The 60948-nt window shown below is 62.7% G+C and overlaps 1 protein-coding gene across 1 annotated transcript; it reads right to left on the bottom strand.

The window, feature by feature from the left end:
• Positions 1-6078: 6078 nt before the first annotated feature.
• On the bottom strand, positions 6079-47560 carry LPCAT1 (lysophosphatidylcholine acyltransferase 1; the record flags this gene model as incomplete). Its single annotated transcript, XM_080804423.1, has 14 exons — positions 6079-6803; positions 8357-8495; positions 10023-10121; positions 11157-11310; positions 11876-12001; positions 15047-15129; positions 17283-17337; positions 18771-18805; positions 20795-20853; positions 21104-21164; positions 22205-22317; positions 26970-27184; positions 32824-32966; positions 47426-47560. The coding sequence occupies 14 exons, from the start codon at positions 47558-47560 to the stop codon at positions 6619-6621; spliced, it is 1602 nt and encodes a 533-aa protein (XP_080660549.1). The 3' UTR covers positions 6079-6618.
• Between the last annotated feature and the right edge of the window lie 13388 nt (positions 47561-60948).

The raw sequence follows: 60948 nt of genomic DNA, 5'->3' as shown, positions 1-60948 counted from the left end.
TTTAAAAGACATTTTCCACTTTTCTACTGAACGCCTTGCACACTGGCCCCGCTGGCAGGTGATAGAGTTGAGTTGTAGACTACACTGTCCGCGCCCGGCCTGCGGATGGCCTCACCCCGGTCCCGGGGGCGCTGGCTCAGCCGAGTAGACAGCTTTCTGCTTTCTTGCATCCGGTGATTTCTGATTGGATGCCAGGCATTGTTCATTTTGCCCTGTGGGGTGCTGGGTAATGGGACATTCCTGAGACTATTCTGGAACTTTGTCTGGGGCTACAGGTAAGTAACTTGTAAACCATCTGGTCATTCTTCCAGGTCTTGCTTTTAAGCTTTGTTTGGTTGGACGGGAGCAGGGTTTCGGCCAGGGTGAGGATTCCTCGTTGCTGAGGCAAATCCCGTCGGTGTTTTCCACCTAATGGCCTGTTCCGGGAAGGAGGGTCAACCCAGGCTCGGTTTCTCCCGCCTGACTAGAAGCAAAATTGTGGACTCATTAACTTCCATTAAGTTTGAAAGAATTAATCAGAACCTAACCAGCTCTCGCTGTGAGGGAGGAGCTCCCGCTCCGCTCCTGGGTGGACACCTGATCCCTGGTGCGGTCTGGTGGGCCGCATCGCTCAGCCCTGCTCCTGCAACGCGGGCAGAATTCACTTTGTGCAGCTTCATTTTGGTGAGGACACACACTTCACATGATTTCAATATTTTGAAGTTTACAGAGATGTACTCTCTAGCCGAGGGTGCAGGCTGTTTTGTCAACTGCTTTGTGTGCCCTTGAAAGAGCAATTAAGTCAATTTGGTAAATGGGGTTGTTCAAATTTTCTACATAATTATGTTTCTCCCCCTGCTGCTTCTATCGATTACCGAGAGAGCTGTGTTAGGATCCCCAGCTGTATTTGCCAATTTGTTTATCTCTCCTTTTAATTCTGTCCGCGCTGGCTAAATATATTTGAGCAGTGTCATTAGGTACATGTACATGTACCTTTGGGACTGTGGTGTCTTCTGGCTGAACGCAGCCCTGGGTGGTCGTGCAGAGGAATCCCCTCGTCTCCATGTTCACTCGGTGGCTGGTGGACATCCGTCTCAGCCCGCTGACCTTACGGTCCTGTTGGCCTGGTCTGGATTGCTCCCATTTAAAACACTTTCCGTGGGGCCCCTGGGTGGCTCCGTGGGTTAAAGCCTCTGCCTTCGGCTCAGGTCATGATCCCAGGGCCTGGGATCGAGCCCCGCGTCGGGCTCTCTGCTCAGCGGGGAGCCTGCTTCCCTTCCTCTCTCTCTACTTGCCTCTCTGCCTACTTGTGATTTCTGTCTGTCAAATAAATAAATAAAATCCTTAAAAAAAAAAAAAAACTTTCCGTGTGCCTTTAAATCACGTGGAGTTAGTTGTCTAAAGAGAATTGGGCTGCCAGCTGATTGAGGGGCTTTTAGGCTCCATCTGATGTAATTACTAGTGTGGTTGGACTGAAATTTACCACGTGCTGTTTGTTTTCTGTGCTGTCCGTCCTTTGTTCCTTTTTCTCAGTTTCCTGCCTAGTTTGGATAAATTATTATTTAAAAAATATCCTGTTTCCTTTCTCCCACTGGCTTCTTAGCTGTATGCCTTTCTTTTCTTTGGGGGACTTACAATATCCCTGTACCACGGTCTGTCTTCACACCCTCATGACCCTCACGTGCAGCCCATTTCCACGTCTCGTCTTTGCTCCGGGATAATCTTTCCTTTTCCCCTGGCTGCTTGTAAGGCGGCTCTTTATAAGCGGCTCTCAGAGTTTGTGTTTTTAAAATCACGCGTCTTGGTGTATTTTTCTTACTGTTATCTTGCTTGTGGCTTACTGAGTTTCTTGGACGTCTGAGTATAGATTTAGAAACATTCTGGCCATTATTTTGTCAAGTCACTTTTTTTTGCCCTGACTTGGGTTTTCTGGGACTCAGTCCCGTGTGGGAGAACACTGAGGGTCTCTCTTGGTCGGCTCTCCTGCTGCTTCACGGGAACGCACACACCGTGGGGCACTGTCCCCGAGTGTCTGGTCTCTGGAACCTGGTCCGGGGCGTGACAAAGGGCCGGAGGGCAGCCGCCCGTTCTCCCAGCCAGCGCAGCGTGGCCTTAAAGACAGTGCCCAGAGCGGGGCTGGCAGGGGCCTGGGCTGTAGCACGGGTCAACGACCCAGGAACTCGGCAGCCTGAGGTAGTGGCACCGGCTTCCCCCTTGACAGAGGCAGGTCCGGGATGTAGCCCCCCACGCGGTGCTGTCCCTGGGCCTGGGGACGCTGCTGCTGGAGCCTCCCTCACTGAAGGGGGATGCGCCCTCGTTTTAATTTGCTTATTCCGGAGACAGATCTGCCTTCTCTGCCCGCAGCAGCTCTGCCAGCACCATCTGCGGACTTAATGAGGGCCTTTCTTCCCCGCCGCCCGTGGGGCGTGACACCGCCAAGGGCTGCGCTTCTCTGGAGGACACCGGCACGTGAACCCGCCGCTCTGGCCAAGCTCCCCGCCCACCCCAAGCAGCTGGCCGCGCCGCCGGAGGGAGGACCCAGGAGGCTGCCGCCCGGACGGCACCGGGACCGTGGGGCGTGTCCTAAGCGGTGGTGCCCACGACAGGCAGGCTGTGCTCTGGGCTGTGGACCGACCCAGGGGCTGTCCACGGCGCAGCACACGCCTGTGACACGGGCAGGGACGGCCCGTCTGTCGGCCGGTAGTTACGGGGGGGGGCGGGGGCTGCTTTGTCCTGAGGACGTTCCTCAGCTTCCGCGGGACTGAGCTCCGGCTGCCGCGTGGGTCTGGCCAGCGAGCCCGCAGCAGGGCCGAGGGGCTTCATTTCCGGGGAGATGCAGCCCCGCACACTGGGGTCCCTGCCCCCTCCCTGTGCTGCCCACCTGGCGGAGTCGCCAGGGGAGGCCCTGCTCTCAGGCCGGCGAGCGGCCCGCCCTCCGAGAGGCAGAGGCGAGCGGCGCGTCTCCCTGCTGTCCCTGCGCCCGGCAGCTCGCCGTCCTCACCAGGCGCCCTCTTGGCAACTTGGGGCTGTTTCGCTTTAAGATCATGGTTCCCAGGGACGGACCCCTGGGCTCTACCCCCTGCTCTGAAGCTCAGCTGGTCACAGCTGTTTGGGGCCGCCCCTGCTGCGGACCCTCCGGGACGTGGGGAGTCGACAGGTGCAGGACATGGTGCTCTTCTCTCTCCGGAGCCCCGAGGGTCCTCGGGGCACTTTCATCGCTAAGACCGTGGCTAATAAAGTCTCCGCATTCTCCGGGGGGAAAACCCTCCACCAGGTGGAGAAGCTTCTCTTTCCGAGGAACCGGCTGCAGCCACGGACACGTGCCGTGGGGCGGGGGAAGGAGGTTGTTAAGTCGCGGTCCCAACCCTATAAGCAGGTACAAGGCCAGGCTGGTGCCAACCACGGGGACGACTTCCCGGCCTGCTGTGTGCGTGTGCGTGTGCATGCGTGCGCACACATGAGAGAGCGCACACTGGTGGCTGACCGCTCACCCACCTTCCCCTGCCTTGGCTTCCCCCGTATTTTGTGCAGGAATATTAGTAGTGTTGACTGGTAAACCCTGTGACACTCTCCACACCGGGAAGCATCGGCGAGCTGCCGCCCAAAGATGGCCGTGAGGACTGTGAGATGGTACATTTTGGGGGAGAAGGTAAAAGCACCCACTTGTGCAGGAAGCGTTCCGCCGCGTTAGGAGAAGCACCCCCGGACGTCAGTCACACGCCGTCAGAGGGCGGGAACCCAGGGAGAGGATGGGCAGTGCCAGCCCTGCGTTCAAAGCCCTGCTCCGCGAGCCAAGGCCTGGGGTCAGACGCGCTCCCACCGGCGGCCCCCAGGGCCCAGGCTGGACCGGCGTGGTCAAGCGGGCCCCCCAGCTGCGGCCTGGCGGTGGGAGGCAGTGGTGCCTCTTCTGCTTCTGGTCTCTGAAGGAATCCCCGGAGCTCCCGCCTCCCGCACGCACACATCCCACTCAAGCCTGTTCCCACGGGGGGCGCGGCACGCCGAGCTGCGCAGAAGTCGCTGGGGGCGCGCACAGGCCACGCCACCCGCCGTGCGCTGTGCCTGGAGCCCGCGGCGGCTGCTCCCGTCCCCGCTGGGGAGCGGGTCCAGCCCAGAACGTCCCTGCCACCGTGGGGGCGATGCCCTTTATATTAAACAGGGCAAATACGAGCACAGAGAAGTACAAGCCGCTGAGTCCCAGCGGAACGCGTGCCTGGGCGCCCTCCTCGGACCGCCCGGGGCAGGACGGCACGGCCCCTGGTGCACGTGCTGCTGAGCGGGACGGGCACGTGTAGTGGAGCCCTGGAGCCGGCGGCTCCCTAACCCCCCCTTCCCCCCCCCCCCGCCCCGTTTCCTTTACTTTCGGAGGCCGTAATGCTTCAGCCCTGTTTCCTCTAATTCTAAGCCCTTCACTGCCTGGAGCAGAGAAACGAATGCGAGATCCCGTCTTGTTCTGGCTTCACGAAGCGCGTTTACGGCTTTCGCTAGAGGGATTCTGGCGATCAACCCAGCATTGCGGCAAACGGCCACGCGCGTCGGTGCCTTCCAGTGCCGGCCACCGACCCGATGAGGCTGCACCGCTCCGGGCCTGCTCTGGGACCAAGGAAGGCTTTCCTACAGAATTTCAATTCTTGTGTTTTCCAAACACGCTGGGTGAGTTGCCGAGAAGCCCCACCTTGACTGGTTTTCTGCCACGGCCCAAGACACGTCTGCTGTTGTCTGTCTTTCCGTTTTGATTTTCCAAGTGGGCTCCGCACTCCGCAAGGAGCCCGGCGTGGGGTTGAGCTTGTGACCCTGTGATCACTGGGGCTGAGGTCGAGTCATGGCGCGTCCCGGACTGAGCCGCCCAGGCGCCCCTGCTGTCGTCTCTCGAATAAAAATCCACGCGCTTAACAACATGCGTCGTCAGGTGGGCGAGACTACGTTTTATTCATTCCACGGAAAATCCGAAGGACCCCAGTCCTCCCGGGGCCTCTTCCGTCCGCACCTCCCACCAAAGGGACGGACTCCCAAGCTACATACACCCGCGGTTCGGGGCGCTGCGGACGCCGAGCGGCGGTGGGGAAGGGGATCGGGAGGAACAAACGTCCGTCCCGGGTCTGCTCTCAGAGACTCTTTCCTGAACGCCGGCGGCGCCTCATTCAAAAAGCCCTTCATGCGCAGACCCGGGGTGCGGGGGCCGCGTGGGGTCCCCCCCGCAGAGCATCCTCGTTTGTCTCCTTCATGGGTCCCTCCTCCTCTAAGCACGAGTTTCTGGGCTTCCTGCGGCTACAAGCTGGCGACCGCGCGCCGGGGAGGCCGCGTGTGTGGGGTGGGAGCGCGCGCCCGGGGAAGCCCGCGAACGTTTTTCCTGGTGGCCCTGGCGGTCACGTTCTACGGAGACACCCAAATACAAAATCCAATTCGTTTAGAAATTCAAAAGGACTTTTTGCCCCCAGCAGACCCGGAGGCTTTGCTTCAGACCCAGCTAGAGGCTGTGGTCCCGTGTGCTTGATGAGTGGGCGTCTGTGGCTGGAGCCGTGAGGCCGGGCTGGGCCGGGGTGGGGGAGGGCCCCATCCCCGCGTGCGGGGACCCTGCGCCTCACCCTGACTCAGGCGCAGGCCCCGGCGCCTTCCCGGACGCCGGGGGGGGGGGGCGCGGGGCGGGACGCGCGGTTGGGACGCAGGAGGGGCGCGGGCGGGCAGCCGGGCAGGTGTCGGCACGGAGTCCCCTGCCAGGACCCGCCTCCCACCAGGACCCGACGGTCGCCCCAGCTGGGCCGGGGGCCGCGACCTGCGACGCCTCCACCTCACCGACCCTCCGTGCTTTGGCCAGAGCCGGGCCGCAGGGAAGTGGACGACCTGATGTTAAACAAACACCGAGCTGGTGACGTCTATAAAAAAGAGGGGATTTGAGAGGGATTAAAGAAGCAGAAAAGGCGTCCGGGCCGGGGGCGTGCGGCAGAGCCAGACGCTGGAATGTACCTGGTCGAGAGAGGCCACAGAGAGATTTAAGTCAAAGCCCCAGACAGCCTCGGGTTCTATCAAAAAAGGGGCCATAAATAAATATCCTCTGGCCCTCAAAGGAAAAATGAAGTAGAAAACAATTTTTTCTTTTTTTTTAAAAAAACGTTGAATGTTTCCTGAAGTATCTAAATGAAGTTTAGAAAATACTCATGAGTTCTCACAAATATAGAAATGTTTAAAAATCAGACAGGGCCCTGCCACGCGGTGACCCCCCGAGGCTGGCAGAGGATTTGTGCTGGAATCAAAATGCACGTGACACGTCTTTTTCTCGCGCGTGTCGCGGTGCGTGTGGAGGCCTGTCCACCTGTGCGAGCCGCCAAAAGCAGACTCCAACAGGGATGTCAGGAAAGACCACGGTGGCAAGTGACCCGGGACAGTGCAGGGCACTCGGCCATGGCTGGCGCCACGGGAGGGACAGCGCCCCGGGGCCCACACAGCCCCGTCCCCACGCGGCTCTCTGCGGAGGACCGGGGTCAGAACGACCCCGGGTGTCGCGGAACTCGGGCCGAGGCCGGCACACGCACAGCACACGCGGGAGAGCGCGCCTGGCCGCGTCACGGCGAGCAGGCTCTCGGCTGGGTGGGGGCGGGTGGTGGCAGGACCGCACAGAGCCGCGTCTCTCTGGAACCTTCCATCCTAGTCCAGCTTCTCACGGAAAGGTTTCCTTCCAAAGTCCGAGTTTTCGGGGCTGAAGTCCGCGCAGAAGCCATTGGGGGTTGGAGCGAGCGGCGTCTGGGCGCTGCCGTCTGAATGTGTCTGCTTGGGGTACAGGTACTCCTCTGCGAAGTTGGGGAACATTTCTGCAAAACTGCAGAAATCCGCTGGAAAAAGAGGCACCTGGGTGAGCTGGGGGCAGGCACCTGGACTCGGGGGCCCCCGTCCCTGGGCCTGCAGGTGCCCCCTTCCGTCGGGGCTGGAACCCATGCCCTCAGAGGGGCGGGGGAGGCAGAAGAGAGGAAGGAGGGGAAGAGGGGACAGGGGAGGGGAGGGGGACAGGGAAGGGGAGGGGGACAGGGGAGGGGAGGGGACAGGGGAGGGGAGGGGGACAGGAGAGGGGAGGGGACAGGGGAGGGGAGGGGACAGGGGAGGGGAGGGGGACAGGAGGGTCCTCCCGTTCTCTCGGTTGCTCATCACAGAGTGGCCTGCTCAGGGCTCTCGGCTATGCCCATTCGGGGGAAAATCTACAGAAAGCAGGATTTGGAACCCTGCAGTGTGCCCTGGGTGCTCCGTGTGCAAGGAAGGCACTGCTCGTCAGAGGATCTGGTTTGGGGACAGGACAAAGCGTCCACGTGAGGACCTGATCTTGACACGGCAACAGCTGTCGAGGGACACGGCCTTGCTCCGGAGAGACCAGACGCGCGCCCAGGAGACAGGGCCACTGTCCGAGCCGGTCACTAGGGCTGAGCAGGTCTGAGGCCGTGCCTCTCCCAACAGCCCTGGGACCCAGTCCTGGGGTGGACAGTGCCCTCCAAGAGCATGGGGACACTCACAGGCCTGGCTGCGGGAGACTACGGACCGCAGGGAAAACCACCCGCACTCCTCTGGGGGACACTGAAGGACTTACTGGGAAACGTCTGCAGCTGGTCAGCGCTCACGGTGAGCGACCCCTCCCCAGCCCACCACCGGAGCGCACCGGGACGCACGGTCCACTCCTCATGCAGGTGGACACACACACACACACACACACACACGCTCTAAATCAACACACACACCCGCGTCTGACATTTGGTTGCAATTTTAAAAACACGTCCAAACAAGACATGAACCGTGACCTTTCCTGAGCAAATGTCTCCTCTTTTTTAGCGAGAATATATTCATTTCTAAATGTGCGCACCAGCGGGCTGCTGAGCGGGGCTGCCTTCCGGGGATCCAACTGCCCCAGACCCCTTTCCCTCAGCCTACAAGTGGGTTTCAGGTCTGAGTCCCCGAGGACCTTAGCTGTCCCAATTTGCGCGGCTAAAAGCGATGAGCCCCCCCGCCCCCCAGCCCACGAGGACACGCCAGCAGCAGGTGGCCCCGAGGGGCAGGCTCTTGCTTCCACGGGGGACCGAGACCGTGGACCCCTGTGGGCTGTCACGGGCTGGCCTCCGCCCACGCCGCCTGCAGCCCCTGGGGATGGCACGGATCTGGGGCTCCCCGCATGGGCTTTGGCTGTGGCTCTATCCATCCCCCGTACAACTCAGACTGCAGACCCCCTAACCTGCCCCTGCCAGGCCTGGGGGAGACTCCTCCTTCTGGGAATTCCATGTTGCACAGGACAGCATGGTCCCGGTGAGCACGCATGGGCGTCGCTCCCACTGTGTCCCCGTGCCCCACCTCCAGGCACACCCCTGCACACTGGGCCCCTCCTCCCCCTGCCCCCGGGGCCACTCACCAAATGTGATCCGCCCCGTCCCCTCCTGGTCAATGGCCTGGAAGAGGTTGGTCACGCTGAGCTCTGCCACCCCTAGGGCAGTCTTGAGGATGCTGGACAGGGCGTCCTCATCGATGTCGCCGTCCTGTGACCCATACATCTGCGGGCAGAGGCTGGCATCACCCCATAACCCCCCAACCATGCAGGCATCTCGCTGCTTCTGCTCAAGGGGTTCCCAGCACTCGTGTAGGCCTGACCCCACCGGCTGGGAAGAGCCAGGACTCCGCCAACACACGGATCCCCACGGGGCACGGAGCTCTGAGCGCACGCCCCACGCTCCCACTAGAGGGCGCCCCAGGCAGCGGCGTGTGTTCCCGGGGTCAGGGACCGAGCCCGCACCCTGGGCTGGCTGGCACATGTGGGTACTCGTGGGCTTTTGCTCAACGACACGAACGAGCCACCACCTTCCTTGGCCTTCAGGACGTGGCTGGCCCACGGACCCAGCGAAGAGTGACCGAGAGCAAGGCCCTGGAGGGTTGGTGTGTGCCGTGAGCCTCAGTCCTGCAGGAAGAGGCTGTCCGCCCCGTCGGGCAGGCCCAGCAACGCAGGCTTGGGGGGGGTCACCTTCTCCCCGTCCACCCCCCCTTCTGCAGCCGGGTGAGCCTGCCCCTCCAGCGGGAGCTTCGGCAGACGCTGCCCGGAAAATGGCCTGCTCCGAGTTGGGAGAGACGAGTGGAGCCTGGCCGCTGTTCCCACACCAGACCCTGCAAGCTGACGGCAGGCTGCCGGGTGACGTCCATCAGAACGGGCTGTGCTGGAGGCAGGAGCCGCAGAGTGGCCATAAGCCAGGCGCAGGCCCAGGGCCCTCAGAGCCAGCCTGCTCGGGCTGGAGGAGGCAGGTCAGGTCTTTCTAGACGGGAGCCACCAAGTATCAGAGTCACCCAGTTAATTCTCACGGTGTGATCCACAGAAGGTGCCGTGCATCAAGGGGGTTTCCCAGCGATGCCCTGGGGAGGGTCTGCTCGGGTCTTGGATTCTCCAAGCAGTGAAAGGTAAGCAGCCGCCTGGCTTATACATCAGGGTCTCGTGAATCTGGCTACTGGGAGTTGCACCTGTAAGAGCTACCCATTCTGAGACCCTGACAGAACTGTTTCTGGGTGAGTAAAGCCAGCCTGGTGCTATCCTAGTTGACGGTGTCCTGGTGAACCAGGAGAATCCGTAGGTGAGCAGGGACCCCAATATGAGTGTCTCTGAGACTCCCACACGCCCTGCAGCAGCGGTGAATGGCTGGGCTCTGGACAGGCAGCTCCTTCGCACCCTAAGTCAGTGGGCTGATGAAGAGGTCGCGCTGGGGGACCTGAGAGGTGGGGGCCCGCCCAGGATGGCTATGTTACGGCGCTGGGCGTGGGGCACCCGCCAGCCCTGTCCAGGCCTGCTGGAACTCACGAAGACCAGACCCCGTGCCCTTCTTAAGAGTGTGGGGTACAGACCGCAGGCAGAAATGTTTTTGCGGAGGTTTGGGGGGCATTTGTACAAACAATGGCAGAGACGAGCTTCCGTGAAAACGGCGGTCAGGCACAGGGGAAGTCCTGTGAGAAGGAAGGTGCTGCGAGAATGTAGCACAGGCCTGATGTGACCCGCGTCTCACTGTCCCTACAAGCTAAACTCCCGTAAACGCCACACTTGCCTTGAATGCCAGCTGGATGGTGTCCAGAGTCCGGGCAGGCCGGCAGACGACAGACAGAGCGACCACGTACTCCCGAGGGTCCATCCTGCCTTCTCCGCTCTGGGGACGAGACATGCCCTCAGGGGAGCGCCGGGCCCCTCCCGCGGGTCGGGGAGCCGGGCTTGAACACTGACACCGGATCTTATCTGCCTCCACCGAACAAGTACTTTTGGAAGAACATTCACAACCCACTGGCTTTCTCGAGGGGGCCCCACCACACACCCTCTTTAGGCCACTGTGATCAAGTTCCAGAGCCTGCGAGTCCGGCACATGGAGCTTAAGAAAGTTCGTGCCACACGATGGCCGCCACTTGCTAAGGTTTTCCTTCGAGGAAAACAGCCGCACACGGCAAGCGGCACACTTGTGCTCCACACTTGTGCTCTGAGGACCTAGTGGCCTGTGGCAGAGCGGCGAGCCTGCAGGACGGCGAGCCCCCAGCCGCGATGCGGGGAACACCTGGCGCCTGGCCCACTGCACACTCACTGAGCGCCACGCGGCAGGTCCTCAGGGACCCTGGGGTCACCATGGGACAGGCTGCTTCCAACGAGCGGGCCGCTGCAGGGAGTGGGACGAGCCGGGGCCGGCACAGAGGTGGAGGGGGGCTCCCGGCGTGCTGTCTCCCACCACCCAGGCCCTGAAAGGCCACCCGTGTCCAGGGCCGTACTGGCAAACACGGACCCCCGGTCCAGACACGACGGGTGACCGGATGGAGTGCTGCACGGGGACAGTCCTCACGCACTGTGGGGAAGGCTGAGGGTGACCCTGCGTGCCGATCGTCAGGAGAGAGGCCCCCCCATCCAGAAATTCTGGATTTCTGGAGGAGGGGACATGGTTTGATATTTTTAGGCTTTTTAGAGATCCCATTTAAAACCCCAAACTACAGGTTTATCAGCAAACGTTAACTTAAATGACAAACTTCTATGTACATTTCAAACCACGGGAGAAAACATCCAAGCGACAGGGTGGGCTGGTCGGGGCAAGGAGGGGCCGTTCCCCCTCTACTTCCAAATCCCCAGGCAACGCTTCTAACTAAAACAGTACATGTTGGGAAGCTGGAGGTTTTGCCATGAGACCCCTCCAGGGCCCCGGCCCCACCTCATCAAACAGGGAGAACATGTCCTCCAGTGCGTCCGAGACCGGGATGCCCAGGTACTCTGCGAACTCGGGGAGGCCCACCCGTCCTCCCCTCTGCATCCTGGCGCTTTCTGAATATCTATCCAGATCTTTCTCAAGCGTTTCTGGCTTTAACCTACACACAAAAAAAGGAAAAGATTTTTTCATTAAAATTACAGAATGCCGAAAAACAGGACGTTTACCGTAACAAGACTCAACAAAACATTAAAATTACTTCTACAACGGGCAGCGGGGTCGTTTTCAACAGAAGGTGTCCTAACAGTTGGAAGGCACAGCACGGATCCCGCCTCAGCGTCTCCGCGAGAGGGACGGGCCCTCTCGGGCAGGTGGGTGGGACCGTCCACGGGGAGCCCCGTGCTGAGCCCTGAGGGTTTCGAGACACCTCGAGGCGGCCTGAAGCCGATACTGGGAAAGCGCCCGCAAACCCTGAGCGCAAGCACTTCCAACTGCCTGAAGGCCCAGCCGACCCTCAGCACCCTCGGCGACCTCCAGCTTGGTCACCAACAACGGCAGGGGAGGGAGGGCCTCCTAGAAGTTTCCGGAAGCCTCCTGTCTCAGAAGAAGCATCTCAGCAGTGCTCCTCAGCACTCTCCCCGTTCCTGAGCGAGCCCCACTAGTGCTGCCCGATAAGCCACCGCGTGCGAGGGAGGGGCTCGAGGAAAAAAAGGCACCGCACTCACCCCAGGCGCCTCACCAGCCTGGCGAATTCGAGAAGGCAAGTGTCCGCGGGAAGCCGGAGCTGTCCCTCCGCCAGGGCCAGCTGGCAGTCCTCAAACGTGTAGTCGGTTACGGAGATGCCCAGGGCCCTGCGAAGAGGGGAGGGCACCACGGTAAAGCAGCCCCAGGGCAGCAGAGCGGGGAGGGCGGCCCAGGGCGACCACAGGACAGCGAGCGCATCGAAGGACCAGGGGCCCCCCTTCCCCGGTCCCACCCCTCGGGGCTCCAGACCAGGTCTGTGCGGCAGTGGCGCCCGCCCCACGTCCCACCGAGACCCCTGCGCCCGAGGCGCACTGTGGCTGGTGCGCAAGGACGTGCAGCTGGGGTCCGCCACCCCTCCCTCGGGGGCCCGCAAGGCTTGTCTGCAAGTCATGCTTTTGCTGAGGTGTCTGTGCACTAATTTGGTGTCTCTGCAAAACTTGTTTTAGTTAAACAAGAAGAACAAATTGCTAGGAACACAGGTGGTGTCCAGGGCGGACGTGCAGACCGTGGGAAGAGCAGGCTTCCCGAGAGCGCGCGACGGCCGCGCGGGGCCGCAGCCGGAGCGCAGCAGCTCTGCTCCGGGAAGCCCCGGTGAGTCTGCGGCGCCCGGGGCACCGAAGGCTCCGGGGAGCGGGCGGAGCCGTCCAGCATCAGAACGACGCCGACATTTGCAACTTTGAAAAACCAGACTAAAGCACTCGAGTGTGAAGATGTCTGCCGAGCCGGTGAGCCGTTCTCGAGCCTGGGCTGGGGGCCTGCCGTGCGGCCGTGGGGAGCACTCTGTCCCTTCGGATCCTGCGGACGCAGCAAGGCCGTCCCCAGCCACTCGGCAGAGCGAGCCCCAGGAGACGGCAGAAGCCCTCGCCACAGCCTGGGTCCCGCGAGCTAAAGCTGGGAAGGCCTTGTGGGAGGGACACCCGGAAAACTTCCCCTGGGTCTGGACGTGTGGAGGAGGACAGACTTCATCTCCCCAAGCTGTCCACAGACAGGAAGAGCCATCTCCCCTGTCCACTCCCACGTGTCCCTCCCCAAGAGGGCAATCTGGGTGGGGCCCGGGCCGGACAGAAGAACCTGGGGCCGGTGGGGGGGGGTGACAGGGGCCCCAGCAGGGGCTCTAGCCCAGGCACTTGCCCCGGAGCCCTGTGGGACCAGAGCTCTCACGCACGCCCACAAAAGCACCCTGCCCTACAGACGCCTGTGACGGGAGCACTGGGCAGTGAGTACTCTGAATGCTGACCTGCCCAGGAAGACAGCGTTTCAAGTTCACATCTGGTACTAAGCATGAGCGCTCACGAGTGGACCCCAAAGTCCACTTATGTAGAGCCTGGGGCGCCCCAAGAGGTCAGCCATCACTGTGGTCTCCACCCTGCTAGGAAGCAAGCGTGCAGCAGGCGCCTTGGAGGGCACCACGCCACCGGCTGTCTCATTCGGAAGCGCAACTCATCTTACAGGTGACGGGGGTCACCGTCATCGGGGCTGGCGGTGTCCCCAAGTCAGAGCTCAGCCCTTCTAAAGAACGGCATCAGATTTCAGGAAAAATGAGCTTCTTCTATTATAGGAAACACAACGGTAGAACACTTGCCAAGTATTTAAAACTAAGCGCCGTCCCCCATAACTGAATGGGCTTTTAATCATCGCCATGCTACAATGACACTGTGCCACTGTGGCTAGGACACGGGCTTTGAAGTCCTTCCACGGCTAGTCCAGTCCCACTCGGCAAACTGAGGTATCATCGTGTGGGGACGGAAGCCAGGATGACCAGGAACGCCTCGGGTCATCCCATGAGGAGGTGGGGGGAGGTGCGTGGGGGGCTGCCGGCGATGCTCAGCGGGTCCCAGGCTGTTCTCGGTGGATCTGAGGACCAGGAAGGCGACAACCCGCTTCCACATTTCTGGGTTCTCCCACGGCTGTGGGGCCCGGGGCTGCCCTACGGCCCATGCGCCCTTTTCCATTCGATGTGGGGTGCTTCCCCTCCACAAGCAGAGCGTCTGTGACATAATCACTGTGAAACGTCATTTGCTAATTTATCTGAACAACTGAACAAGTTTACCCCAACCTGTCAAGCCTTCGACTCTGTGGAGACGATATCCTTGTCGACGGGTCGAACACCCTGGCTTCCCCCGAACTGAGAGTCAAGGGCATCCTGATGGCCAACCGCCCCCCCATCCCAGTGTGGGGTTCTCAGAGCGAGCGGGCGGTGAAGTCGAGCGAGTGGGCACCCAAGGAGGCTGGGAGCGTCCCACAGGCCTGTGTCCCCAGCACCGACCTTCCCGAGGGGCCATGCGGACCGAGGCTGCCCACCCCGCGGAGCTCTCACGCCCGCACGCTGAGCCTGTGACTCGGCCTCGTAAGGCCGCACAGAACACCGGAGCGCGGGGGCTCTAATGCGCACACGGTGGGGGCAGGGGGCTTACCTCCCACCTCGGTCACAACTGCTTGGCCACGGCCCCGGGAAAACCCCTCCAGAGCCACACGAGCCTGCCACGGAGGACGCCCGCGGAGCCGCTGAGACCCCGAGACCCCCTCCCAGCACCGCGGTGGCCCAAAGCAGAGGCGGCCCCTGCTGCCCGGGAGCGGGGGAGAGAGAGGCCGGGACACGGCGGGCGAGGCTGCGCGGGCCGCGGGCGGACGTCCCCTCATCCAAGACAGCTGGGGCGGTGTGGACTCGGGAAGCGAGAGACTTGGCAACGGCTCACCTGTGGAGCGAGCGGCCTCATCCCGGGAGACGCGCCGCGTAGTTGCCGCGCCGCACGCGGGGAGCCGGAGAGAGGCCCCGCCGACCGCGCCCGGGCACGCGAAGCCGGGAAGGAGAGCTCGCGGGCCGCCGCGTGCCGCCTGCCTCCCCAGGGCGCACACACCCGGCCCTGTGGCGGCTGGTTCCGACCCACGCAGGTGAAACTGAGCGAGGTGAGCCCCAAAGACGCAGACCCGGTGCGCGACACAGCAGGGACCGGGGAGCGGGCAGCCGACACAGCCTCGGGCCCACGCGCCGTCGGCACTTACTTCCGCCCAGACCCGCTCTCGGAGGGCTACTGAGCGCGTCTGGGCCAGGCTAAGGGGGAACGGGCCGGTGAACGGCTCCCTAACGCTCCGAGGGCTCCCCGGGGACGCCGCGGACACGGGCTCTGAGCCGCGGGAAGGGGCGCACTCACTCGGCCATGACGCGCCGCACGTTGCTGGCGAACAGCGCGGGGTCCTTCTTCTCCTCCTCCGACGGGCTGTACACAGGCAGGAACTGAGCACAGAGAAGGCTGCGTTACTCCGGAGCACAGCGGCAGCCGCCCCGGCGCACCTACGGGTCGGACGCGAGGACGGCCGGTCGAGGCAGCTTCTGTGAGATCCGCCTTCCCGGCGGTCACGGTGCACGGGCGCCCGCACCCAGACGCGCGCGTCCCCGCCTGCGAACACGACCACGCTGCCGCGGGGCGCCTGCCCCAGGGACAGAAGCTCACGCGTGCGCACTCGGTTCTAACGCCACACGGAAGCCCCCTTCGGACTCAAAAGGACTCCGGGTTCGCTCCCCTCTCCAGAAGGCTCTGCTTGTGCTGGGGGATCGCAACACACTGCGTCCATGTGGAAGACAGACGACGAGATCTGGTGTCCCCTGCCTCTTGAGAGGACCACAAACTGCCCCGCGAACGTGCGTCTTGCTCGAGTGACACTTACTCGGCACCGTCAGTAAGTCCCCCGCCCCGTGCCGACTCTGCTGGGCAGAGAGGAGACATGCCCGAGCGCCTCTTCCTTCCTGCAGACGCTCAGCCCATCCCCCAGCACACGCTCCACAGACATCCAACCCCGCGGGGCGCCCTGCAGCCTCGCCGGCTCTCGCCGCGCTACCAGCCGTCCACCCCGTTCACCCGCTCACAGACCCCTGTGAGCACAGCACGAGGGGAGACACTTAGTGCAAGTTCAAAAATTCAGAGCTGCCTTTAAACTCTGAAAACGGTGGAGACGCCCGGGGGCTCAGTCAAGCGTCTGCCTTCGGCTCAGGTCACGGTCTCAGGGTCCCGGGATGGAGCCCCGCATCGGGCTCCCTGCTCCGCGGACAGCCCGTTTCTCCCTCTGCTGCTCACCCCGCTAGTGCTCTCTCTCTCACAAATAAGTACATAAAATCTTTAGGAAAAATAAAGAGCTCTGAAAACTGGAAAGGAGGCCTGAAATAGAGAAACACACACGGGAGGCCAGGAAGCAGCCACACATGATGTCCTGGCGGACGGCCAGCCCCCCGTGGACTCGGGCCAGGCACCTTTCTGCTCAGCGTGTTGTAATTAAGTAGCTTCTGCTATACTGAAAAACCCTGAAGCTGGCTGAAATCTAGGCTCACTTGTAAATTCAGCGCAACTCTGCAACTTTCATCAGAAGGCAGCAAACTGCCTCATGAAACCCTTTCCATTGCATTTGGACTCCCCTGTCGGGGGCAGGGTAGCCAGTGATTCCCCTTTTAAGAAAAGAAACTCGACTCCTCACCCACTTGGATAAAACGTACAGGCTGCACGAATGCGGCTACTGGACGGAGCTGAGAGAAGGGGTGTCGTGGCCGGGGACCTCCCGGGCAGGCAGGCTGTGGGATCTGCCCACGGATCAAGCCGAGACCGACAGGATGACAGATCTGTATGATCTCTGCGATCCAGCAGTCAGAGTATCGAGTAAAAATGCCACGAACGTAACTCACTGCATGTGTGCCAATGTTAAACACCGCTGGGCTCCGTTAGCCACGATAAAAGAAGAGTCTAACTTCCTTGTCGATGTTTAAGAACCTGATTCTGGCAAAGTCCTGCAGGAGACACGACGTGGCCGGTGAAAAGGCCCAGGGAGGGGTGTCTGAGGAGCAAAGAGAAGCGGGAAGACCTCGGAGCAGGCCGGGGCCGTACAACACCGGACCTGTGCAGACAGCGACGTGACGCTGCCGACTCGTGCCTGGGCAGACACCGACACCCTTATCTCTAGAGACGCCACCGTGACGCTGAACCCGCTGGGGAACCCTCACGTCCGCGCAGGTAACAAAGGTCACGTTGTCTTCGTCCAACGCAACACTGTCTCCGCGGGGACAACGCAAGTCTGTGTCGGAGGGAACGAGGCCGGACCGTCCTCAGGAAGAAGGGCTGAGTAACACTGTATCTGCTCGGACCACAGGCCACGTCCCCTGCAGACCCCAGCTAACCCTGGATCCACCAGAGCCGACGGTGGAACAACGCATCACCGGCTCGGTCTCCCCCGCACTCTGCACAGACCACACCAGAGGCCGCCTCGCGCCGGCTGTGACCTCACACTACGCGACACTCCAGCTACACACACCCCGACGCAACCCCGCAGCGCGCTCATCTGGACTCTGACGCTGGACCTTCGCAAGCCCGCGCGTAAGGCTGTTGAACACGCATCTGTACAAACCTCGATTTCCACACGATTGTGAAACTGACACAGTGTGAGCCACAGGGTCTCCAACCTGAAAAATGAACAAAAAGATTTACAGCTTTGGTTAAAAGATTCAATGTCTTTTAATTAAATGACTTCAATTCTGGGGGTGCCTGGGTGGCTCAGTGGGTTAAGCCTCTGCCTTCAGCTCAGGTCATGATCTCAGGGTCCTGGGATCGAGCCCCGTGTCGGGCTCTCTGCTCAGCGGGGAGACTGCTTCCCCCTCTCTCTCCCTGCCTGCCGCTCTGCCTACTTGTGATCTCTGCCTGTCAAAAAAAAAAAAAAAAAAAAAAACTTAAAAAAAAAAAAAGACTTCAATTCTGGGGTGAACTCTGCCAATGCCCGGCCCCTGCAGGGCAGCTACCTTGTTCGGGGCACGCTGCGCCCCCCTTCAGGCCAAGGCCAAGCCTCACAACACTGTGATGAGGACGGGGCTACCCTTCTCAAACGGGGTTCCTCACTGCCCCCACCAGACGCACCCGCGCCTGTGGCTCTCCTTTGTCCCGCAGGTGCCCATTCCCCACGTGTGTCCTCCGGCTCAGGAAACCTTGTCTACGTGACACTGTCCCGGACCTGGCTGTCCCTAGGCCACGCAGACTCGACAGGTCCTAAGTCGTGCCATCTGCAAGGTCGGCCCCCAAGCTCCGGACCTCAGAACTGGCATCACCACCGTTTTCTCTATAGAAGTTGGAAATGGGGAGCCATCTGGAGCCTCTCGTCCTCGGGCACGGCTCCTCTCCACAGCAGGCAACTGTGCTCCGAACTCCCTCTCTATACACCCGACCTCTGCCCATCACGGTCAGCCCCAAGCCTGGCCACCAGGGCCCGAAGGAGCCCCTTCACACCTTTCTCCCAGACGCCCCCTTGCTTCTCACCATCCACCCTCCACACTCTGGCCTCAGCAATGCTAACGCTATGGGCCGCAAATGCTGCCTCTTGGGGCACCCCCGCCCCCACCCTCAGCACCCGTTCCAGACGCCTCGCCCGGGGCCTTGGGAGGGCTCTGCCCGGCCCCCCCACCCACCCTTCCGCTGTGCCAGGTCACATACTGGTAGCACGGAGGCTGTCCTAGAACCCCGTGCCTCCCTGTGCCCCCGTTCAAGAGAAGGGCCGTCCCTGCAGCTCCCCTTTTGTTTATTCTAGGAGCTGCGGCACGCGGGTGGGATGGTGGCCACTGAGCCAACAGGCACACGTGCGAAGGAAAGAGCACTCCAAGTCGCCTTCCCCTGGAGGGGGAGACCATTAACTTAGGTCCTGGAACCCAGGAGTGTGCGAACAGGCCAGGTCTGCACACTTAGTTTTCGCAGCAGGCGGGATCTAACTGCTACCATCCAGCACCAGCGGGTCCTGTGTTCAGAGCTTCCACATTTGCCAAAGTGACCAGCAAGCAGGGCAGCGACTTGAGTGGCCCCTGTGCTTTCCCGCAGGACAGGACACACGAGACGGCACCAGGGTCTGACTTACGCGCCGGGTCCTTGCCACGTCCACGTGATGGTGTCCTGGGGGCAAGAAAGGAGCAAAACACATCACAGCTGGACATCAGGGACCTGGAGTCCCGACGTGAGCCCTTCCTTCCGTGGTGTGCCCGCCGTCTGTCCTGGCCCTCGACCTGGCCCACCTCTGACCCCAGAGATGCCGGTACCTTTCTTCTTCCCAAGTCCACTATGGAACAGGGGAGCCGGTGGGTGCCCATCGCCTCCTGGCCACCCAGACACACTCCTCTCCTCTCACGGGTCCAAGGTCGGCAGCTCTGACGTCTGCCTGAGCTGCCGCCCCGGTTCCGCTTTCCAGCCTCCCCTGTGTTTAAGGTGCCCCTGCCGGCGTCAGTTCACAGCCCAGGAACCTGCTTTGGGCGAGCAGTCCCAGTGACCACTGCCCGCCATCACCATCACCCGCCACGTGAGGCTCATTCCAACCCACACGCCCGTGGACCCCCAAGGCCCCGGCCTCCACTCGGGGCCAGAGACGCCCAGCAGATGAGCCCAGGCCTGGGGGGGGAGCACTGAGCGTGCCCAAACGGCCCCCACCTCAGTCTCAGCCGCATCGGACACCTAGCTGGGGACATTAGAGGACACACACCCTGTTTCTACCCTGACTCTGGTCCCCCAAGTGACCTTCTTCCTTCTGAAGTCCTGACACCCACCTGCCGGCTTCCCATGGGCTCCTGAAAAGCTGCCCACCGCAGGGGATGCCCCGGCCCCCACCCTGCCCTCGGCCGCTGCTCCTCCGCACGGGTCCGTGCGCCAAGCTGTGAGCGGAGGCCCTTCCTGAAACTGGGCAGCTGAGGTCCACGACAGACCGACGGGCTGAGGGTGCACAGTGGCCATGCTGCTTCTCTGACAACTAAGCTGAACGCTTCTGGAAGAACCCAGTAAAGGCAATTTGCTGAGAATAAGCCCATGAAACAGGCTTAAAAAAAAAAAAATCTAGAATTCCACCCGCCGATGATTCTCTTCTTGCCAGACACTGGCAAACGAGCGCGGCTCTTCTGAGTTTCAGGGACGCTCGGTCAGAAGCCTCTTATCTGTCAGTTCATGTGGGGACGGGTTCTGACCGACACTGACTGACTGACTGCTCTCCCCTTGGAGAACCTCTTTTGTGCCATCGGCACCTGGAGGCATAGGGTCTGGTGTGTAAATCTGGGACCCTCCGGGTCTGGGCCAGAAGCAGGGCCAGAAGCCAGCCCCTCACGCCCACAGGTGTCACACGTAAGCACACTGCCATCTAGACTAGCAACTCCAGGCCCCACGGTGCTGGGGCTGCTGAGTTTCCTTTTTGTCGTCATAGAGACACGCTGTGACGGGGAGAAAGCTCGGTGCACTGAGCAAACCCACCTCGGTGTCCTGTCAACAGCCCAGGGTAGCTGGCACCCAGGCAGGGCCCAGGGACACGAGCCTTGGCCGGGAGAGCCCGATGCCCGTGCGGGTGCAAGACACGTGCCTGGAGGGGCCGCGGCCAAGCGAGATGCACCGGGAGCTGAGGGGCTCGGGGCCCGCGCCGGGAGTGCGGCCGACTGAGCTGGACACGTGTGGCACGGCCACAGGGCCCCCGGGGGCGGGGACAGCTGCGGCTGCATTGATAGATGTGGAAGTGGGTGCCACGGTGAGGCTCTGGCCACAACCCGTGGAGGCTCCATCCGGCCTTCCTGCCTCCCCCGGGCCAGGGCCCTTTCGAGACCACCAGGCACTCTGGGGCCCAGACGCCCCCTCCCGCGCTTTGCTCGGACAGAACGGGTGACGCCCTCCCCACGGACTCAGACGCACCAGCAGAGGCTCACTCGGTACAGTCACTCACTTCCCTCCCCTCCCGCCGCCTCCAGGATTTCAGGGTGTCAGCAGTTTCCCAGGTGGCCGGGAGCAAAGGCTGCTGAGGACGCGGGGGGACGGCTCACGTCAACTCGGCAGGACCCGTCGGCAGGGAGGACGGGCCACCACTTTGTGACCCATGACAACAGGCAACCCACCGTCGTCCCAGGAAAACACACTCACCAGTTCGTTTGGGTACCGCAGAACCACGGGCTGCACGGGGACCCCCGGGATGAAGGCACCTGCAGGGGAAAGGGGCGTCGTCTTACTCCGACCGCCGGGTCCCTCTCCCTGCATGACTCATGCTGGGCCCGGAGAAGACGAGCTCTTCCGCCACCCCTTCTTGGTGGATGGTCACCGGGTGCCCGGAAGGTTTCCTCGACGGGGGTGTGGGCTGAGTCGTGTCAGGGAAAACCACAGGCTCGCAGGGACCCAGGAGTGTCTCCCCGACTCGCTCAAGGAGGAAAAACAGAATTTAAGAAAATTACATACCAGGCTTGAAGGTAATGAGGCAGGTCCTGTTGGTACATGTTCCTTCTGGAAAAATCATTATCTTGGAACGAGAAGAAAAAAGGTCAGCTTTAAAGGAACGTCATCCAGAAATAGTCTACTTTCTGCACTCTGGACACACTGAGATATTTTCGTCATTCTCAGCGCGGTTTAGGCGCACGACGGAAGCACGCCCGGCTGTGCTCCCCGGGCGGGAGTTCTCTACAACACCTGGGGCCCGGCACCCGCCTCCCAAGCGCATGCGCGGGGCTGATCGCAGCTGCCGCGAGGCCCAGCTGCCGCCGCCTGGACACACCACCAGCACGCAGCGGGGTCCCCCCAGGGGCAAAGCGGGACAAAGACACACAGAGGGGGGCTCAGCGGACGGCCCTGCGCTGAAGGCATCGGGACCAGGGCCACAGCCGAGGCACAGCTGGGCCAGCCACCAGAAATGCCGCAGAACCAGGGGTTAAACACGTCCCCGCCGGGACTCCTGAATTCCTCCGGTTCCCGCTGACCTCCAGCCACGCTACAGAAACTCAACTCTCCCCTCACCACGGGGACTACAGCCCACACGGCTGCTTGCGGACGTGGGGCAGCAGCCGAGCACCCTGGATGTCACGACCCCCGGGGGGCTGCCGGCGGGTGAGGGTGCCCGGCAGCCGGGCCTTCCCTTCTCTGAGCAGCCGGGACCCAGACAGCCCCGGGGTGCTCCAGCCTCCGAGGCTCGGCTCGAAGAAATACAGCTGACATCGGCGAGGCTGCAGCCCGGCCGCCCGCAGAAGGGCTTCCTCACGCTCCCTCGGGAGCCGGGCTCCCACGGACAAGCTCGGCCCGGGGTTCTCAGGGCCAAACAGCCACGCCTTGCGGACGGGCGTGCACCAGAGGCCGTGCCTGCTGCGGGCCCAGGGATCGCCAAGCAGTCATTTTAGGAAGGACGCTTTGGGCACATGAGATACACAAGAGACCTGCCTCGTCTGTCCCAATTTTACAATTTCAGGACCAACAGAATCTGACACTCAGCCCGATCTTGAACTCACGCACTCATCAAACACAAATGAAACGAAATGAATCTGGCCCCCAGCTCGAGCTTCACTGCGTTACCTGTGGCCACTTTCCATTGGACTGCGCGCGCCTCCTGATCTCCTCCACGGTCTTCCTTCGGGAGTCCTGGTCGGACCGAGACACGAACACCGGCCGGATGTACTTTATCAGAGCTGCGAGGGGAGGAGAGGCACTGGTGTGGGAACGCAGGCTTCTGCCGCGTTCAGAGGGATACGGGGGGCTGCCCACAGCACGGGGCAGAGGCGAGCCCCCCGGGACACCCCAAGGGCAGCAGTGTCCCTGAGGGTGGGCGGCAGGTCACGGCCCGATCACGGGGGATCAGGGAAATCACTGTGGCTCCCTCACACGATGGCATGACGCCCACAACCTGCAAGGTTGGAAGTAGCACCACCGGTGTCTGCAGCCTGGAAAGCAGGAGAAAGCGAGGGCAGTGAGGCTGATCCCCGCGCTGCGCGGACAGAGGAGGGAGCTGGGGGGAGGTCAACAGCTCCAGAGTCGCAAGGGCCCAAGGCGCATGGCTTAAACCCCACCAGCCCGTCACGGGCAGAGCCGTCTCCCTCGGAGACACGGGCTGATGTGCTGACCCCGGGCACTGAGGACTGTGACTTGCTTTGGAAATCAGGTGCCGGCAGATGGAGTCACGTTAAGGTGACCCGGTGTCAGAGTAGGGTGAGCCCGGACTCATGCCCAGCGTCCTCGCGTGGAGGAGGAGGCACGGATGTGGACGCAGAAGGCCACGGGGCGGCAGAGCCCAAGACCGGAGTGATGTGACTGCAGCCGCGGGACGCCGAGGACGACGGGGCGCCGCCAGCGGTGACGAAGGCCGGACAAGGCCTCCGCCCAGAAGCCGCCCTGCTCACACCCTGACTCGGGACTTCCAGCCCCCAGGACAGAGAGAGAATCAGCACCTGCTGTCTCCGGGCGCCCAGTGTGCAGCCCTCTGTTGGGGGCGCCCCAGGACCCTCACACGGCGGCGGTCCTGACCAACTCGGCACTGCTGGGGTGGTAGGTCACTGCTCCCGTGACCAGACCGGACAGCAGCAGCCGGCCCACGGTTCTCGTGCCCGAGGCACAAGGTGGGGAGACGCTTCTTAGAAGAAAAACCCCAAAACGACACGGCGGCCGTCCTCAGAGAGTGCGTCCTCTCCTGGGAAGGTCCAGTGGACGGCCGTGGTGGCCGGGCACCCCCATGGCGGGGAGACACATCCCTGCGGGGCCCAACATCAGCTGTGGACTTCTGAGCGTTCTAACACCTCGCGAGGAATAGTGTGTTGTGACCCTCTTCCTGGGGGGTCTTCCAAAAGGCAAAGACCTTTTAAAATTCATTAAAAAAAAAAAAAGAAGAAGATTCTAGCTGGTCACGTCCACGAGACTCAAAATCTAGGCTGCACATGGGTCTCAGGGTGTTTTCTTCTGGCGTCTGGAATCTTCTTTCCTGTTCCGTCGTTCTCGCGGATTCTTGTGGACAGTGCTGGAGGCGGCACGCGGGGAAAGGGCCGAGGGGACCCCCACAGGACGGGACATTGGGGACGCCGCCCAGCTTCCTCCTGTCCACACCGGCTCCGCGCTGTCTTCCAGGGAGGGGGAGAAGAGGGGCCGCTGGCCGGTCCCACGGGAGAGGGTCGGGCGTCACGCGTGCCCCTTCCTGGTGACATGAAGAGGTTGTCTCTTCAACGATGCGCGGGCGCGCTGGAAGCTCCAGGCAGAGGTGGGCAGAAGCTCTCTGGGCTCCGAGGATGATGGGGTTTCATCCTCTGACTGGTATCTCAGACTCCCCTTCTTTTTGGGGACCCCCGGGTGAATCCCCACACTGGAGACCTCGTAACGGAACAGCTTGCTTCTGAGGACCGACGGGAAATGTGGCCGCATGTCGGGTGAGCCCCACGCAGTGTTGGCAACAAGGGCCCGGGGCGCTATCCTGCCCGAAGACCGTGAGACGGCGGTCATCTCTGACACCGCCCCGGGTCTGTGAACGCTCAGGGGCCCACAGAAAGGACACCGGAAGTAAACCGACAACGTAAAAATGAGAAAAATCCTTGGGCTGATCACTAACTGGTATTCACAAATCTGAAGGTGACAATATTTTGAATATTTTTAACATTCATCCCTTCACCAAAGTTGCAGGCTGTCAAAGGGTCCAGAAGCATCGAGCTTTAAACAAGGACGAGAAGAACCAGGAGGACGGGCCACTGAGGACGCCCCCGGGCCGCGTGCTGCATGGGGGTGGGAGGCTGGGGGGGTGGGCAGGGGCCTGTTCCGGCCCCCACCGTGGGAGGAGCCTCAGCCGCACTCCTGGGGGCGCCACCCCGGCGTATTTACCTTCAAGACCCGGAAACAGGGAATGCGACTTGGGATGTGCCGTACGCGACTTCTAATCGAAACCTGCAACGGACGGGTCCGGCACCCCTCCCGCACCCTTCTGTCTACGTCATCCCTGATACGACTGGGAACGCACAGTGACGGACCCCACACACGGAGCGCATGCTGGTGGCCCTCCCGAGGTTCGGTCCACGGTGGGGGGCGCGGAGCTCGGCTCTGACCTCGTAGCCCCCGGCGCGCGCAGCCCGCGGAGCCGGCTTTCGAACCCCAACCTTGGGACGTGTTGGAGAAAGCACAGCCATCAGCCTCCGCGACGCTAACTTGGGACTTGAGCCGTCACTGAAGGCAAGGCTTCGAGAAGGGTTTGTGTGATTTGTACGGGAAGGAGGGCGAGGTGACATGCCCCCCAAATCCCAGAACTTCCCCAGAATGCTGACATTCCACAGCCTGAAGCTTAAAACCGAAGAGGGAATCGCAACAAAATGACAGAACTGAAGCGGCTTCCCGCACCCTCGTCGGGGCCCACATGGCGTCATACTCAGGAGCCCGTGACACCCTCTCGGGGCTTCCTAGAAAGAACCTACACCATGTTCTCTCACAACCAGCCCCCGAACACCACCACGAGCAGGGAACTCGAATTCAGAGGCCGCGGTCAGGGTGTGGACCCTCTGCCCCCGGCGCTGCGGCACCAGCAGCACGCGCCTCCCGCCGGGCCAGAATCCTCGGCGGACGCATCCCTGGTCCGAACGGCGAAAGGCAGGCAGAGGAGAGGGACAGCGGTGTGGCCTCCCCTCCCCCAGGAGCAGCCTAGAGGAACCGGAGCTGGGCGGCAAGCCCAGGAGCAGAAACCAGGGGGCACAGGAACCAGGAGCGGGGGAGCCAGCCCCGCGGGGCGCCTGGACAGCTCTGGTGCGTGGGCCTGGCCGGGAGGAGGCAGGTGCTCTCATCTGTCAAGTGATTCCCCGCATTCGCTAGAGTTCCCAGTAATGGTGCAGCGCACCCCAAAACGATGTGTCCACATCCTGAGCCCTAGGACCCGTGCGTGAAACCTTGTTCGGGAAAGCAGTCTGTGCAGATATAGTTATGTATGTACCTGGAGATGAGAGTACCCTAGGTTACCCAAAGACAAGGGTCCTTGTGAGAGACGCACAGGGACATGCGCGGGGGAGGCCTGGGAGGAGGGAGGCGGGGGCAGGGAGGACTCCGCCACAGCCCCGGGGCCACCTGGGGGCCGGGAGCTGAAGAGGCAAGGACCGTCCCTGAAAGCCTCTGGAGGACCGAGGCTTTGGACACTTTGACCTCGACTTCTGGCTCCAGGACTGCGAGCGGAAGTTTCTCCTCTCATGCCAGGAGCGCGGGGATCTCTCACGTGGCCGAGGGACACCTGCACATCTGGGCTTTCGGTCCCTGTAACCAGCGCCCAGGGACAGACGCTTCTAGGGCCATGGGATATAGGTCCTGCGCTTGCCACGGACCGAACCTGAGCAGGCACTTGGACACACGACGTTTGAGAATGTGTGTGTGTGTGTGTGTGTGTGCGCGCGTGAACCCACTGAAACCCACAAACACTAACAGAGAAGCCGCAGCAGAGGGACAAGAAGAGACTCAAGGGCAACTGCCTATTTCATGTGGGTGTGACCTGCACTGACCGGCAGGGTGGGGGCTCGCCCACTCCCGGGGGGTGGGGGGGGGAGGATGGGGGAACACAGCACTCACTCCCAGCAGGATGGGGGGTCTCATTCACTCCCAGCAGGTTGGGGGTCTCATTCACTCCCGGGGGGGGCCCACTCACTCCCGGGGGGGGGTCTTGTTCACTTCCAGCAGGTTGGGGGTCTCATGCACTCCCGGGGGGGGCCCACTCACCCCCGGGGGGGTCTTGTTCACTCCCAGCAGGTTGGGGGTCTCATGCACTCCTGGGGGGGCTCACTCACTCCCGGGGGGGGCTTGTTCACTTCCAGCAGGTTGGGGGTCTCATGCACTCCCGGGGGGGGGCTCACTCACCCCCGGGTGGGTCTCGTTCACTTCCAGCAGGTTGGGGGTCTCATGCACTCCCGGGGGGGCCCACTCACTCCCGGGGGGGTCTCGCTCACTTCCAGCAGGTTGGGGGTCTCATGCACTCCCGGGGGGGCCCACTCACCCCCGGGGGGGTCTCATTCACTTCCAGCAGGTTGGGGGTCTCATGCACTCCCGGGGGGGCCCACTCACTCCCGGGGGGGTCTTGTTCACTTGCAGCAGGTTGGGGGTCTCATGCACTCCCGGGGGGGGGCTCACTCACCCCCGGGGGGTCTCATTCACTTCCAGCAGGTTGGGGGTCTCATGCACTCCCGGGGGGGCTCACTCACTCCTGGGGGGGTCTCACTCACTTCCAGCAGGTTGGGGGTCTCATGCACTCCCGGGGGGGGGCCCACTCACTCCCAGGGGGGGTCTCGCTCACTCCCAGCAGGTTGGGGGTCTCATGCACTCCCGGGGTGGGGGGCTCACTCACTTCCCCATATTGGGATGTCTCTGCTCTCCGCCTTCATCACGATGGACGACATCGTCAGGGTGACGGCAATGGCATCGAAGTAAGAAGAGTGTGGAGCCAGTGTGAGGATGGCGGCCTCCGACGGAGAGGCCTGCTGCCCCTTCAGGACCACCCAGTGGAAGCCTCCGGAAAACCACATGGTGCGCATGATGGCCTTGAGCAGGAAGTCCACAACCCTGCAAGAGACAGTGCTGCGGTCACGCCAGGCCAGAGCTGGGGGTCAAGGGCACCGTGCTCCGCTCGCCAGCGCGAGGCTGACCGTGACGACACGGACGCTGGGAGCCCGGTGCCAACCTCTGGCGGGTCAGCCAGGGCGCCCAGGCCCCTCCAAACCCCCAAGAGTGGTTACTGCGGTGTCCGGAGGAGAGAAGACGGTGCCTTTTTATCAATTTGTCCAAGAAAACGGAAGTGCTGTCTGCGGCAGCACGAGGACGACGCTGAGTCCCGAACTGAGCAGCAGAGCAAGGACACGGCGCGCGGCAGCCACCGGGGCCGCGAGCGCTGGAAGGTGATTCATCACGAAACAAACCCACTAAACGATCTAGAACGCAATTAAAATCGGGAGTGACACTGGGGCTGAGACCGAGCCACTCCTGTCCCTGCCCTGGAGGTCCTGAGGTCTGGGAATCGATGACCCGATGCCCCGTTGCTAAAGCAACCCTCTCCTGGATGAAACTCGGTGGACGATACGTGTGGAAAATTAAATAACCACCAGCCCAGATTAACCAAACAGCTTCCTACTTGTTTTTCACACGTACGAGAGTGCAGACCCGTAAATCCTCCCGCCACCTGCGCTCGCTGCAGAGGGATGGGACCCACATCACCGACAGCGCACAGAGGCATCCTCGAGCGGCCCCGGGCCGGGAGCTCCACAGTCCAGGGAGAAGGGGGGGGCTGCTGTGTCACGCAGACGACTGGACTGCCTGACAGAAACACGAGCCCGAAACCTCACTGGATGGACCCCCAAGGGACTCAAAACCGTCTCAAGAGAATTCCTGAAGAGGAGGCCCAATGGCGCTGAGCGGGGGCCGAGCCCGGAGGAGCCCTGAGCCCCTCGTGGACCCCCGCAGAAGGACCCCGCGTGCATGGCGACCAGTTGCCGTGTGGCGCACGCCGAGATGCTGGGTCGGGCTCCAATGCCGTCTCCGGAACCGGGCGTGACCACAGCTACGCACTTCTTACCTGTCCAACCGCGTGTGCTTAAACACGCTCGTCTGCACACACGCCAACTTGCATAAGAACACGTTCCGATAAAAGCCACGAGACGGCCACCGGGACGCAAGGAGAAACGAGGCCTGGGGGAGGCTGCCGTGGGACTGAGAGCCGCCCGGGGGAGTCAGAGTCAGGGGCACGCGGAAGGAGCCACTCGGAAGTGTGGACCAAATCCTGACGTGCCTGTGAGAGGCAGCCCCGTCAGGTCAAAGGCCAAACCGCGCGAAACAGAAATGGGAGCAGAGGGTGGGCACCGGACACCTAAGGACCCTCTCAGGGTCTCGGAGGAGTCCCAGCCCTGGTGAGGCCGCGCAGCCTGTGGACGTGGACAAGGGCCTCGGAGCCACGACCGTGTGGATTGCAGCCAGCCTGATGCCTCCCACCCGTGGCCAAGGTGGCCAGTGACAAGCCCGAGGGGCTCACGGAGTGATTCCCGGGAGCGGTGACGCGGGAGACAATCCACACGCACCAGGCAGGGACTGCCAGCCCCTGCTGCCTCCCCTGCTCGTCCCCCGGGGGGCACCCTGGAACCTGAGATGCCGGCACGACCAGCCACGCGGCAGAGAAGAGACTCCGGCGTGCGGACACGAGGCGGCACCAGAAGGGAGGCCGGGGGTCCACGCTCTCCTCAGGCTGTTCCGGAAGCCGGGCCCGGGCGCCGTGAAAAGCGACAGAGAACAAGAGCGCACTCTGGGCGACCCAGTACCTCAGAGCCCCCAGGAGCCTGTTCCCTGGGAGGCTGGAAGTCTCCGGAACGTGCCGGAGAAAAAGGGCAGCAGTGCGGACAGGAACAGAAGAGTTTCTTACGGTTGAAGACAGACAGACCTTCAGCACCACGTCAGGGAGCAGAACGAACTCAAGACAAGACGACAGACTCCTACAATTTCCTTGGAAAACTTTTCAACTTCCTGGGGGCAGAGAGAAGAGTCCAAACTCACAGCGAGTAACAAGCAGGCTCCCTGAGCATCACAGCCGAAGCTGCCGGCAGCTCTGTGACTCTGCGGCCGAAAGATCTAGAACTCGTGGTTCTCTGCCCGGGCCAGCTCCCCATCAGCACTGAGGGGAGAACGAGGACACATTCAGAAATGCACCTGAGTTTCTCCTGCTTGTCCTCTCTCTGAGGCAAAACCTACACTCCAGGAAATCTTGGGAGGGAAAAACGAGAAAAAAAGAAAGAAAAACCCCAAACCAGGCCCAAGAGATAGATCATGCCCAAAAGGCGTGCAGGAAAGCACTGCACCTGGCAGAAAAGGGACCCGCGGGGAGCCAGGGGCTCCGGGATGCTCTGGGAGGGCAGCGTGACCCCAGCAAGCTGGCGAGACCACGAGGGGGTCAGAGCTGGGAGGCTAGGCTCAGGGCTCACTGTTCTGTACTAATACAGGCAAAACCAGAGTCTGACTGTACCTGGAAATACGGTTAAATGAGATCACGACGTGAGGGGACTGGTTTCCTGGCAGGAGGGAGACCAGAGCTCTCCTTGGGAGCCAGGGGAGGCCAGTGAGGGGGCACCATCTGCCGGCACGCGGATTCCCGACTGCCAGCCTCTGGAACCTCCTGTCGTTCAGGCCCCCAGCCTGTGGCACGCGGTTCCAGCGGCTGGAGCTACGACACACTCTAAGCACGTGAGCCAGCCAAGAGGCCGCACCCGGAGGACACTGCCGGCTGCTGGTCAGGTTTGCAAGACGCTCTGGTGTTTACACTCCTTTGTTGTTTGAAAGTAACTTCGAGTAAATGTCTTTGTGGAATTCTGTCACTCTTCCTTTCATCGAGAACCCGAGGCTTTTAAGACGTCTGAATGACGCTAACACCTTCAGCACAAATCCTCCCCGACGGGACATCACCGACTCCAGTCCCCCCAGCCCCGCCCAGCATGGAACCCGCGCCTCCCAGCCGACTCCACGAGGGCTCTTCTGTCCCAGCCTGTGGACAACGAAACCTGTTGTTCCGAAGCCCCCTTCCTCCCACCTCGCCGGTCCCCAGATCAGACACATGTCACCCTGCTCTCCTTGAAGGAGCTCTGTGTTGACTGTCCTTTGTTGACCCAGTGCAGGGCAGCACGTGGAGTTCCTGAAAAATACTGGTGCACAGAGACCTCGAGGGTATGTGGCTCGCGCCCCATGAGCAGCATGCGTGTCTGTCTGTGTGCACACACACGTGTCCCTCACGGACACAGATGTGCACAAACATGGTTGCATACAACGCACTTTTGCATGCACGCAACACTCACACATGCGCACGTATGCACACACACACTCGCCCACGCGCACATACACACGTGCTCATGGAAGGCATTGCACACGCGCACATGCTCAACACATGCAGAGACTCGTGTGCACACACGTTCACACACGCACACATGCCCGCACACCCACAAAGGCATGTACACGTGCTTGCACAACATACACACGTGAACACAGCGCTGTGCGGTCCCCTCACACGCAGACACCCAGAACTCTCACGAACCCTCAGACGCATCTACGTCTTGCCGTGAGGGCTGCCGCTCGGGCATGCGCTATAGGCACACACGGCGCCTGGGGAGCCGGGCCGTGGGCGCCAGTTGGCGGCCCCCGTATCATCCACCGAGCCCAGCAGAGCTGCATAGAGCCGACCCGGGGGCAACGGAGTCCAGCCCGGAGTCCGCACTTGGGAAAGAGAATCCGCAGGGGGCGCGTGAACAGGCAGGAGGGAGCCCAGCCCAGGAGGGAGCAGAGGACGGCCGCCCTACTACCAACACCCCAAACTCTTAGTCAGATCCCCTGTCATCGGTCAAAAATTCTCCAGCTACAGATCCTCAACCTAGCAGGACCGAAATTCTGATTCCTGTCTGGTCCAGGTTTATTTTGCTGGATTATCTATTTGATACTAAATTCGTATTTTAGGGTTAAAACATTTAAGAAAATCCTCAAGGTAAAGCACGTCCTTCACAGAGAATTAAGGAAACTGAACAGGCCAGAAGGAGCAACGGAAGCCGTGACGTCCCCAGTGCCCGGGGGGGGGGCCCAGCCGACAGGACCTCCCTCCCCCCGCTCCCCTCCCGCCCTCCCACCCCCCCAGCTCACTCTCTCCTGCCTTGACCCACACTCCCTCCCTCCCTCCCTCTCCCCCATTCACTCCCTCCCCTCCTCCCCCAATACTCACCCCCTCTCCCCCTCACCCCTACACTCACTCCCTCACTCCCTTCCCCCCTCACTCGGGACCCACGTGCACCCCTGGGCCAGGCGGCAACACCGGAGCTGGCGTGGGAACGGATCACGGCCCGCCCTCGGGGCTCGCAGGGAGGACGACCGCGGTTCACTTGACTCTGACGGCGGTCTAAGCACGTGAACACGGTGAGGGGCACACACGAAGACCCCACGTGCGGGCTCCCCGGTCACGGCCACGCACACTCCTCGCGGGCTGCTGCTCACGGGCAAACCCGTGACTCGAAATCCCATCCGTGCTGTGCGTGCGACGGTCACGTGTGCCCACGGCAGGTGCACGTCCGCAGAACCAACCTCAAGGGCAAGTGCCAGGGCCCACCTGCCTCTGCGGGACACCGTGCTCCTGCCGGCCAGAGGCTTCCCAGGGCGAGGAGGACTGAGCCCGTCTGCTAAGCCCATGACGGGCCGGGAGCAAGCGTTCTGGGCTCCGTGGGCCCCACAGCCTCTGCGTCCATGAGGGGCTCAGCGCAAGTGAAACTGTGTGTAAACAGGGCAGCGGCCGGGGGTGGCCTGGGGCGAGGGGACCCCTGCACTAGGCTGCCGTTTCTGCTTCTGCGTCACATGTTCCAGGACCCTGAGGGGTGACGAGAGGTGCGGACAGCGGGCAGCTCTCTGGGTTTTCAACAGGAACAACAGCTTCTGAGACGCCGGAGATACTTATCAGGGTCCTTGCCTCCTGGCACTTTCTTCAGCGACGGTGGACGCTCTGGTTTAAGAGCAGCTTCACGGGGGAGCGAGAGGACACTCTGAGTTAAGCTTCTGAGGTCCGCGCTGCGTCTCCAGCTACAGCGTGTTTGGAACACGGGCGCCCAGTGACCTGGTCAGCTGAGCATCGGACGCAGGGTTCTGGCTCAGGTCATGGTCTCAGGGTCCTGGGACGGAGCCCCGCACCCAGCTCTGCGCTCAGCGGGGAGCCTGCTTGGGGTTCTTCCTCTCCCTCTGCCCCTCCGTGTTGGCGCGCACACGTACGTGCACTCGCTCTCTCTCGAATAAGCCGTAAGAAAAGATGCATTCAGAACACGTCCACCTGCGGACGGCCCTCCTGCTACTGAACGCATAGCCACAAGGGAACTTCTAGGTCTACGAGGGGGACAAGGGGGACACTTGATCCCGCAGAGACCAGACGGGCACACGGTACACATGTTGGCTGACATGCAGCCTTCGGGGGCTGGGGACGTGGGAACACGGTGGGGAGCTTCGGTGCTGAGGGTACGCCGGCAGCGGCCACGTAGCCTGCGGGACCCTGGAGGACCCCTCAGAGCGGGACGGGGGCAGCGGGCGCCAGCGAACGGGACCGGCCACCCGCAGGGAGGACGGAGGTGCGCGGCTGGCAGCGTCCCGGACGGGAGAAGCTGTGGGAGGAGGGAGGGGCACGCCCGAGCGCCTGCACGGCGGTGACTCACTTGCGCCAGGCGGCTGGGGGCTGCTCGGGGTCCCCGTCCGCGGAGCACAGCGACGCGAAGAACGTGACGGGCCACGCGAGCAGCATCGTGGCCACGACGAGCAGCAGCCGGACGGGGAAGAGCGTCAGCGTCATGAGCACGACCTGCAAAGACAGAGGCGAGGTCACTGCAGAGTCTGTCGCCACGGAACGAGTCCTCTGCATTCTGCGTGGGAAGCCAGGCCCAGATCCACATGGAAACCCTGTGCCGGCCCCAGCCCAGGGCGCTGCCCTCGCTCAGCGGTGGGGACGTGGGCAGAGTGTCCCGCCGAGGGTCTCCAACGGTGGTGCCGTGCCCCGTCCCACTTTAGCCTCAAGGCCCTCGGGTGGGAGCGGCAAATGGACAGGAGCGCTCCCCGGATCCCGGCACCCTGCAGTCCCGCCCCCGAGCCCCTCTCTGGCCCAGCCCAGCACACGCGCCCTGCTCTGCTGAGCCTTCCCGAGTCCCTCCCAGCGTGGGGCTGCCACGTGGGGGGCAGCAGGTACGGAGCTGGTCAGACTGTGGGCCCCAAAGACGACCAGGAGCCCCGCGTGACTCTCCGGCCGCAGGACGTCGCGGGCAGAAGCCCGGCAGAGCACAGGACGCAGCCAGCCCGCCTCACACAAGCAGCACTGGGCGGCATCGCACACCCCTCGGTCTGCTTGGGGAGATGCCATGGGTGGGGCTCCGTGGGCCCGGGCAGGCCCTACAGTGAAGGGGACAGCTGCCAACACGGGGTGGGAGCTGGGGTGGACATGGGGGCTCCCCAGAGGGGCCCAGTCAGGGAGGGTCACGGTGGAGGGACACTCCCACGCACAAGGCCACCGTCTGGGTCTCACCCGGGGGCACGTGCTCCGGAACGCTGCGTTCTGGGACGAATGACTCTCAGGCAGGCAGTCAGAAAACAGGGCTGGGGCGGGGATGACAGGACTTGAAACTTGGAAGAGATTTATGATCAACAGACACAATTTACAATTATTTGCAATAATACACACTTCAGATATGCGGGTTTTGGTGCAGGGAGGACAGAAAAGGCCAGAAGGTGCACGGTGACGTCTCCCGGCCGCCTGGCTGACCCAGGCCCAGGAGCCCCACGGGCCGCTCGCCGGCCGGGCTGCTGTCACCTGCACCTGAGTCACCGACTGGCCCCACGGACCCTCCGTGGACTCTGCTGGGTCCTTTGTCGAGACCGGCACACGGTATAAGCAGGTGTGAAATTCAGACGGTCTAGTGCCACGTGTGGAAAGGGGAAGAAATTAATGTAGTGCACCGACATACTGGAAGCACCGTCGTCTCCGCAGACTCAGCACAAGAACTACAAATGAGGTATTTCGCACTTTTTTGTACCATCTTGGAAACCCAGCATTCATCCGACACTCGAGGTCACCTGGGGTCCCGGCCGCCCCGTGTGACACCGCGTGGACCGGCACCTCCCCGTGATCGGCAGGGGACGGCAAGCTGGGTAGCCACCCCCTCCCGTCCTCGTCCAGTCCCGGGCACCACCCGGGGCCACAGCCTCCGGGCCGGGCAGCAGCAGCGACAGCAGACCCGTCCCGTGGGTGACGTTGGGGACGTTTCCTGTCAAGTGAGCGCTTCCTCTGGGCTGTAGCACACGTTCTTGGCGGGCGAGAACACCTTCCCACCCCCGGGCTTCGGGAGTGGCGTTTGCTGTCGCCGTGAGTGTGCTGAGTGTCAGCCGCCGTCCCTCCTGCGCCGAGCGGGGGATGACGCTGCGCTCACTCAGCCCACGCACGCGACACGCCGCACCCACAGGGCTCCTCCGTGAGGCCTCGGTCACGGGCCGGCAGGCCACCCGCTGGGGAGTCTTTTCTCTCCGAGCTGCGGAGCTCACCTACAAGCGTGCGTCTGGAGGCAAGTCAGGGGCGGGCCTGGCCACAGCTTCCCTCTGGGCAGACCTTGCGGGGACGTCCGTGCACCGGGGAGCCAGCTTCTCCGGGCAATTTCTCCCAACATACACGTATCTAAGGGCTGGTTTTTTCTTTTTCTTTTTCTTTCTTTTCTTTTTTTTTTTTTTTTTTTACTGTTTATCCAGATTTTCTACTTCTGCCTGAATTCGTTTCAGGGGTTTTGTCAGAGATAATCCTCCCTAAAAGTCCCCAAATCTTTTTCTGCCCGTTACTTCCCCGCTGTGTGTTTTCAGGGTAACGGAAAGAAGCTGCCGGTTGCCTTCTCCCGGCATCTAGCACAACCCGGCCCCGACGCACCGCGTACTTGCTGGCGTCTGTGTCTCGCCGACTCTCCAGTTTGCTAATCCGTCTACCGAGCCACTGCGGGATGTACCTGTGTCTCTCCTGCGAGACGTCTCTCTGTCCGAGTTGACTCTAACGTCCCGCACACCCCCCCACCCCATGTGGAGGAGACACAGCACACGCCAGGGGAAACGGGTGCATCTCAAAGACAGGGCCTTTAAAAGGGGATTAAGGTAAAACGAGGTCACTAGAGCGGACCCTAATTCCACACGGCAGGTGTCCTTCTGAGAAGACATTAGCTTACAGACACACGCAGACGGCTCCTAGGAAAGACAGCGTCGATACGCCCAGGAGCGAGGCCCCGGGAGGAGGCTGGAGAGGGAGCTTCCAGCCCCTCGGCCCACGGGACAGAAACGCCTGCTGCTGAGGCTGCCGGCCTGCGTGTGCCTCCAGTCTCCCGTGACAAGACACGCGCAAGACAATTCCAGTTCCGATGGAACACATTCACCAAGTGCAGCGAGTTCCCTAATGGGCCGTCTGGAACTCTCTACCGAAGGCCCCCCTGGTCACAGTGCCCAGCTCAGACGCACCTGGTGGTCACGCCCTCCTCTCTGCCAAGGCCACTACCCTCGTCTTTGTGCAAGCTGTCCCAACGTCTTGGGTTTCACAACACGTAGCTGCTGATGCACTGTGTAGGAGACAGAGGACGCTGGAGTGCACACGGGTCCCCAGCGTCTCACCCATGCCATCCCCGTGCTGGGCTGGGTCACTGTGGCAACACGGGTCCTTGCCGGGAGTGGACGGGCCAGCCACGCCCCCAGATTCTGTGCACCCCCGGAGCATACGCGGGCCTGGTGCCATCGAGGGCCCCCCAAGCTGTGCGAGATGCTGACTCAGCACCTGCCGGTAGGAGGTCCTTGCGGGAGTGCGGCTGGGGCGGGTGTCACCGTGACGGCCCTGCCGGGAACGGGGTGAGCAGCGTGAAGACCCAGGGGCCGAGTCAGAGCACACGGCGAGCACTGGGCCATGCGGCGTGGGCTGCCCTCGTGGCACTCGGCACGGCGGTGGGCAGGCCACGGGGAGGGAGTGTTCCGGGGCCGGAGTGCTTTCCCGCGGAAGAGAATAATTACCGCCGTTCCAAAGGCTGTGGAGACGCAGACGAGTGCGCCGCAGAGAAGTGCATTCCCGTGGGGTCGGAGACAACGGGCGCGCCCGCGGGCCGCGGAGGGACGGAGCTGTGCCGTGGGAGCCCAGGCAGCGTCTGAAAACTGTGCTCGCGCGTGGCAGCGCTCCGACCGCCCAGTCACCGCAGACCCCGCCGGGGCGCGGGTGACGGAGAACCCGTGTCCCCTCCACCAGCGACTGCACGGGCACCAGCCCCACGTGTTTCACGGCCAGAGCTCGGCGGCGTCGCCACAAGGAGGCTGATGCCAAGCCCTGGGCCCCCCGGTTCCGGCAGAGGTCAGGGAACAACTGTAGCTCAGGGCCAGGCCTGTCCCACGAAGCCACGTGCCGTGGTGCTGGGCCCTCTGCACTGCAGGGGGCGGCTCGGGAACGGCCCACGGGGGCGCACCCGGCTGGCTGGCAGCCCCAGTCCAGCTCCCCGCGGAGCGGCTTGCGTGGGTGTTGCTGGTAGCAGCAGAGCAGGACGTCACCTGGGACGCCAGCAGGGGACAGTGAGCCAAAGGTCGCCTGTGTGACAGGTGCCAGCCGCACCAGAGGGAAGCGCTTCCAGCTCCTCAGGGTACAAGGGCAGGTCCCCAGGTGACTCAGAGGCAGAAAGACAGAACAGGACTCCTACTTTCCCGTCACCTGGATTACAACATTTGAAAGGCACGAGTTTCCAGGACGGCCACGGGCCATGCACTGAGTGAGTGTGCGGAAGGTGGACAGTCGCTAATGGGTGTGGGGCCCGGGCCAGGAGGTGCATGGGGCCTGATCAGCGGGGGTGCCACACACACAGTGAGCGCGGGGCCCTGCACGGACCAGCATGGAGGGTGCTCAGATCCAAGGTGGACAGGACCCATGAGTATGCCGACCTGCAGGGCCGCCTGCACCCACGAGGATGCGCTCCTGAGGCCGAGGAGGGGAAGAGCCAGCCTTCTGGGCACTCGGTGGTATTCCCAGCCCAGATGCCCGCGGCAGGATGCAGTGGACCCATGGTCCCGCAGCTGGAGGGACGTCCCCGCAGGGCTGTGGCTCTGGGGATGATACGACAGAGAGAATCCACTACCCCCAATCAGTCAGCCTGCCCCGTCCCGTGTGTGCCCCAAGGCAGAGCGAGGTGCAGATGGGTGGCCCGCGGCTCCGCTGGGGTCTGGGTCTGGGGGGCAGGAACAAGCCTGCGCTGGGCCTCAGGGGTGGGAGGGGCACCCTGCTTTCTGGGGCTGGGCCTTGGAATGGCCTCAAACGGCTCCCTGGGAGGCTGGTCCCCCCGGCTCTGCCCACGAGGAGACAGATGAGCCTCACAAGTTCTGCAAAAAGACTCCCGTGTGAGAGAAACAGAGGGACACCGTACCTGTGGAATCCGTCTTTCTCTCTGGCTGTTACGTATTTTAAAAACTTAAAGCAAGTTGTTTTAAAAATCCTGACTTAGAACAGAGAATCTTCTGAAACCGAGAAGCCACGGCCTGACGGCCGTCAGCCCAGCACGGGCGGGGAGCGGCTCTGTAGACGTGGCCCTGGTTCCTGCCTACTGGGGTCCCTCCCTCCTGACACAGCGACAAGACAGACATATCAACATGTCTTCTTTCTCAAGAACGTCGAGACGACAGCAGCTGTCCCGGGAGTGCCACCGGCTGGGACGTCCCAGCACAAACTGCTGTCCCCGGAGTGCCACCGGCTGGGACGTCCCAGCACAAACTCCCGACCTCGCAGCCGGGGGCGTCCAAGAGCATCAGGTCTGGACCCGGCGCTTCGCAGGCGCAAGCCCGGCAAACCAGCCTCAGAGAACCGACCCCACGGCTCCCCTCCAGCAGCAAAACACCTTTTCTGAACATGCTGGGATGCAAACTGCCTCTGAGTTCGAAAGGAAAGACAGAGAGCCACGTTCCCAATGGCGGTGGCGAGTGTCACCCTCTCGTCACACGCGGCCTCTCGCAAGAGCTTGCGAGAAAGGCTCCTTCCTACGGAGAGACGGCACGCAGGGCCAGGGCAAGGCGGAGCTCCGTGGTGCGGGCGGCCGGGGAGGTGGGGACGGCGCCAGGAGCGGCCCGTCTGCGGGGCGGGGCCGTCTTCACGGGGCCTCCTGTGTCTGGAGCAGCCGGCCTTCGGGTGCGATTCGTCACTATTTAATCCTGTTCACGTTGGACTCCCTTGCCTTCTTCTCGCGAACATGTGAATGTTGGTTTTCCTGTCCCTGGTCTTCAGCAGTCCCGCGCCCTGACGTCGTGTGTCCACCTGTGTGGCTGAGGACGGTCTCCTGCCAGGACCACACTCACGGCTCCGTACAAGCTCTCTTCCCAGCTCTCCCACTGAGATCTACAGTCCCCAGAGCGTTGCTAGAACAGCTCTTTTCTCCTCCAACCCATAAGCAGCGCCACCGTCCCCAGCACGCGGGCCTCTCCACGCGGGAGCCTTCGGACCCCGTCGGGGCGCACGCGGCCAGCCCGGAGCCTCGCGCAGAAGGAGAGGGCCTCCTCTCGGGGACTCACGGCGCACGTGTGAACCTGTGGCCGGCCCGCCACGCTCCTGGACAGGCGCGCCTCCTGTCCGTCAGGGCTGACGGCGTGGCCGACGCGAAGCCGCAGGCGCCCCTGCAACTCCGCACGGGAGCGGAACCGCCCTGGTCTCGGGCGACCCTCCACACACACCGTACAGCCAAGGGCGCCGCACCAGGAGCCCTCCCGACACCGCACAGTCCTTCCGCTCCTGCCTCCTCGCCGGCGTCCGAGGGCCCAGCGCGGTGGAGGTCAGAGCCTTCTGTGGTCGCGGGCCCAGGGCCAGCTCCGTCCCCCAGCACCGAGGGTCTCACGGACCCCGGCACAGGAGCAGCGGGACCCACAGCCACAGGGTCACAGCCACGCAGTCAGCGGTCAGCACGGAGGGCAGCTCACGGCCCCCAGGCGAACGCAGCAGAGACCTCCGGGCTCGGGGGCTGAGCAGGCTGCACAGGCCCTGGGTCCATGCATGAGGGCGTCACTGCTGGGCAGACAAGGGAGCGCTGGGGCGGACCGGCTTGGGGGCCGAGGGGAGAACTCCCGGTGCCCGCCGCCCTCCTCACTGTCACCACGGCTACCACCGCAGCTGCCAGGGGCTCCCCTGTAGGAGCTCAGCCCTTGGAGCCCACGGCTGGCGCGGGGGAGGGGTGGGGCACGACGCGCCCTCCGCCGACGACCCTGCTCCCTCAGAGCATGGAGAGCCCTTGTGCTCTGAACACTACACCCCGCCCTCGCCGCAGGGGGCTTTCGGGCTGTCTGCCCTGTGCCGGATGGCGGGTGGTTCGGGGCGCACACACAGGGCTGTCTGTAAGCCGCGGGAGAAAACGCGTAGGAGAGGAAACAAGTTCACTAGGTCAGCGAACACGTGCCAAGTGCCGGTCACCAGCCAGCGCCGCTCCCAGTGACCGGTGGAGGCCCGCAGCCCTGCCTGGCCTGGAGCCCCATGGGCAGGACAGCAGGCCCAGCAGCCAGCTGGCCTGGGGGCAGAGCTGGGGGGGGGGCTCCTTTCCTGCAGGGAATTGAGAAAGATCCCTAACCCTGCAGGGACCGAAGCAGAAGCAGGGGGGCCCCGGAGGACGCGCCCTCCCCCGCCGCCAGGCAGCCTCTGGGCTCCCCTCGCCCCTCCTCCCCACTCGTTTCCTACAGAAATCGCATCTCCTCGGGGTTTTCGGGACCCTTCAGCTGGAGAGCCCGTGGTCTCTGCCACTGCAAGCTGCTGTCCCAGCAGCTTTCCTATGTGAAATCCCACAGGAACCCCAAGCGCAGGCCCGAGGCCGCTCCGTCGCTGTCCGCACCCGAGAGCTCAGCACACAGCGGCCCGCCTCTCTGGGCAGCTGCCGAGGAGAGCGGACGGGAGAGAAGCTGAGACGCTGCCAAGAGCCCAAGTTCGGGGCCAGCTGTTCCACTGCAGAGATGAGGCTCAGGTCCAACCCAGGAGCGGGCTCCAAATCCCCACCCGGAGACCGCAGGGACGTGGTGGCACCTGACGTGTTCCCACAGGCCTCTCACCTGGGGGGCCCGTACACCCGGCATGAACAGCTGCTTGGGGGCTTTCCAGGCGCAGACCTCCCCCCGCAGAGTCCCACAGACGGGCCGAGCAGCCTGGGCTCTGAGCACACTGCATGGTCACTCTGGGGCGGCAGGTGCAAGCTGGTGGAGGGCGGGGGCGGGAGGGCCAGCCTGGGGGCACTGGCTTTTTTCTCGAGAACACCCCTCCCTGAAGGGAACGAGAAACGAGGGAGCGGGAGCCGGGAGGGACAGGCGCACACACCATGCACAGAGAGGGACCTGTCCTGGTCCCCGAGCAGATGACGCCCAGAAGCCACATACAGGGTCAGAACAGGCCGGTGGTACATGGCGCCTGGAGGGACCCCCAAGTTCCCGAGCCCAGGCGAGCTCCAGGGGGCCGTGAGCTCATCTGTTTACTAACAGTCTGTGCGTCTCACCCGCTGCTAGGAGCCCCTGGCTGTGGTCCAGGAGAGAGCAGTCCCTGCCCTGGGCTGTGGGCTCACAGTCCTGAGAAAGTGAGGCACCCCCCGCCCCAGCTCAGGGAGTTCCCCGCCCGGAGCGGGCCGCAGCTCACCTGCGCCGGCCTCGCACGCGGTCCGCGAGGACAGTCGGCAGGGGCAGGGAAGGGGGGTGCCAGGTGGGCTGGGGCCGGGACGGAGGAGATGGAGAACCCTACCAAGGACTCTGTCCCCTCCACCTCCGGGGGCAGACACAGCCAGGCTGTGCGGCCTGAGGAAATCCCTTATCTCCAGCAGGCGGCCTGAAGGAAAGAAGATGGAAATTCCAGGCTGTGGCGTTTCGGGCTGCTTCCCTTCGCTCAGCAGGTCCCAGGAGAGCACCCGCAGGCCCAGGAAACAGCACACCTCGAGGCCCTTGCCGAGGGGGCCCCTCCAGCGCAGTCCCGGGCGGTCCTGACGGGCTGCCGATGTTCCCGGCTGGCACCTCCTGCCCACTCAGCTCTCCAACGAAGCACCCCCAGGACAGCCTGGCTCAGCCTCAGCCCCAACCACAGGCTCTACCCGAATGCTGGCTCTGGGCCCCCATCTGTGGGAAGCTCCTAGGGAACATCCAGGCGCTGCCCCCCAACTGTAGAGCCCCTAGCTCCCGGCTGTAAGGAGACCCAAGGGCACATTCGGTGCTTCCCCAGCGGCAGGGAGCGCCCCAGAGCGTCCTGGCCGTCCCCCCAGAGCATCCTGGCCGTCCCCCCAGCTGCTGGGAGCTCCCCGGAATGTTCTGGCCGTCCCCCCAGCTGCTGGGAGCTCCCCGGAGTGTCCTGGCTGTCTCCCGGGCTTCTGGGAGCTCCCCAGAGCATGCTGGCTTTCTGCCCGCTGCAGGGAACTCTTGGCCCATCAGTAACACTTGTAGGGTGAGAATAAGCTTGACAGCCAGCTTGTGGTAGGAGCCTGGGTAGTCTGCCCCCGGCTAGGGTGCTCCCCCTTCCGAATACCCGGGCGGACGTGGGAGCAGACTGGTCCAGGTGCTTCTCTGCAACAGGAGAGCGCTCGGCGGAATGGGAGGGCGCGGGCGGCGGCTGCCGGCCAGTGCACCCGGTTAGGGGAGAGCGCCCAAATGGCCCTGAGCGCTCAGGGGTAAGTTAGGCTCCGGCTTGGGGCGTGCTGTGCTCCAGCAGCCCGGGGGCCCCCACGAGGATATGGAGCTAATGAGTCCCGCCGGACAGAAGTGACTGATGACTCTTTCCTACCAGTGAAAAAACCTACAGCTACAGGGAGGGGTTTCTGCTCAGCGTTGGGCCTGGTCCAAACCAGCCCCTCGGCCTAGGATTCCTGGCTGTCTGGGGCCTCAGGCTCACCGCTGGGGGTGCCGTGCACGGAGCAGAGGGCCCCACTGGGTGGCCACACCGGTCCCCACCCTCCAGACCTCAGGAGCCCTGTGAGAGCCAGCTCTGCACCCCAGCCTAGGGGTTTGGAATATCAAAATTGTGAAAGATGTTTTTTTTAAAAAAAAAATTTCAGCCAGGAAGTAGCTTTTTAGAGAAAATAAGTCAGTCCTCTGGCTCTCAGACGGACACGTAACTTCTGGGAGTAAAGAGGCCGCAGTCCCTGGGCTCCTGCGGCAGGTCCCGCCCACGGGCTGGGAGGGTGTCGACGGCTCGGGCAGGGCAGTCTGCAGAGCTTCTGGGCCCCAGCCCATGCACGAGAACGGAGCCGGCATCGTGCCCGAGGCGTTGGGAGCCGCGGGCATGTGCGTGGTTAGGGACAGTGTTTAACAAGCTTGGAGACACCTCCCCTCGTGAGGCTGGAACGTGCGCAAAAGCAGGAACGTGCCAATCAGTTATAACACCGCAGAGCGTGGCTCGAAGGGCTGCTTGGCGGCCGGGCTTGAGGTCAGCACCGCGACCCCATCTAGACACATGCTTTCCTCTGGGCGCATTTTCACAATAACTCACAACCTCACTCCGGGTTTACGGAACGCTAGAAACGGGAAAAGCTACAGCTCAGGAAAGGTTGAGGTCACCCGGACGCGTCACAGCAAACGCAGGAGGGCCGGGCGAGGGGCGAGCTCAGCCTTGCGGCTCCGGGGACCGTGGCGTCGTGTCCTGGCTGTGCCGGGTGAAGGCCCCAGGGGCAAAGTGGTCGGCAAGGCACGGTCTCTGGCCGGCGGCACAGGGGGGTAAGGCTTAGCGAAACACGATTCGTGCGAGCCTCGCTCCGCCTCCCAGGAGCAGAGGAGCCCAGAGCCCCTCCTTGGACCTCCTCCAGCATCTGGCGTGCCCTCTGGTGCTCAGATGCCCGTGGGGACAGGAGCAGGGCAAGCGCCCTCCTCCCGCACCAGGATGCCTCCGTGGCCACTTTCAGGGGCAAAATCCTGATTTTCTAAAATGAGAGATGAGACTGACAGTGCTTTACTCAGTACCAATAAATTTTAAAAATGTTAAACACAAGTGTGTGTCTACACTTGCATGCGTGTACACATACACAAGACCCGTCTATAGACACACACATCAAACACCCATATTCCAGGACCAAAGAGCAGGATTATGGAAAGTCAAGTCTCCTCAACCCCCACCCCATCCGCCAACTTAGCCACAGTTAAAGCTTATGTGTTGACCCTTCGAGAACAGCAGACCTGGATGACAGGAGGCTCCTGGTGTGTTAGGAGAAAAAGCCAGTCCCCTAAGGGCTCACCTGCCCTGAACCTGCCTGGGGTTGAGGCCCACAGAGTCCCTGGGTCTAAGTCTCCTTACCTGGGACTCAGGGACGTGACACACGACCCCACACCTGCCTGTCTCCAGGGCTGCACTGAGTGACCAGAGGCAAGGACACAGGAGAAATGCCCCTACATGTCAGTGGGCTACAGACACACAACAGAGGGGTACCGTCAGGTCCCCAGGTTGTCAAAGGTGATGGGGCCTGAGGCCTGGCGCCGGCCCTGCTGCAGCCAGCCCTCTCTGTCTTCCCCGGGACACACGGGCTCCTGGAAGCCCTCCGTCCCCGTGCCCCCCCCCCCCCGGTTTGTAAGGCCACCAGCCCCTTCAGAGTACCAGCTCCGCGTCACGTCACGTCCCCACGCCCCTCGGGAGACCACTGGGGTGGATAAAGAGCCGCCATCACGCACGGACACAAGGGGCAGCAGGAGGGCTGGGGTGGGTGCCCGGGAGCCTGGCAGGTCACGGAAGCAGGCGGAAAGCACCGGGCCTGGGAGTCTGCGGGCACCTGCAGAAGTCCGGGGCACAGGACTCCCCGCCCGGAAGGGCCGCGCCTGACTCAGGCTCTCGGGGGAGGCCAAGGGCATCTGCTGTTGCTTTCTTCCTTTCTACCAAAACTCAAACATCTGGACAGGAACTCAGAAAACGATCATCCGCTTCTGGGTACTTACACGGCACCGGCCACCCCACAGGGCTGCTGGGCTGGAGTCTGTCCCCGCATCCGACCTCACGGTAATCCTCTCTGTGGGCTTAACGTGGAAAGGGGAGCACGCGGCAGGGCCCTCCCACAGACGACTCACTTCTAGTGTGAACAGGAAGCTAGACCGCCTCCCGGGAAGCGAGTCGTCCTCGGCACTCGTCCCTGGGGGTTCAGAGATGGGGAAGCACTGGGGCCGGAGGCGGGAGGCACTCGCGCCCGGGGGTTCCCACAGAGGCCCCCCCAAACCCCGGCAATAAAAACCACTCTGTGACCCCCCACCGTGAATCGCCAGGTGACCCCATATGACACAATTTGGCTTTTCTGTCTTGACAAGTTATTTTCCGTCCGAAGAGGTGGTTAAGCTCCTCGCTAAATCGGCGGTTGAACGACAGGCAGACTGGCCGTGGATCCGCAGACGGCCCGTCCCCAGCAGCAAGCCCGACAGGTGCACGCAGGCGTCCTCCCGGGCTTATCCTGACTCCGAATGCCAGTGGGTTCCTGAGCGCCCTTGGGTGTCTGCCACGGCTGGGCTCGTTTACTGACTGATTTAGGGAGTCCGACTTTCTCTGCTTGGACAGGCCAGGTCCCCTCCACCCCCGTGGAAACCTCGGCCTACTGTCTTAATTAAAGGAGAAAAGCTCGCAGAGCACTGCTTGCAAAAAACAAAACGTCTCTGTAGGACGGAACCTGGAGCTTAGGAGTCACAAACTCTGTGCCCCGGACCACGGGCCGCCGACCCAAGCAGTAACCACAGCTCCGTGACGCACACAGGAAACACACCAGTTACCCTGCAGAGCCTGGACGCCGTCTCTGCAACACCGCAACAAGGTGGGCGCAAAGTATCCTCCCCTGGGGCTAGAGCGTTCCACCCACCCGTTTCTTTTCTGAATATCTTCCAGAAGCTGCCCGCCAACATCTAAAACCACAATCCCCCCTGTCAGGAGCTGCTCCAAACCCCCAGTTTACAGCCCCGTGTCCCCCGCCCTAGGGGTGCCGGGGAGTTCCGGCTCTGCTGGGACGTCCGTCCGTCCTTTCTGTGTGTTTACTCATCGACTAGCGAGCTCTACAGCGCACCCCACTCGGATAAAAAGCACCAGGTCGTGGCAGGACGGACCCGGCCCCTGTCCCTCCACACTACTGAGGGACGGGGCTGCAAGTGTGACAGGGACGCGGAGGCGGCCCTCCAGAGCCCTCCAGGGAGGAGGGGCTCCTCCTGCAGGTGCCGTCACCCACGGCCTGCCCCAGCAGAGAGGCCAGGGGAGAGCAGGCAAAGTCAGGAAGACACAGATGTGGCGGGACCTTGGAAGCCACCTGGAGTCAGGGCTCATTCCCAGGGTCACCTTCCGAGGGTTCAGAGCAGTGGGTGGGAGAAGGCCTGTGGACCACAGGAGTGATGGGGGAGGGTCTGGTGGGGGGGCATCATTCAGGAGCCCCGAGGAAGTGGCTGTGCTCCTAACCCTCTCACCGCTGGGTACAGCAGCTGGCAGGTGATGAGTTCGAGTCTGCAAGCAAAAGAACACAGTGGGCGGGCTGCCGGCAGACCCCAGGGGCGGGCAGATGATGGTGTTTGTCTGCAGACACACACAGACACAGGGCACAAGGCCCAGGAGCTGACTGGTACAACCTTGCTTCTTCACGTCACTAGAAGGGATGCCACCCTCCCCTCTCTCCCCTGTCCTCAGTCTTGTGCCCACCCTGTCCTCTCCCGCGATGATAATCAAGCCCACCTAGAGGAGGCTTCAAGAAAAGCGTGCAACCCAGCACAACAACATCAAACTTCAAGAACTTTCCACTTCAATATTATTTCCAAAGACTAACTTTATGCATTAAAGAATCTCAATGTCACCCCAAAATGTTTGGTCACAGCTGGAAATACACTCTCCACCAACTGCACAACTGTTAAAATCCTACACTTGTGCCTGCTTCCATTAGGGCTTTGGAGTTAAAAGAAATGCCATGTCATGAGCAATCTTACAGAAGTCAAAAGCACAACCAGAGAGCAGGAATGTACACACGGAGGCCCAGCCCTGCGGGGGAACTACCCCACCAGGTCCGGGAATGACCCCACCAGGTCAGGAATGACCCCACCAGGTCTGGGAACTACCCCACCAGGTCCGGGAATGACCCCACCAGGTCCGGAATGACCCCACCAGGTCCGGAATGACCCCACCAGGTCCGGGAATGACCCCACCAGGTCCGGGAATGACCCCACCAGGTCCGGAATGACCCCACCAGGTCCGGGAATGACCCCACCAGGTCCGGGAATGACCCCACCAGGTCAGGAATGACCCCACCAGGTCCGGGAATGACCCCACCAGGTCAGGAATGACCCCACCAGGTCTGGGAACTACCCCACCAGGTCAGGGAATGACCCCACCAGGTCCGGAATGACCCCACCAGGTCCGGAATGACCCCACCAGGTCCGGAATGACCCCAGCAGGTCAGGGAATGACCCCACCAGGTCCGGGAATGACCCCACCAGGTCCGGAATGACCCCACCAGGTCCGGAATGACCCCACCAGGTCCGGGAATGACCCCACCAGGTCAGGAATGACCCCAGCAGGTCAGGGAATGACCCCACCAGGTCCGGGAACTACCCCACCAGGTCCGGGAACTACCCCACCAGGTCAGGGAATTACCCCACCAGGTCAGGAATGACCCCACCAGGTCCGGAATGACCCCACCAGGTCCGGGAATGACCCCACCAGGTCAGGAATGACCCCAGCAGGTCAGGGAATGACGCCACCAGGTCTGGGAATGCTTCCCACCAGGTCCGGGTATGACCCCACCATGTCGCGGAACGGGTCCCCCTAGAAGCCGGCGCGGACAAGGACGCGTGGGGCCCCGCGTTTCCAGCAGGCGTCCGTCCCTCAGCGGGACCAAGGGCTCCGCGCATCGCGCGCGCTGGGAGCGGACCCCGCTGCTCGCTCGCGGGAACCGGGGACGCACAAACCGTCACGGCCGGCCGAGCCCCAGGGCAGCGCCCCCGGCACTCGCCGCACAGCACAACTTGCAGGCGCAGAGGCGGAAATCCTGGCGCTGCCCCCGGCCGGCTCGCACCGCGGGCTCCGGCCCGCACTCAAAGGACCGACGAGGTCCCCACACGAAGCTCGTCAAGGGACCGAGTCGCATCCAGGGCGGCCGCGCGGTTCCCTCCAGGGGCCTGCACGCGGCCGGACCGGACGCGGGGCCCGGGGACGGCGGGGGCGGCGACCCGGGGATCCGGGAAAGGGGTGTGGGGCCGGGCGCCAGGGCGCGGGCCCCGGGATGGGGGTGAGGCCGCCGGCCGCGGGGGGCGGCGGGGGCGGCGGGGGCGGCGGGGCCCGGGGCGCGCACCCACCTGGGCCTTCCGCAGGGCGCTGAGGCGCAGCTCGTGCACGAAGGGGTTCCGCCCCGGGGGCGCCAGCCGCCGCACGTCGCCGGCCCCCACGCTGGAGCCGGGGGCGGCCCGGGGGCCGCGCGCCCGCAGCCTCATGGCCGCCGCCCGCCGCAGGGAGCCGGGCGCGGGGCGCGGGGCCGGTGCGGAGCCGGTGCGGAGCGGGCGCGGGGCGCGGGCCAGGGATGCGCGGCGGCCGGGGCGGGCGCGCAGGCGCAGGCGGGCGGGCGGCGTGACGCGAGGGGCGGGGGGCGCCGGCGGGGCGAGGCCTGGGCGGGCGGGGGCGGTGCGTCCCGAGAGCCCCGCCCCCGGGCCCGCGAGGCCGCCCCGCCCCGCCCGGCGCCAGCAGTCAGCGGCTTAGGGGCGCGCGGGGGAGGCGGGGGTCCCGGGATCCCACGTCCCGAGCGGCGCCGGGGCGCGTGGCGGCGCCTCCCGTAGTGGCCGGACCGCGGGGACCCTCGGTCCGGGCCCGTCCCTGCGCGGAGAGGCCCGGCAAGCCGCTCTCTGCCCCAGCGCGGGACGTCTCCGCGCCCGGCGCCCCCCTGCCCGAACGCCGGGGCCGGGCGAGCCAGGCTGCACCTGCGCGAGGCCAGCGCGCTCTGTCGAGGCTCCGCTAGGGATGGACCCAGACCCGGCTCCGGCTGCCTTTCCTCCTTGCCTGTCCTCGAGGGCCGCCTTAGGGGAAGCGGGTTCTCCCGGTGCGCCCCCCAGGTCCGGTCTGGGCCAGCGCTGGCTGCGGGCTGTCCCTGGAGGCCCTGAGCGCAGGCCTCTTCCCCACGCGGCCACCGCTCGTCTCAGGTCCACCCGGAAGGGGGGCGGTGCACAGACGCAGCTGCTGCCCGGGGCCCGGGGTTTGCAGTGGGTGTGAATCAAATGATTCTTTCTCGTGGCCTCATTACTCTAGTTCTCGGAATCACTCCCTTGCACGAAGGGGAGCGTGTGGGGGTCTCTAATTTGTGGCACAGTGTTACTAACGAGGGCAAAAGTGAAATAGTTCATCAAAATGTATCGATTTCAAACATTTACCGCACACTGCAGTGTAGTGAGAGCAGTTAAATTTCTGTGCCTGCCTCTCCCTGTGCCCCTGACCGGAAGGGGGTGGAGCCCCACACAGGCAGCGGGCTTGGGGGCAAGGGCGAGGCAGGACAACTTGGACCCAACCCAGCAGCTGAAATCAGGAGGAAGTAGTCGGCAGACTTCTTGCGTTGCTCTGGGGCCCCTGCTGCGGGACTGCCTGGTCCTGGGGTCCTAGGGCCTCCGTGCCTTGGGAGGGTCCCCAGCCATGTCCCTGCCTGAGCCTCTGAGAACCTGGCTGGTCCCCTTGCCCACTGATATGGTGAAGTGTCACCTTGCTGAGGGCCCTTCTGCGTTTTGATGGATGGAGAAAAACTGGGGAACCAGAAGAGAGTTCCGCGGGTTAGCAGTGGTCCAGGTCCTCTGAAACACCTTGTCCATACAGACGGGGAAAGAGCAAAGCTACCTCCCAGCGCCCTCTCTAAGCCTCACGCCGGACCGGGGCAGGTGACCTCTCCTCCAAGGCTCAGTTGTCAAATCCGCAAAAGGCAACTAGCACAGTACCTACCTTCTCTGCTGTGTGTGATGACAAGATGGCCCTTGGGGACTCCAGTGGGTCTTACTTGCTGGTGGACTGTGGCGGGGACTGTCTCCATCGCCTGGTGGCCATCAACCACGGCTGATCTCTGAGCATTCAGCTGACAATTGCTCTGATCACAGGCACAAGAACCCAGCTGGGAGCTGCTGGGACAGGATAAAGAGCTATTCAGAGTGAAAGCCAAGAAGGATGGACAGCAAGGAGGGGGTTCTCAAATCCTCAACAAGCAGAGCCCTGGAGAAGCCCGAAAGGTTGACAAAAGCAGAAAGCAGCCAGGAGAGCCGGGGTGAGGAGTGCAGGGCCCTGAAGGGTGAGTCCAGGAAAGTTGGCTGGCTTGCACTTTTTTATACTTTCTTTTCTTCAATTTCAATCCTGTGATGGAATTTTCTAGAAGTCATAGAGTGTTCTGGAAACTTGACTAGGAGAAGTTGGTATTGGGCAAGGGGTTGTGAGAAATTGTCTTTCTTGTTTGGAAGAAACTACCAGCGGGGACCTTGAACATCTAAGGCAAATCCCCGACGGTTCTCTAGGAATCTTCTGGAATACAGACCCTGGCGCACGGAGCAGGTGGCCGGGCTCTGGGAAGCCCTAGCCCTGTCCCTGTGGCTCCTTCTTCTTGCTTTGCCTCTGTCTTAGGAAAATGGAGCATCCTGTTCTCCAGGGGGACTGACAACACAGGAGGGGTGGTGCTTGCTGGCGTGGGGCTGTGTGTTTTGGTCTGTTTGTTGAGTTTTTGAGTTCTGTACAGATTCTCCAAGAAGATGAGTTCTCCATTTTCTTCTGATACTTTTCATTCTGCCTTTCGTGGTGTTTTTAATCCATTGAGGCGTTTTTCTCCTCTGCACTGGGACCCCGTGTTCTCGACGCCACCCAGCAGCCGGCCTCCCCACGGTGGCTCCCTCAGGCACCGAGCACAAGGATTGATGAAGCTTTTCTGGACGCTCCGTTTCCTTCCACTGGTCTGTTGGTCCCCGCGGCCCCACACTGCTCTGACTGCTGCACCTCTGGAACCACGTGCCTTAGTCGCCAGTAGGGCGGATTCCGTGGCTGCCTCTTTTCAAGAATTGTCCTAGCGGGTCATAGAAGTTCATGCGTCCGTCCGTATTATAGGGCGCGTTTGTCCTGTTTCGAGGACTTCCCCGGGAGTCTTGTTCTGGAGCACGCGGAGTGTACACCTGCACGGGAACGTGTCGGAAGGGCACCTGGGATTTGTTTTAGCGCGCTGTGGTGAGACGCACTGATGTGCACAAGGCACGAAGGATGAAATTTTGCTCACAGTTTCCTGGGACCAGGGAGCATGCGTGCCACGGGGGTTGGGAAGTACCGGGTCTGTCAGGAAGTCACAGGAGCGGGTAGAAAATGTGGCAAGACCCTTCACTGTGGTTTCCACGGGGGGGGGGGGGGGAGGAAGCAGGGGAACCAGGCTCAGAGATGGCTAGTGGGAGTACTTTAGTGGCGGATGGGCTGTGGGGCTGTACCCAGTTGTCTGGCACCTGCCCTGGGGTGGCCACGGAGGGGAGGGTGGGAGTGGTCTCTGGCTGGGCTGGTTTGTGCGGGGAAAGGCGAGTCAGCCAGTTCTGGGAACGGCCATGCCTCCAGGGTCAGCAGGTCCCAGGAGTCAAAGCTCAGAATAGAAAGACTTCCTTAGGGCAGACCTGCAGAGCACCGCCACCAGAGCGACCCTCCCACAGGCCAGCAGACTCCCGGCTCGCCGGCAGCACCCTCCCCGTGGGGGAGAAAGCTGGAGGCCTCCGTTCTCACCCCTCTAGCTTGTCCCTTCCCAGGTGGCATCCCAACCCCGTGGGCAGGGGCCTTAGGTCTCTACCACCTGCTGTTCCTTCCGCCTGGACACTTGCATTCCTGCCTCCTCACCATCTTTACGTATGAGCCAAAATTCAGGCTGGTGAGACCCGGGGGTCCTGTTACCCTCTCCCCCGGGGTGTGTATGGCTCTCAGGGCGCCAGTGCGTTCCATGTGCGTTTGACGTGACGTTTAACTTGTTTGGAACAGAACAGTTTCCAAGACACCTTCTGTGAGAGAATTGGGGCCATCTTACAGATTGGGAAATTGAGGCACAAGAAACCAACCGACCCACCCAGATCGCCACCAGGGCCACCGATGGCTTTGGCCTCATGTCCAGGGGTCTTTCCTTCTGCTCGCGGGTCCGGACTTCCGGATGGACGCTGCCCCGTGGTCGTCCACTTCTGCAGGCCGCCCTCCCCGGAGAGGTTGCGTTTGTGCTGCTCCGGGCTCCAGGTAAAACCACTTCCCTCCCACGTGCAGACGCTTGACATCAGATACGGCTCGAAATACTGGGCGGCATTTCATACCTCGTGTGTAGATTTCACTATCGGGGAGTCCGGGCTCGGGGCTGCAGGTGGGAAAGCGCGTCCGCCCAGCGCCCCCGGTCTCAGGCGCCTCCCGTAGCTGTGTTTTCTGCTCTGCTTCCCTTGCCACGGAAGACGCGGTCCTCAGTCTAAACCGTGATCTGGGACGACGACCTGTCCGTGGCCTTCGTCAACATTTCAGCGAGTTTTGCAATTCAGAGGCGTAGGAGCAGTTTTTTGCGCTTGAACACGTCTTTCTTCACACCTTCCGTTTGCAGAACAAATGTTTCCATGTGCTTGTGCTTCCTGAAATGTCAAAAATCCCACAAGTATGAAAACAGTTATTCTCAAAGGAGGGGTCTTTGACGAAGGACAGTTGCTTACAGTGACTCTCTGGCTTTGCGAAGTGCCGTGCCGAGTTATATCCGCCGTGTGCGAAGACAGAGATCTTGGTTAGCGAGGTGGAGGCCAAGTCCCCAAAGGGGAGAGTCACTGTGAGGAGGGCACCCCGGCCGGGCCTGTGAGCCTGCACTGCCACGTCCTTATCGGTGGAGAAGCGCGTGGCCCCGCGCGGTAAAGACAGCTGCAGCCATGGGGCCGCGTCGGACCAGAGAGCTGCAGGGAGAGCCAAGCAGGTCCTGTGGGAGGACTGGGAGGGTCCCGGGGCAGGGGGACTTGAGGTCTGGAAAGAGGCCCGGGAGGAAATTAATTCCCTAGAGGTGAAAACGTCCTCCCTGCAGCGGGGGCGTGTCCCACCGAACCCAGAGCCACAGCCAGTTGGGTTAGCAGGACGTGGTGCCTCGTGTGGAGGTGGGCCCGATGGACGAGGATGCCCGTTGCCGCTTCCCTCTCTCTCCCCTCCCCAGCTCCTCCCTGTCTGGCTGGCTGCAGGCTCCCGGGCAGAGCCTCTCACACGGCCGAGTGGGGTCCCGTGTCTCGTTCGGCCTCCGAGGTGAGTGGCACAGCACGTGTGGATGGCGTGGGCAGACCTGCGCCTGCCCTCGACCTGTCCCCACCATTGCACCAGGACTCGTGGCTACAGGCTCACCTGCGCCTGCCATGCACACCCGCCCCTCTTCCCACCGTGCCCCGAGTGCACTGACGCCCCAGCTGCGGGGGCCGGGACCCGGGGCCGCTCTGCTTTGCACCCGTGGTTCTTGCTTTAGCAAACAGGGAAGCTGTTCTGGGCGAGAGCTCTTGGTCTCTCGTAACAGACGCTGGAGATCACCTGATCTGGCTTCCGCACTTCAGGATATCGGTCATAAGAGGACCCTTGTACATATTTTCGACCTTGAGTTGATGAAGCCAAGAACTCGTACTGCATTAGGGGCCTTTTATAAGCGACTTGACTTTAAAGCCTCCGTGGCGAGGGTGTGTCCCATAGAACAAGGAGTGGGAGCCTGGGATTTGTGTCCGGGAAGGACATACAGGGTGTGCGGTCCTTGACCCTGGGCATGTTTGTGTAGTTAAAACTGAAATGGTGTGTATTTCACTCACTGTGTCTTTTTAGGGTGCTCCCCACTGATCACCCAGAACCAGCCCAGTTCCTTGTGCAGGGGCATTCTTTGAGCCAGAAATCAAGGGTTTGCTGACGTGCTGCTCCGTTGGGCCAGTCCCCTCTGACCTGGCAAGTGTGTCCCACTTCAGCCACTTGTAGCCCGCACCGTCCTTGCGGCTGGGGGCTGGGATGGGCTGGCGCAGGCCACGGTTTCCCCAGCACATAGGTTACATCCCATGACACGAGAAGGCATTGGACCGGAGCCACAGGCATGGGTTCTGCCATGACCCTGGGAGGGGCTCTGCTCCCCTCTGCCTCCCGTTCCCCCCTTGGCTGTTTACAGGGAAACAGCCTGTGGGGGAAAGCTTGACCCTTATGGGAGAGTGAACGCAGGCGGAGTGCCCAGGACGGGTCCGGCACCCGGTGAGGGCTCGCCGAGCGCTAACTGTCTTCGCAAGGGCACGGGGCGCTCAGCTCTGGAAGCTGTAACCTTCCCGCTCTGGTGCAGAGAATGTCTTCACGGCCGGTCTCACGTGCCCAGAGCGAGGCTTCGTCTCGTCAGGAAGCGCGAACTCCTGCATCCCTCGGCCGCGGGAGGCTTCGCCGAGCAGACCTGGACGGCAGCTCACGCCTGAGCTCCAATTCCGTCCCTCCCGCCGGTGTCTGTGGGAGCCGTTCCCTTCTTCGTCTCCTTTCACTGTCATCAGAAGAGCCTCGTGAAGAAAGTGACCGAGTGAGTGGTGCTGGGCTGCATCCCCCGCCTGGGCGGGGGCGTGAGGCTCTGGTGCGGACGGCAGGGGCCCGGGCGACCCTTCGCAGACACGCCTCCAACTTCAAGCACTGCTCAAGAAGGGTCGCGCCCGGCTCCCTGCAGGTGGGACGGTGACAAGGGGTCCAAGGCCCCCCGCATACGCGGCAGCGCACGAGAGAACACCTGGTGGCCCGGGGCTTCTGCAGACACTCTGTGCTTGACTGGCGTGAAGTGTGGAAACGGCTTCCTGGGTGGAAACCCTTGCTGGGAAACCGGGACGAGGACGTGGAGGAAATTCAGATGTCACGGATGGGGGGCAGGTGTGTGCCTGTCGTGGACCCCGTTTTCAGGGACCGGCCTCAGAGGGGCCCGCTGCCTGGGGGCCGGGAGGGCTTCCTCCGGCCGGCCGGGGACCCCGAGGAGCACGGTCTGCCGCACCGACATCATCCGTTTCGTCCACAGTCAAGGGTAGGGATGCAGCCCGACCCGGTACGGGCAGCCTGACCCGAAAGGCGCGTCCAGGAGTCACTCCTCTTAGAATCGTCCTCCACCTAAGATGTGACTCGGTGGGGCCTGCGGACAAACAGGCTGGCCCAGCTCTGTCTGTCGGTCTGTCTGCCTGTTGCGTCTCACAGCTGCCCCTCCTCGCCGGTCCCCCGAGCCGTGTGCTTCCTTATGCTTACGAAACCTGATTCTCCGAACGACTATTTCAACTCGGTAGTGGAGACGGTTTCTGGTAGTCGGAGACGTTATCGTTTGGTCGATGTCACGGGTTCTTACTTGATTGTCCCCCACACAGTTTCTCCCCGCCTGACGGCTGCTCGAGGCGCCCCGGGGCACTGGCCGACCTCCCCCACAGGCTGTGGGGACCTCGCGCTGACGGGTTTTCCACCAAGGCCTGAGGCGGCTTGCTGCTGGGAGAGGGCGTAGTGGGGGTGACGACGATGGCACCTGGGGAAACCTGGGTCAGGACACTCCGGGCGTGGTCGAGGGCCAGCCTGCGAGGAGCACATGGGGGCACGGGGCGGGGGGCGTCCTGTCTTGGCTCAGCCGGGGCTGGACCAGGGCTGGCCCTGCCAGGGGCCTCTTCTCTGGTTCCACGAGTTGGCCTGAGACCTCCCACGGGGGCTGTGCAGTGCGGCCCCCAGCCCTGGCCCGTCCCACCTGTGCCTCGGTGTGCGATCTGAACCGGGCTCTCCCACTGCAAACCGAGGGGGCGCCCGCCTGTACCTGGCCACGCCTGGGCAGAGTCCGCCGGGAAACCTGCCCACTGGGGCCCCAACGGGACCAAGGCCAGGGCCGTCCTCAGAGCCACCGTCCTGCTGCCAGCCCCCATCCACACCTCCAGAAGCATGTCCCTGCTGACCTGTCTCCCTTCCACGTGCACAGAGACCCCCCATCTACAACCCGGGAGTTTGCTTTTGTCACCAGGTGCCTTTCCTTGAGAAAATGGCTTCGAGTCACAGCAGCGTCCACTCCGAATCGGGGCTGACGTGTGGCTGGTGTGGAGACCTCGCGCTGTCACACCACAGGCTGCTGGTGGGCTGTGGCCAGAAGGGACAGCTCTTGGCTCCGGTCTCCAGATACGCTCCCTGCCCGTGTGATGCTGTCCAGCTGCCGGCCTCCTCTGCGGGGTCAGCCCCCCCCCGGGGACAGGGGCTTCATTTATTCCATTTACCTGCACGTTCCTGCGTCTCACAGCAGCATCTCGGAGATGCTCAGTCAGCATTTAGGGAGTAAAAGAATTAAAAAATGAATGAGTCGGTGAGAGGAGAGGAGAGGACTTTGGTGCTGGTCGCACCGTCTTACGAATATTTTACCCCAGAAAGAGAACCCCACGAATGAAGGAGGGGTTAAATGTAGAAAGTGTAGTCTTCAAGCTAAAAAAATAGAGTTTATTGTAATGACTTTGGGATAGAGAAAGATTTCCCACGAAGGCCACAAAAGACAGGTTATACGGAAAAATACTGATGCGTGTCAGCAAGACAACGCTGTAAAAGTCTTACGTAAACCACGGGTGATACAAGCTACAAGTGGGCACAGGATAGTTTCAAAGAACGTCACGACGTGTACGATGTGAAGAGCTTCACCGAGCTTGCGGGAAAGCGAACAACAAAATAATGGGCAGAGGACAGGAGCAGGCTGTGGCCAGAGGACGCACCCCTCATGGCGAACACACGGAGAGAAGATGCTCGTGTGGGCTGGAGCTCGGGAAAGGCAGAGGCGTCCCCCCAGGGGGGTAATTTCATTTTGGAATTGAGAACATCGGAAACTGCCCATCAAGGGGGGAAGGCATAACCTGTTTGCGCGGTCACCTGCGGCCTTCCCCATGTTGTCACACTCATAACCAGGAGCGAAAGGCCCCACTGCCAGGGGCACCAAGACACAGCCCCAGAACCCCGCTGAATGCAGGTTTGCTTTAGAAGCACCGAGATGCTCCCAGCGGGAGGCCCAGGGGCGGCGGAGTGGACCGGCTTTGCCGAGCGGAGACGGTGGCTCAGCGGAAAGTTTCGGCGGGGCTGGTGGACAAGGCCCCGTGGCTGGGCGCGGGCCGAGGGGCCAGGCAGGGTCTGCTTGGGAAAGCGGGCTGGGGGGGCGCGGCTAGGAACAGGTGGTGAGGAGGACGTTCGCGAGGCCTCGCTCATGAACTGAAAGTTTAGGCGTTTAGTTTTATTTTGTTGGATGAGGAAACTGGTTTTTACACGTTTAATTTCAGCTTTCCAGTTTTATTTTACTTTTGCGGTTGGAAGAGTTACTCTAAATGGAAGTTGTTTTACCGCTCACGGGATTGCCACGGATCGGGCCCCAGACGCGGCTCCGTGGGCGAGCCCCCGGGTCCCGGGCAGAGCTGAAGAGAACGGGCCCCGCGCCCGCCCCGCCGGGCTCTGGCAGCGTCGGGGTCTCCGTGGGAGACGCTCTGTCACGGGCTGGCGGTGTCAGCAGAGCGATCGTTCCAGGCCGACACTTGGCACAGACCTCAGCCAAATGCGGTTTTGAAAGGTAGGATTTGATCTGTCATTGCCCTCGGCCTCGCTCCCGGAGGGTAGGAGAGAACAGTGTATCCTCGCTTCTGGTTCTCTGATCATCTCACTTTCGACCCGCACGCTGTGGCCCTGGCAGGTCGCGGGCTTCCGGCACGGCGTTTCGGCGGCTTTGGAAAAAGAAACCCCATTCGCACGAGTCCGAGTTTTATGAACGGCTGCCCCCCCCTCGCCCGCCGTGGCTGTGCTGTGATGTTGACCCAACACGACACACAGATCCCTCTGTCCCCCGCTGGACGGTGGCCCGGCGTCTTCGGTCCGTGGAGCGGGATCACTCAGCGCTGGAGAGCTCAGGGCGACAAGCAGCCTCTGTCCGGCGACGCCGGGCTGGGGTGATGAATCCCAGGCGGGTGCCCGGACAGACAAGGGTCTTTAATAAGGCCATCCCGGCGGGCGGGGCGGAGCCGAGGGCCGATTCTGGTTCAGTGGGTGAACCCGGAGGGAACCCCGTCCCACGACCGCCTCTGGCACTCGGAGCGCAGCTGTCCCTCCCAGCCACCTCTCCCCGGCTTCCGCGACCCCGGCGCCCGGCTTTGGGTTCGGGGCGGTGGGGGCCGGTCGGCGTTCTTCCGCTGCTCTTGGAGGACGCCCCCCTCCCCCACACACTCAGAACGGAGAGCGCGGTTCCAGCAAGGGGACGTCCTCTGATGCCGTCTGTGGCGCTGCTGGGTTTAGTTCTCCGTCCTGGCTTTTCCTGGCTTTGAACCCCAGGCTGCTTGGACGGCTCCCCGGAAGGGCGGGGAGGATCCCTGGTCCAGTACCCCGGGGGGAAAGTGTGTCCTCTGCTTGGCCGGGACCCTGGAGCTGCTCTGATCACCTGCACTTCACCCCCACTGGGGAGGGTGGGGGTCCCCCTAAGTAGTGTGACCTCTGACCCCGGCCCCCAACCCAGGACAGGCGAGATGGGCAGCAGGTACCAAGTCACAGGCACGGCCTGGGGAGGAGGACCCTGCCTGCCTCGCAGGGGTGCACAGGCTGCCCCGGGGCCCACGTGACATGACTGGGGCCGCGGGACAAGGCTTGGTAGTGACAGGGGCGTAGGTCGCCCCTGGCAGACGGGGGGCCAGCTAGGGGGCTAGTTCGAACATTCCAGGTCCCGGGAGCTGTTAGCCTCCACCTCGGGGAGCCAGCCCCGGGCAGCCTTTCCCACCGAGGGCAGGGGACTCTCAGGCAGGCCCCGGGGACTGGCGTTTTGGTGCGCCTTTAGACATTGATTTTGCCGGCCATGATGAGATCTGCTGCAGGTGGCTCGTTGTTCACGTCAACGCACTGAAGTCTCCGTCTCAGAAAATCAGCAGCAGGAGAGAGGGGCCCCCCTCCTCCTTCTCTTCTCAGGCTCGTTCCTCAAAGTGACGCTTGGCCCAGACCCCTGGCGGCAGAAGCAGGGCTGGATTCGCGCTGCTGGTGGTCCCAAGGCTCTCCCCGTCTGGGCCTCCTCTCTCCAGCCGCTCCCCCCGGTGGTCTCCCACCCCAGCCCGCCCTGCCTCCTCCCTCTAGCCAGCGTCTCCGGGCCCGTCTTCAGAGTTCCATGCCGCTGGCCTGGGACTTGCGGGCATCCGGAGGCTCGTGCAGCGAGTCCCCCCTGCCTCCTACGTGCGGGTCCCCACTCCCACATCTGTGTCCTGACGAGCCCCCCCCTCCCCCGCTGTGTAAAACGGGACGCAGTGTGGGCAGGTCTGGGCGGTGGCTGTGGGTCCCCGTCCAGAGGTGGCCGGCCTGGGCTTCCGTGAGGACAGGTGCTCTCCCACGGGCGGAGGGCCACACGGAGCCGAAGCTCGCCAGGGTGGCCCAGCGCTGCGCGGCCCGGTTCTGCCAGGGGCGTCTGTAAGCAGGGCGGTAGCGGGCTGAGCTCCGCAGCACCGGGTAGGGAAGGGACGGGAGAGCTCGGAAGCGGGTGACGAGGCGGGGTCCGGGTGCAGACCCAGCCACAGACGCAGGGCGGGCTGGTGGGGCCCGGGGTCCGGGTCACTTTGTGTCCTTGACGGAGGTGGGGGCCGTGGCTTGTCAGCCTCCCTGTCTGTGGGGTGACGAGTTTGGTTCCGCGGCCCCGACGCGCGTACGGTTTTAACCTGCTTGTTGAAGGCCCAGCCCAGAAGCCAGGGGCCGGTGGTAACGCTTGTCCCCACCTTTCTTTCCCTGTCCTGGAGGCGCTTTGGTCCGTGGCGACTCGGCATACACAGACCCCGACCGTAATGGAGATTGGTGTGAACCGACTCTTCTATTCAAATGAGCGTTATTTGACTTCGCAGTGATTCATTCGTTTTAAAGTTTCCCTTTCTAGGCCGAGTGCTCCCCCACAACCGTGCGTGGAGAGCGAGGCCCTGCCCGCTGTTGCCTCTGCCCTCGGCGCGTCTCTCCAGTCCGCTCCCATGGCACGTGAGGAGGCAGGGTGGGCGGCGCAGGCTCCCGGCCCAAGGGCAGGGACGAGGCCCAGAGCTCGCCCAGCACCACCCCCTCCCCTGTGCCCGTGTGGACCTGTGTCCAGGGGCTTCCTGGGGGTGGTGAGGCCGAGAGGCTGTGAGGTGCTGTGGGGGCCCCGCTGGGCAGGTGCCCCGCCCAAGCCAGGACCCAGTCCCCCTGCAGCCGGCTGCTGGGGGTGTGGCGCACCGTGCTAATATTTACTGGGCTGTCGATTCTTAGATCCTTCCTGAAAAGGTCTCTCGAGTGTCCCCTGCACCCAGCGGGTCCGGTCTGCCCAGACGCCCAGCTCGCCTGTGGTTGCCACACGTTCCTCCTGCCCCAGTAGGACCCACCTGTCCTCTTGGCACCGTTTGCTCCGTGGGGCCCACAGGGCGTGGCCTAAGGGGCTGGTCGACGTGACATGTCACACGTGGGAAAGAGACGTGTCGGTGAGCCGACCGGCCGCCTCCACAGGCTGTGCACGTCAGCGCCCTTGCCCGGACTTCCTGTGAGCGAGTGAAGCAAGTCGCATGAGAGTCAGGTCACTCCAAGGACACGGTCAAGGTCTGGGTGATTTAGGACTGGGGGGATTCACACATGGGGAAGAGTCTAGGTTGTGGCCGGGCCAGCTGGGCACCGAGCTGGTGGGACAGGGTCATTTTACTCGCTGATGGTGACGGGGGGAGGGGGGCGGCTTCAGGCTGGTCGTGGGGGCCGGATGACTGCCAGAGGCCGAGCAGACTAGGACCCTGTCCCGCCCCCTGGGAACCTCAGCACAGCCTCGACACTGATCTGTGGAGGGCATGAGCTTGCCATCTGCTGCCCCGTACGCTTCTCGTTGACAGAACCACCCTCGGGGTGCAGAGGCTTGTGTCCCAGCACATTTTACAGAGAAGCTGGACGCTCAGAAAGGTGGGGGGTCCTAGACTCCGAGGGGTCACCTCACAGCCTACAGCCTCACGTCCAGTCCCGCCTCACTCCCGGGATCCCCCTGCCCCAGACCAAGGACGGTGCGGACTGAGAAAGTGGCGACAAGCTCCCGACCAAAATGGGACGGCAAGGAGGCTGTGTTTCCGTGTGCTGCCCGTTGGGGGACGGTGGTGTGACCGCCTGGCTCCTGGGTACATGGGGCCTCATCCTGCCTCCGGGTCTGCGCTCCTCTGACCCTGCTCTGCGCGAGCGGCTGGGGAACGTCCTCCTCATGTGCACGGTGAGCTGAGCCCACGCCGGACGTGGGTCCCTCGCTGTCCACGGGGTTCGCGGAGGGTGGCACTACGTCCATCCGGATCCCCCGTGCCCGGCCCACGTGCATGCTGCGTGGAGCGGACCACGTGTCTCTGGAGATGCCCAGGACTGAGTGTGTTGGGATACAAAGGCCTGGCCGCCGGGCCTCAGCCAGGACCACCTCTGGGGTACCGTCCTCACGCAGAGCTCCCATGGGATTAGGGGACACTGGGCTTCTCCCAGCCCCGTCCCTGCCCTCCCCCTCCCCCCACCGCCCTCAGGCTGCTCCTGACTTCTCTCCCTCCGTAACCGTAAGAATCTCCGTCTCAGAAGGGAGGGCCTGATACGGGTGTGACTGGTCAGGGTGGGCTTCCCTGAGGGGGTGGTCACTGCTGTGAGGCCGGGACACGAGGAGGGATTCACATGACTCAGGGATGGACACTGAGGGAAGAGCCTGTGCAAAGGCCCTGCACGGAGAAGAAGCCGGCGGAAGGAGGGCTGGAGAAGGGAACAGAACACGGAGGGGGCTCCGGTGGGGCTCCTCACAATGACGCTTCCGTGGAACGTCTGTGACATAGACAATTGTTTCTTTTTAAGATTTTATTTATTTATGTGAAAGAGCGAGTGAGCGAGG

This window comes from Martes martes (genome assembly GCF_963455335.1).
Source record: "Martes martes genome assembly, chromosome: 5".
In the NCBI taxonomy this organism is placed as follows: domain Eukaryota; kingdom Metazoa; phylum Chordata; class Mammalia; order Carnivora; family Mustelidae; genus Martes; species Martes martes.
This window is presented reverse-complemented; position numbering and strand designations above follow the sequence as displayed.